At 34.3% G+C, this 72,089-nt stretch overlaps 2 non-coding genes across 2 annotated transcripts; both read left to right on the forward strand.

The window, feature by feature from the left end:
* Positions 1-25,300: 25,300 nt before the first annotated feature.
* On the forward strand, positions 25,301-25,407 carry LOC139903161 (small nucleolar RNA R71). The gene has a single exon (XR_011778003.1). It is a non-coding gene; the product is annotated as a small nucleolar RNA R71 (small nucleolar RNA).
* Positions 25,408-40,427: 15,020 nt separating this feature from the next.
* Positions 40,428-40,534, forward strand: LOC139903758 (small nucleolar RNA R71). Its single transcript, XR_011778552.1, has one exon. It is a non-coding gene; the product is annotated as a small nucleolar RNA R71 (small nucleolar RNA).
* The last annotated feature ends 31,555 nt before the right edge of the window (positions 40,535-72,089 follow it).

Here is a 72,089-nt window from a genome sequence, read left to right on the forward strand (position 1 = left end):
TGTCTAGAACGACGGCTCCGTTTGGTATGAAATCGGGGTGGTTGTAAATTCTTATAGTTTCTTATAAGGTGTGTGTCTTTGGTTTGTTGGTTTGTGCTAGTCCAATTTTGATGTGTAGGGTCTAGCTTGTTTTGTGGTTGTTTGTGAGGCCGTAAGGTGCGCTTGCGGTCGTTGATCCTATTTGTATTTTTTTTATTATTTTTTGAAATAATATTAACCGGTTGAAACCCTTTACCCAAAAAAAAAATATCAAAGTAGCTTGTTTGATGCGAGATCCAGAAGGTTTGACAATTGTCTCACATCGAAAGTGGGAGCAAACCTAAGACTTTGATTTCCATTATAAATAAAGGCCTATAGGGTTTGTAGAAAAACATATTAAAAATCTTATAAGCATTCTTATATGATCTGAGTTTCCTCTCAGCCGCAACAAGATCTCTCCGTTCCGGTTACCTTTCAGGCAAATGTTTAAGTTCGGCAGTACGCTGCTTCTGACCGGTGTACACTGGGAACAGACGGAGAATCTGTTTAAGAGAATTGTGTCAAACACAAGCCCAGTTCAATCTTCAATTCAGTTAGATCGTTCTATCTTTTCTTTTTATTATGATCTGATTATTACTTTTGTGATAATATGTATAATTGTTTCAGTTTTGTGTATATTTTACCTACAACTACTACGTATATGCCAAGGTATTATGAATATAAGATTTACGATGGTAAAAAATTTAAAGGAATAATTCTGTTGTACATAACTACAGATGAAAAGAGCGTTTTATTCAATTATATTCGTATGTATTATTTTTCTTAATTAAAATATATATAAGTCGTAGTGTTTTGTGTTGAAATAATGACTTTTAAACCTTTGTAATTTTCCTTTAGCTTGTTGCCGGGGTCTTTTTTCTATTTAATTCATTGTAGCCAGTCACGAGCCATCACTTGGTCTCTTTTATCTCCATTTATGCTAGGTTTTGTTTTATCGGAAAATTGACAATTTAACAAACATAACATGTGTACCCACCACAACTTTTAACATTCTATAGCCTCAAATGAGGTTTGAACCCCCGATTTCTTGTTTAAAGAGTTTATCTCATACCGCTAGACCAAATGTCAACTCAACTAACCTCATTTTATCTACTAATAAAATATTATCTATCTATCTATACTAAAACCTCTTTTTGGTTGCTTTGGGACAATGTAAAATGAAATTGTAAACACTTGTTGTGACACGGATCGAAGTTGTATGTTTTAAGGTAAATTTGTATTTGAGTACAAACTCTACTAACTCAATCTCAATATCTACTTGATGGAGTCCTGTGGTGAGACAAAAGTATGACTTTAATTCTTAAAACAAGAATTGAATTGGTGTAAAGAGACTCAATTGGTGAAGACTTTTACATATTTAATGTTTGGTAAAAAGAAGCAAAGGGGAGGGGCGGGGATGGTTGAAAAGTATGGCCCTAGAAAAGGGTGAGGGCCACAAAATCAAAGACAATGCTTGCTTGCATGTGTTGGAGTGGGGAGTAATGGGCAGTTACTTTTGTTGGACCAACACTTATAATTTATAAACCCTTCACCACTATGAATTATTTTTTTTTTTTTTTTTTTTTTTTTTTTTACGAGGAACCCCACTATGGGCCAGAGCACATTGGCCCCCCCACCGCAGGTAAACCCCGGGTAAACGGCAAGTCAGCCCTTCACCGCTACCAGGTAAGGCATTCTCCAGTTTGGTCATTAAATGCGGGCACCCCTTAGGATTGAACCCGAGACCTCCCCTTCACTGAAAGTGCTGGTGGCCACCCAGGCTAGGCCTGGATGGTTACTATGAATTATGTTCTTTTTGTTTCTTTAATAATCTTATTACATTCACACTTCTAGCCTTTGTGGTTGCATTCTTTTCTAAAACTTTTAATTCTTTAGAGGGTGTTTCTTTTATAATGCTGGTGTGAACGGATTCATAAAACCTTCGGATTAGAATATTTACTAAATTAGTGATAGAGCTAGGTGTGTTCTGAAATCTAATAAGTTTGTTACTTATGCTTATTGGTTTATTAAATATAGCTATAGCAATAATGATAAATCGTAAGGTATGGTTATAGGTTTATTTGTGTTGGACTGTTAGGGAAGATTGGTGGTGATTCGATTTGTAATGTGGTATGGAAGATTGGTCTCGTCGAGGATGGCGATCTGGTCGTTAATATTGGGTGTGTTGTGGACTTTAAGAAGGATTTGTCGTCGTTTGATTTGAATAAGGAATACTCGTTCTTTTCAACACTGGGCAAGGACGTTCGTTTCATCAGAGTGGAAGGGAAGCTCATTAAACCAGCGGCAAAGAGTAAGAAAGCTAGTTTAGCTGCGGAGAGGTCATCTTTTTATAGATGGTTCTAATGATTTTGATGGGTCCTTGGGTTAGTTTTAAATATGGTTCTATTCGCTTGGTTCTTCTATTTGATTGTGGCGTCTTGTTTTAGTTGTTGCTAGATTTGAGTTTGTTGTGTTGACTTAGTTTTGTATTTTCTGGTTTTGTCTTGTTTTCTACTTTGGCTTTTGTTTCTGGTTTATTAGTATTAGGTAGGTGAGGTTATGGTATGGTGCATTAGTTCTTTTGTTTATGTTTAGTTGGTTGGGCTCGGTCTGTCTCTAAAGTTTTTTTGGATTGTTTCATTCTTGGTTGAAAGCTTCCATGTTACTTTTAATAAAAAGTTATGCGGTTGATCCATAATGCTTGTTAAAAATGCATGTTGGCCATTTATGTTTTTTATGTGGCCGGTCACTCATGTTTCCACTAGTTAAACGGTTGGTCCCTCTCACTAATGTAACAAACTGACTTTAGGCCTAGACGTAAGTGGACTAAATTGCCTTTAGATTTATATGCTTTAATATATGCGTTATTTATCATTGCGCATTAGCAATTAATTGACGGTATGATTAGATTCATTTTGTGACAAGGGTCATAGAACATGTTTATTTTATTTTATTTGGAATCCGTTAGGGCAATTTGATGAGATACATTAGATATCAGAATACTGCTAAATATAGATTTAATACTCTTATATTTGAAGAACCTGGACACTTCTTTACATTTTCCACAAAATAAGGAGAAAACTCATTCCCACTAAACTTGCATCTCATCAACCCTAACTTGATTTTGTGCTATACTTGGATCAAATTGAAGTTTCCTAGTTGATTCTTTCATCATCTATAACAGAATATCAGGTTTATGTTTTGAATTACTTGATTTTTTTTTTAACTACAAATTTTTATATAATAAAACACGACCCTCTAGCAAGAAACTACAGAAGGCCAAAAGCAACCATTACAAATGAATTACAAAGGCTTTACAAGCCAAGTGTTCCAACAAATATTAAAATTGCCTCTATAACAATACCAATTAAAAGACAATATACGAATGCTATCGAACAACGAGCACTTCTTCAGGGGATTGTCTCCAATCATTATGCTATTCCTTAGACTCCAGGCGGTCCAAAGCAGATACGATTACATATAATCTCTTTTTAGCCTCCTGACTTACGTGCCAACCATTATACCACGAAATCCACTCGATCCAAGAAGGGCAAATCGAAATGGTGATACATGACCATATACGTAGCTTGTGCCATAGATCACTAGCAACATCGCAACTGAAGAGAATATAATCTAGGGATTCCACCTGTCCACTACATAAAGCACAACCAATATCTTGAATTACTTGATTTAATTCTTGTATAATCTAGGGTTTGAGTTTTAGTAGGTTTTAGTGTTCTTGATTCTTGAATCTTGTTGTTTATGATGTTAGAAGCTTGTTTGATGTTAGATATATGTTTTATATGTGTTGTGTGAACTTTGTGTGCTATCTATAGACCAGAAAGTGTGAAAAATTGGGATTTTTGAGTTGAAATCCATTAAAACAGCTGCTACCACATGTTCTTCATCATTCGTATGAACGAGTTTCATTTGTGCTAATGAAACTGTGGTTTACACAAATCCCTTGGTGGTTCGTACGAACCAGAGTTGGAACGTGGCTAGATTTTGCTAAGTCATGATTCGTGCGAACGGATGTCATTCGTGCGAATGAGGTGGTCGTTCGTGCGACCCACTTAGTGATCCGCATGACCCTGATATGGCCAAAACAAACGGTCTTATTTGTGCGGTGTCGTTAGGTCGCAAAACGTCAGATTCAGTTACCAAGAGAGAGTAATGATTTTATTATTTATATTTAGCTGGGTTTCCTTGCTATGATTCACATACTTGTCATCCTTTTAACGAGTAAGTGGTAAGTATAACTCAGGTTCGTATTTTTGTAAGTTTGCTCAGTAATGTAGGATAGAAGTGCCTAAATAGTTAACCCTAGTGACAAGTGGTGATAGATTAAACTTAACTAAGGTAATGCAACTTTAAAGATAAAAAGGGATAGGTATGAAGAATAGAATATTGATGGAGAACTATTACAAGAGTTTAACTTCCTAGAATGAACACTAAACCTCAATCAATTAGGCTATGAACCTAATCAATTTGTCGCTAAGAGTTTAGGCTTTGAAGATTCTGGCTAAGACGGATATCCCTACTCCCAAAGTTAACCTTAGAGGGTTTAAACGACCTTATGGATAGAATCCTAGGTACATGAATACAGTGGTATATATCCCTAAAGGAAAATCTGAGCTTTTCTTAATCCTAGTTGGTATAACTACAGTAACATTCCTCCACTTAATACTAAGCTATGCCTTAACATTAACAAATGTGAAATCTTAGATATTCTAAGGTAATGCTAATTGGATTAGAGGTCTCTCCTTTGCGATCACTTACACAACCCTGGATCATCTTACAACATCTCAAGAACGTTGCTTCTGACGTGAATCATGCTTTTGAGTAAGCCAGTGTTCATTGAACTCTATATTGCCTACTCTAATCACAACCTAAATGGGCAGCTCTTCTTTGACGAACAAATGATTAACCGTACGTAGGTACTATATCCCTATTGTGACGTTTAGCACACATAACTACTTACCTTGTATCCTAGGGTTGATCAGGTCCTAATACTAGGTTATAGCCACGTGAATAAGTGGAAAGTGTGATCCGTAAATTTGACTTCTAAATCGTCAAGGTTTTACCATAACAATAGCATAAGTTTCAGATAAGAAATTCAACATATAATTTTTTGCAACGGATATATAGGCATGCAAGATGAAAACAACTTAAAGTAAAAAGATAACTTTATTAGATTAAGGAAAGCGTTCACCATTTACAGACGAAACCTGGACCATTACAAGTGCTGACATCCTCTAGACCGCTCCTAATACAGTCTTTGGCGTTCACCTCCGGGTACTTATTTTCTTGCTCGGAGGTGAGAAGGCCTTGAAAGCTCTAGTGAAAGAAAGTGTATTGTAGTGAGAAAGTGAAAAGTGGTGTGTGTAATATGGATGACAAAAACCCCTTAAATAGACTTGAAATTTGCCTGCATATGGCTGGCAGGCCGTATGGCAGCCGGATGGCAAGCCGTATGGCCTGCCCTGGTCTGTTGTGTTTCCTGGATCGTAACTTGATTTCCTTGGTCGTAACTTGTCTTTCACCGCTTTCGCTCTAGAATCTTCGTTTTAGCTCCGATTCTCCTGATTCTTTTTGCATCGTCTTCGTAATTACTAAATCTAAAAAATCAACTGACAAAGTGATTATTTGGCTGATAAAGCTTGGAACTTTATTATTTTTTGGCCCTAATATCAAGATAAAAATGTGACTTTTGTAAGACCCGAAACTAATTTGTACATAATGTATATATTTTTCAAATGTTGGTTGGATTCATGGCAGTAGAAATGCGCGACGTGCGTCTGGAAGTGGGCGCGCAGTAGCGCCTGACAACCCACTTCGTTCCCTTTCAATTTAGAATGGGTATTTTGGTCTTTTCACATTAAATCCGATTTGAGGCCACAAAAAATGATTGGATCTTATCCAAATCTCATTTACACACTTCCACCAACCTCATCTTTATCCTCTTCAAGTAGAGAGAGAAAGCTAGAGAGAGTGAAGATTTGTGAGAGTTTTCAAGTGAGTTTTACTAGAACGGATCAAATCTTTCGTGTTTCTACCTTCTAGCACTTCTCTAAGTGTGGTGGTAAGTCTTTAATTCAAGTTTTGTGAATTAATTGTGTTTAGGGTTCAAAATTGATGCTTGCAAGTATGTAAATCCCAGTTCATGTGAAATTGGGGGTTTTATGGGTTGGGTGTAAGAGTAAGAAACCCGAAAGTGATAATTTTGAGTAGTTGATGAAATTATTTGTGTTATGAACAAATCTTGGTTAAGGTTACTAACAAACTTGGTTAACTAGTGATTTGGGAGTGTAAGACTTGCAAGTTTGAAGTTTGACTCATTGTTCGGACAAAATGGGTTTTGGGTCAAAAGAACACTAGCATGAATTTAATGACTTGGTGATGGGTAGTTGGGTGATTTAAAGCAATGGCCACTAGCTTTAGTGATTATTAGTGGTTTAGGCCTAAGATAGGCATTGTAAATGCAAATGGTGAACATTTGTACTAGATGTCTATTTGGGCGGGTCGGAAGCCCTATTTGGATGTGTGTTGATTTTATGTTAATGAAATAGGTGGATTGCTTTGATGGTTGAAGAGCTTATTTACTTACTTTCACCTTCCGGTTAAAAGGTGAGTGGAATAATTATGTATGTAGGTATACGGTTTATTTACTTGTGGGTTATGGGTTTAAGGTTCGATGTGACGATACCATATCCCTGCATATGAAATTGTTGGATGAGGGTTTAAAGTTCGATGGTGACGATACCTCATGCATGGATTTAAAGTTCGACGTTGACGATGCCATACCACTATTGTAGTGATGTGTGATGAGGGTTTGAAGTTTGATGGTGACGATACGTCATATGTGGGTTTTAAGTTCGATATTGACGATACCAAAATAAGTAGGGCGAATGGGATTTAAGTTCTATGTTGACGATACCATTCGCGGGGCTAGTATTGAATATTAACGGATGTTGTGAACATCAATGGTTTTGTGTTGTTTACTATTTAGCATTTATATTGTTGAGATTATGTGCTGATGATGATGCTAGTCAATACGTTTGATAATACTAGCTTGTATGCATTGATATGCGGGTTTTATGTGTGTTTGTGTAAGTGGGTGCAAGTAGGAAAATTGTATATGTATATATATAATTATTGCATTCACTCAGCGTTTTGCCTACCCTCTCGTTGTTTACAGTTTTTAGGTTCCGGTGTGGATAAAGGCAAGGGTATTCGTTTGGATTAGAGATCTCCCACTCTTGACATGATAGTGACGCTCTTGTGATTCGACCTAGGTTTGGGGTAGTTTAATCCCAAACACCATGCTCGTCTTTTGTTTGGTACTTAAACTCGTGGGTCGAAAACATAATTTGTGAAATACGGGTCATCGTACCCCTTTTTGTAAACTTATAACTGTTTGATGTATTGAATTATGTTGCTTGTGAAACGGTCTAACGTTTAAAGTAATTATGTTTGGAAAATTTGTTTTTATATGTGAAACTGTCGGCAGCCACTTTTTTGTACTAAAGCGTGCCGCGCAAAGTGGTGTGCGCCGCGCAAAAGGCTAAATGCAGGTGCCTGGTGCCAGGCATGGCTTCTGACCTGGAAATGCGCTTTAGAGCGTGCCGCGCAAATGGGTCTGGCCAGAATTACTTGCTTTAATAAAAAAAGGTTTTGCGTCGAATAACGAGTTGAGTCGTTTCAAGTGTGTAAGATCCTGAATTTTGTGCATCAGAAAATGCTCCTGAAAGTGTCAGTAAATGTGTGCACCAGAAAATGCCACTAAAATTGAACCCTATGTGTGTATTATAGGTAAAGGTTTGCTCGGTTGCGTTTGGAGACAATTTACATACATGACTTGTGCGAGCATTCCAAGGTGAGTGGGATATTTATGCATGTATGTATATAGTATATTTATTTGTGTGCTATGGTATGAATCACGGAGCCGGTAGTGCCATAGTATGTGCGAGTGTACTATGATGTGAACCACGGAGCCGGTAGCATCATGGTACGTGTGTTGTAGTGTGAACCACGGAGCCGGTAGCACTATAGCACGAGTCGTTAAAGTGTGAACCACGGAGCCGGTAGCACTATAAAATGAGGTGTGAACCACGGAGCCGGTAACACCAAAGTGTGAACCACGGAGCCGGTAGCACTATAAAAGAGTATGACTCAAATGTGTAGTGACGTGAACCACGGAGCCGGTAGCGTCATAACATTACGTATGGTGTGAACCACAGAGCCGGTAGCACCATGACGTGAGTATGGTTAACCATATAGTTTGTGTATGTATTGTAGCGTAGCATATTATATTTTGGAGTATATGCTATTGTTTATGCTAGTTGCGGTATTGGAGGTTATTAGCTTTATACTTGGAGTTCGTATGCTAATATTATATTGCTAGCATGTTTGTGGTATGTGAGTAGGTGGTTGCAAGTAGGTATATTATATATGCATGTGTATACTTATTGCACTCACTAATCGTTAGCTTACCCCTCTCTTTGTTTACCTTTTTATAGGTATTGTTGATGCGGAGTTACCTAGTTGCTATACTAGGGTTGATACACGTTGCTTAAGCTTGGAGGATTAGCTTTTGGATTATTGGACGCGGATTGGGGATCTGGTAGTCCCCGGGATTATGCTCTTGGTATCGGGTTGGGTTGTCGAGTGTTAACCCGAAATTTGTATGATTGGTTCATTATTACAAATGCTTTTGTAATGTGTCATTTGTGTACCAAGGGTCGTTATAAATTGTTAAACGTGTCGTTATGATATTATGTTTTTGATTAAAACTGAGTTGGAAATGTTAAGTATTAATGGGACTTAACTTATATAAAAAAAATGTGCTTCGTTTATGGTAAACGGATTTGGGGTCGTTACAAGTGGTATCAGAGCATAGCCTAAGGGAATTAGGTGACCTTGGAATAGGTGCCTAGTCTTAGACTTATTGAAAGTGGTGCGTTATTTGCGGGACTTGTAGGAATACGGGTCGGATTGAGATTTGTTAGTGCCTTAGAGTAGGTGACTAACTAGGACTAGTGCATGTCCAAAGTGTGATTATGTGGGGCCTTATTTTGTGTGTAAATTAGTGCCTTAGATTGCTAGTGCCTAATGTAAGTAGGCAAAGTTGGACGTTGTTTTAGTGATAGTCACCTAGGTTGTAGGTTGACTTGTTTTTGCGGTGTATTTGTGTATATTTATTATCTTATTGTATATAGGTGTATATATACATGTATCTATTGGTGCGGTGTTCTAGAGATGAATCTATTGGAGAGATTCGGATGTTTGGCAGTTTTGAGTGATCAAGTTCACGGTAAGGACTTTGGTCATTCATGTACTAGGAGTTATTGCATGTTTGTTTGTGTGAATGTTGCGTCAGTCTGGGTAAAGTACTTTGCGTGACCATGTGGAAATGGTAAGGTACGCAGTTGTAATAGTGACTGATCACCATTATTACGAAAGTGTATCTTGACACCAAGCATGACATGACGAGTACTGAGCAGAGGAAACGTGGCATGGTTGGGGTAGAATCGGGACGAGTTAGGAATCTTTTATTGGTTCTTAGGTTATAGTGATCTCAGGGGATATGCTTGTTATCGCATCGGGTTCTTTGTGAGTTGGGAAGTGTTACGGTGGTTTCGGTTAGCTAATGTGAGTGAGCAAACTCACGAGTTCGGCGCGTGCGTAGTCACCCAAAGTAGTGGGTGCACTGTTGAGGTTGGCATTGGTTGTGGTTACCCATCGTAACTGGGATGACCGATTAATGTATGCGTGTGTGTGCGTCGAGGACTTGAATTCCGTAATGGAATGCGACAAGTCTAATGATTGTAGTTTGGGTTACACTCGGTAGAGTGTGTGATTATGGGATTGGGTCAGGATTCTAGTTGTGAGTCGCCTTGGAATTGGCGAATTGAGGAGTCCTTGGGTCATTAAACTCATGGGAGTGGGACCCATATGACAATGATTGCGTAGTGTGTTAACGTGTTGCGGATTTTAGGGTAACATTCCTAACGGAATATCCCATGTAGTTGTGGTTGTGCCGAAATGTAGAAGGGTGTAAGACTTGGTGTTCCCGAGCATCCCTTAGTGTCAGATGAAAGGTTTCGTTAGGCTATATCGTTTGGCCTTGTGAAAATTACGAGTAGCATGTGATCGCTAGGAACTTTCGATAAGACAATAAACCGTAAGGTTTGTTGGGTAGGTATGACTTCGGGCCATTATTATAGAGAGATGGGTGACATAGGGTGTATGGAACCTAAAGATCGAGTTTCTAAAATTCGGTAGATTGTGGTGGGAGTCTGCATGACCCTGCGTCAGGTACCTCTTTATACCTGCTAGTGTAATGTTCAACTACGGTAGTGGTGTGATCACTTGGTGCTTAGGGTGACCGTGAGATGCCCTTGGAAGCAGCGGAGATTACAATAGTGGTCGATGGGTGATAGTAATTCGACGGTTATGAAAGTCGAAGTTTAAGAGCACTGCGGTAAATACTTCTTAGGAATGAGCGAATCTTGTTGCTCTTAAGTGATAGACGGGTAAAGATGACCGGTGAGCCGGTGACAGACTTAATGTTCGGTTAGACCGAAGGTTATGATGAAGTGATGATATTCCGGTAGACGCAATTATTGTGTCAGATTGGTCACTCTTCTCCATGAGAGTGAGCAATTGCTGATAAGGGTTCGTCGAGTGGAAGGTCGAGTGATCTCGACTGAGAAGCACGACAATTAAGCGGAGTGGCATATGCGTAGGCTTAGAGGCGTATGTGGGACTTTGGTGGAGTTCGCTTTGCGAACGAAAGGTAGTTGATTGTGATTTGTGGTATGAAGGTGCGATGTCGTCGCGTGTACGAAATTTTGAGTGAATGTGTATGTCGGCTCTGAGAGCCTGAAATGAATTCGTGGTGATTTGATGCTTATGACCAATGATGAGATTGATCATGTGTGTCGTGGAATGATAATTCGACGAGATGTTATCATCTTGGCGTTGAGAGTGCAGACCTGAATCCTAAGTGGGGGAGTTTTTACTTCCACCCGAGGAAGATCCGGTGGTGTATTGTTTACCGAAGTATCGGAGCGTACCGTGCTAGGTCTCAATAGGGATTCATAGTCCCTAACGAGGAAGAGTAACGGGTTGTTGATGTCGACTCGAGATCGTGCATTACGATTGTGAGTTACAATTCCGGAATGTTATGCGTGAAGATTGTAATGATGAGATTGAATGAAGTGTAAGTCTTCTTAAGCAAGGTGGTCGTGTAGTACCAAAGTGCGGTATGAGACCAAGTGTGAAGTTGAGATCTCGGAATGAAAGAATGAAGTTGTCGATGCGGGTGCTCTCGTGATGTAAATATGGTTGGTGTGAAAGTCGAGTAGTACTGTTGGGTGAGTACAAGTTCGATATCGTGGTGAATACTGTACTTTTCCCTGTCGGGAAATGTGTTCGTGGAAACCCGTCAGTGGATTATTCACTTTATGGATGAGTGTGAGGCGGGGAGTGTCGGCTCCGATTATCTCACATCGAGGCACGCGGATGTTGTTTGCTTGCGAGAGTGTATTTCCCTTGTAAGGTGACCTGTTAGTTGTGCTGAAATGTCAAGACCATTCTTAACGGGCGGTCTAGATAGGAGGATTCACCCGGCGATTGTGAATATTTTGTGGGTCGCGTGAGGAATTGCGAATTTTGTGATGATAATTCATTGTTGAAGGGATTCTAGTGCACGAATAGTTTCCATGCTAGTACTAGGTAACCGGAAATGTAAGGATGCGTTGGAGGGTTTAGGGGAGAAACCCTGTGTCGAGTATTGATGTTTTGGCTAGATCGTGGTATATTATTGTCGTCTTGAATTAATTCAGTGACGAATGATCATTGGCGAAGCAAATGATGGGAAGGTTGTGTTCCTAGTATGAGTAGTTGGTTCCTGAATCAGAGAACATTCATGAATGACCGGTTGAGTAGTACGTTTATGAACCGATGAAGTACGGAGTTTTAATGAGGCATGGATCCTTCTCGATTTGGATTAATGCAAAACTTGGTTCACGACGTAGTGGACCTAGTAGATAGCGTTGGGTGATATAGTTATGGATGTAGCTTATTGCGAGTTTTAGTCGAAAGAATTTGAAGGAATATATGGTGTTTTTCGTATTTCCTAAGTGTGTATTTTGGACGTCGAGCGTATGAGATACCGCTGGTTGCGGTAATGCACGCTAGTGACTATTAGCGTGTGGTGAGATATTCGAATTAATGGAAAATTGTTGTGGACATCGAGTTTGGAGATATGTCGGAGGACCATTGAGTGTGGGTCCGGTAGGTTAAGTGACGGAGATCACGGGGACGTGATTCAGTTTAAGTGGGGGAGAGTTGTAAGATCTTGAATTTTGTGCATCAGAAAATGCTCCTGAAAGTGTCAGTAAATGTGTGCACCACAAAGCGCCACTAAAAGTGAACCTAACACTTATGCATTTTCAGAATTTACATCAGAATCAGAATCTGTCAACTTCATTCCCTGAACTCTAAGAACCGGTAATATGTCGCGTTTAAGCGGTGTTTGTCGCGTTTTGGAATGTCGCGGAATGCTACAGAATAGGTTGAAACGCGACGGCTTGGAAATCCCCCACCTGACCACTTTATTGCGTTTGGGTTGGTGTTGTCGCGTCCTGGTTGTCGCGAAACGCGACAGGTCGTCGCGAAACGCGACAAAGTCGCTGAATTGACAATTTTAACCCGTTTTGAGGGTATCTTTTGGGGTATTTTGGTCTTTTCACTTGTGGAAGGTTTGGTGGAATTAAAAGCTGATACAAGCTTATCCTAACCTCATTTAACACCCTTTCACCTACACACTCCAAGTTTAGAGAGAGAAGGAGAGTTTAAGAGAGAGAGAGAGAGAGAGAGAGAGAGAGAGAGAGCTTGGTTTGAGGAAGAAGAAGTGTGAATCGGGTCTAGTCGCGTGTATTAAAGTTGTTCACCTCGTTCCTAGCTACATTTTGGTAGTGGTGGTAAGTTCTAACTTCGATTTTCATTATTTAATTTTGATATTCGAATTAGGGTTTGAGCTTGAACTTGTTAGAAACCCTTTAATGGTTGTGAAATGGGTTTGTTGTGGTTAGTAGATGTGTTTTGACCAGTTATTGGTGGGTTAGGGTTTCATGACGATTTTGGTCATAGTTTTTGGATGTAATTACTAGCGAGAAGTAATTTTAGGTTAAAGTGGTATTTTAACAATAAGTCAAAGGTGGTCAAATGCAATATGGGTCAATATTGCTCGTGTTGGGGTTTTGGTGTATATGCATGGTGTTTGAAATGATCACTACCTAAGTAGTAATCTAGTGTCGGGACCTAGGTTGGTCTAATTAGTGTAAAGTGCAAACTGGGTTAACTTGTACTTATTAGTGTGGGTTTGAATTACCACACGAAGTGGTAATCGGATTGAGCTCATTAGGAGATAAATGGGCGGGTCAAACGAGCAAGGTGAGATCCCTTGACTAAGGGATGTGAGTGTTGAGTTCTCTTTTAGAGAATTGTTATTTATGTGTATTGTACCTATGTGTGTGTGTGTGTGTGTGAATTTCAACTCTTAAAAAAAATTCTTTTTAAACTCTTCTAGTTTCAATATCACCATCAGGTTAATCATCTCATCTAACATTTTTTTCTTAGAAAGTCACGAATTTATCAGAACTTGCATAATTTTCAATAAATTTGGTGATAAACATCAATTTCTTCGTCCTCTTTATATAACAAGTCCGGATCCGGCCCACGCAATGCGGCGGGGGCTTGTGGCCTGTGTATTCATATTTAACGTAGCGTTGTGTATTTACAGAGGGGAAAACGGCCCATGTGTTAAGCGCTGTTTTAGATGTCGTTGTCTTAAGCGTTTTTTAAAAAGTATTCGTTTCGAACGTAGTTAGTTTCGTTTTGTTCATAAAATTTTTTCGAGTGTAACGGTGCTGTCGGAAAAATTTAACTCGCGACGAATAGAAAGATATGGACTGTCGTTGTGTTTAACATTTTTTAAAAAGTGTCCGTTTCAAACGTGGTTAGTTTCGTTTTGTTCATAAAATTATTTCGAGTGTGACTCAGTTATCGAAAAAATTTAACTCGTGGCGAGCAGGAAGATACGGGCTCTCGTTGTGTTTAGCATTTTTTTAAAATTGTCCGTTTCGAACGTAGTTAGTTTCGTTTTGTTCCTAAGAAATATTTCGAGTTCAACGATGTGGTTGATGGAATTTAACTCACGATGAGTAGGAAGATACGGGGTGTCGAATTGTGTGGGTGGAGTTTTTATTTTAAGTAAGAGAATTTATGTTTTACCCCCTGAAGTTTGGTGCAATTTTTGTAAGTTGGTTATAGTTGAAGAGGGAAGAATGAAAAAAATGCAAGTGTGAAAGGGGTTGGGGGTTGTTGTCGTTTTTCCCTTGAGGGGACGACCACAGACCCCATGTGGTTTAGTATATATATATATATATATATATATATATATATATATATATATATATATATATATATAATGTGGTTTAGTATATATATATATATATATATATATATATATATATATATATATATATATATATATATATATATATATAAGAATCGAGTCCTTGAAAAATTAAGTATTGTATAATTAATAAAATTAACTCAATAAAATTTACCCATATCATTTATTATAATGGTAAAAAGGATAAAAATAAAAAATTTACTCTTACATTTATTATCATAAATATTATAATATGATCTATATATTGTTTATTAACTATGCATTAAATTAGTGTGAAAAAGGTAAAACAACTCCTTACAAATTGTACCTGATAATTTGCTATACAATTAATTAAGTGTAAAAAGGTAAAAAGACTTACCATCTCTCTTCTCTCTATATATCTTAATATATAATTCGGAGTATATAAATATAAACATTGAGTACTTGCATAAGTTGCATGTATGTTGCATCTATATCTACATCTATATCTATATCTATATCTATATCTATATCTATATCTATATCTATATCTATATCTATATCTATCTATCTATCTATCTATCTATATATCTATATATATATATATATATATATATATATATATGTATAGTAATTGAGTCTTAGAATAATAAGTATGATGTATTAAATACGGTTAACTCAATATAATTTACTCATATAATTTAATAGACGGGTAAAATAGGTTAAAATTATTATGGTAAAAAAGAAAAAAATAAAGACCATATTAAATAAAAACGTCATAATAAATTTTAAGTAATTAATGATCAATAAATATATAAACCTTTCATCTTAAAAGTAACGTAAGTTATTTTTTTAGCCTATAAATAAGTCATATTCATTCCATTTTTTCATATCAATCATACAAAAGAGCACACCATATTACTAATGATGTATTCTGATTTGTTTTAAGATGGAAAGAAGAAGAAGTGATATATATATATATATATATATATATATATATATATATATATATATATATATATATATTATTAATCATTATATATGTTTGTTTATTTTTTTAGGTATCGAAGAAACAACAATTTCAAAATATTGTAAACCGCGGGCAAGGGAAGAAGAAACGTGGTTGACTTTATGTTGGATCGATTCGTCCGAAGATCTCTTTTTAATGTTACTATTATGATATTATGATTATTACATTGTATATTTGTACAACTTATTTGATTAATAATTAAGATTTTGATTATAATTCATAATAATAATTATGAATATGATTACGAGTATTATTTTTATTACTATTACATTTTAGTTATAATTCATATAACTATATGATTATTATAGGTGTAAGGTTTTTTATACATATATATATACATATATATATATATATATACATATATATACATATATACATATATATATACATATACATATATATATATATATATATATATATATATATATATATATATATATATATATATATATATACATATATATATATATATACATATATATATATATATACATATATATATATATACATATATATATATACATATATATATATATATATACATATATATATATATATATATACATATATATATATATATATATATATATATATATATATAGTGGTATTTTTGAGATAAGGGGATAAGTAAAATGAGATTTTTATATCTTTTACATTAGAGCTCCAATTTAAAAAAAAAAATTTCGTAATCTACTGACATTGTATAGATTCATAATTTTTTATTTTTTTTCAACAGGAGCTTAAAATGCACCTGATATATGTTAACGTTTTTTGAGGTTTTTCTAGTTTTTTTTAGGATTTAGCCCGATTTAGAGTTTAGGGTTTAGGGGTTAGGGTTTAGGGTTTTCGGGTTTACTCCGTAAACCCTAAAACCTAACCCCTAAACCCTAAATTCTAAACCGTTCGTTTAAAAACTCGTTCTAAAACCCTAATTTCTAAACCCTAATTACTAAACCCTAATTACTAAACCCTAAAGACTGTTTTTTAATCAAAAGTCATTTTTTCTTTGTTTTTTATTAAGATGCGTCTGCTGCATGAAAGGCAGTTAACATGCATGAAACAGCATCAAAACAGCGGATAACATGCATCAGATGCATCTTAGCGCTCCAGTTGAAGAATTTTTTTTTCCTGAATCTGCATACTGAAAATAGATACCAGCAATTTTTTTTTTTAAAATCGGAGTTGTAGAACTCGAGATATAAAAATCACAAAACCACTTATCCCCTTATCCCACTTATACCCACTTACCGCTGGATCTTCACCCTATATATATATATATATATATATATATATATATATATATATATATATATATATATATATATATATATATATATATATATATATATATATATATATATATGTGTGTGTGTGTGTGTGTGTGTGTGTATGTGTATATATGTGTGTATATGTGCAATGATATTATAAGTATGAGTATTATAGATGTAATGATTTTTTATCGATATAAATATATAGATCATGTTTATTTAATTAGTTTCCATAAATACTTATATATATATAAATCAATGTAAATATGAAAAATTATAAGTTTGAAACTGTTGTTATTATTTATGTCATAGCTTAGTTTTAAATTTATGAAAAAATTATGATAAAGAAAATGAAAAGATTGAAATTAAACATATAATTTATGACTGATACGTACGTGACAATACATCTTTTACCCTCTAAATTTATACAAGACTCAAATGTTACAAATAAGTACACACAACTAACGAGCACTTAGAACTCGGTTATTATAGCACTTTGATGTAAGTATTCTTATCAAGTTCGTCCCAAGAGACGCGGTGTAAGTCGGATATTTGAAACTATCAATTGTCCTAGGGTTTGTTTGATTCGGGTGGGGGGGGGGGGTTTCGATTGATATCAACTAACAACTAAAACTTGCACAATTAAACAAACTTAAATTTATCAATTAAACTAGTAACAAGAAACAAGTAGTGAAGTATTGAGACGTAAAACAAATTAACTAAGACGTGTTCACTTATATAATCCTCTCTATGCTTGGCTTGCCCCGTTTTGCCTATATTGCTATCTCATTAGTTGTTGAACTATTAAATGTTTAGCATCACTACTAAACCTCAAATCAAATGATACTCCACGAATTCACATAAGCTTCATATCTTAAGATCGAGTTAAGCATGATTTGGTCATTGAGATTAAGCTTAGTTTAAAATCACTTAAAACCTCCAACTATCGAAATCACTTAAGATAATCGGCATTACTATGTTGACTAGAGGCCAATTGAAAACTGATAATGCTAAAAACGAACATATATTTCATAGCATTATCCTTCAAGAAAGACAAGCTTTTAGTTGCAATTGTTCTATTTTCAAGTGATTATTGTTTAAATAATAAAAGGTGAAGACAAAAGACAGATTCGACGATTTGAAGACGCAAACGACCAAAAAAGCTAAAAGGTACAAAGTACAATCTAAGTGGTTCAAATTATTGATGAGAAACGTCTAAAAATAACAAGAGTACAAGCCGCGGAACGCAAAGTACAAGATTTCTCAGCGTACGAAAGGACGTTCGAAAATTCAGAACCGAGACCTGAGCCAACTATCAACGCGCAACTCAACGGAGCAGAAATTACAAGTCAACTATGCACATGAATAAAATATAATATTAATATATATATATATATATATATATATATATATATATATATATATATATATATATATATAATTATATAAAAATTATATATTATATATATATATATATATTTAAATGTGTCAGCAAGCTACAAAATAAAGTAATGTGAGCTGTCCCAGGAGGCCATGCGATTGCATGGCCTGGAAGAAGCATTTCCATGCGATCGCATGGAGTGAAAAACATGGCCAGGTCCTATAAATACCACGATTTCAGACGAGTAAATGTACACCTTATTCAATCTTATCTCTCACTCTCTCAATATATATTTATTTTATAATTATAATTTTAATATTAAGTTAATAATAATAAGGTTATAGTAACGAATGTTTTAAGTTTGTAAGTCGAAACTCTGTCCGTGTAACACTACGCGATTGATACTGATTGTAAGTTATGTTCAACCTTTTTAAATTAATGTCTCGTACCTAAGTTATTATTATGCTTATTTAAGTTGAAGTAATCATTATGTTGAACTAAATACTAAGACGGGGTTATTGGGCTTTGGACCATAATTGGGGTTTGGACAAAAGACCGACACTTGTGGAAATTGGACTATGGGCTATTAATGGGCTTTATATTTGTTTAACTGAATGATAGTTCGTTAATTTAATGTAGAGATTTACAATTTGACGTATCTATAAATAACCACATACACTCGATTGGATACGATGGGAGGGATATTTATAAGTACTAATAATTGTTCATTTGACCGGACACGGGGATGGATTAATAGTCAATGGACTCATTAAAACAGGGGTGAATTACATGCAAGGAAAATTGGTGTAATTGTTAACAAAGTATTAAAACCTTGGATTACACGCAGTCGATAACCTGGTGTATTCATTAAACAAAGTATTAAGACCTTGTTACAGTTTAAGTCCACAATTAGTTAGAATATTTGACTTTGAGTATAAGGGTAATTTGACACAATTTACCTAAATACGATACAATTTACACAAGTTTTAATTATTTATATAGATGGGATATACCTAAACCTTGCTACAACACTTATAGGCAGTGTACCTAATCGTAGAGTAGTGTAGTTTTTAGTAAGTCTGGTTCATTCCACAGAGAGCTAGTGATTACGTACTGTATTTGTAACAACTATATTTATACAAAAAATATATAATTATATATCGGTAGTATTATTATTATAAAAGGGGAGTTTTACCGTTTAATGACCGGTTTGTCGATTTTATATTTTAAGCGTAAAGATAAATGACAATAATTAAAGTGCGTAAAATAAATAACAATATTAAAATGACAATAAATAAAATGACAGTAAATAAAAGTGCGATAGAATATGAAATAAAACAATTGTGCTTATTTTAACTTCCGTAACCATGATGTTTGACGTTTTAATTTTAATTTATTACTCTAGGTTAATTGTCATTTGTCCTAGATTATTTGAAACCTATCTGGTTTTTGCCCATAATAGTCCATCGGTCATAATTATAAAATGCTCGTTAAATTAACCTTATTCCCGAAGTCAAATATTCCAACTAATTAGGGATTCGAACTGTAACAAGGTTTTAATACTTTGTTTAATGATTACACCAGGTTATCGACTGCGTATAATCCAATGTTTTAATACTTTGTTAACAATTACACCAATTACCCTTGTATGTAATCCACCCCTGTTATAATTAGTCCATGATACATTAATTTATTCACTTGGCCATAATGAATAATAAATTACCTAATCCAATTGATTAATTAAATGATTTGTAATAGATGTCGTATAAACGTCACTAAATAAGACATTCATAATCATTTAATAATTATTAGATTAACTAATTTGAAGATAGGTTCGACAGATTCCAACGTGTTGTCATTCGATTAGACAATACCCCCCATCTATTAATAGTCCATAGTCAAATGTTCACAAGTGTCGGTCTTTTGTCCAAACCCGAATTATGGTACAAAATCCAATAACCCTGTCTTAATATTTAGCCCAACATCACGATTAATTCGGCTCAAATAAGCATAATAATAACTTAGTTACGATACATTAATTGAAAAAGGAAGAACATAGCTTATAGTGATTATTTATCGCGTAGCGTTACACAGACAGAGTTCCGACTTAAAATCCGTAAAACATTTCTTACAATAACCCAATTATTATTAAACTTAAATTAAACTTAATATTATAATATATATATATATATATATATATATATATATATATATATATATATATATATATATATATATATATATATATATATATATATATATATATATATATATATATATTTACATTACAGATAGAAAGAAAAGAAAGAAAAAGATGCGTTTTGAGTCGACCAGAAGCCTGCTTTTTATAGGAATATTTCGAACTACAGTAGCCCATGCGATCGCATGGGCTTGAGGTGTTAATGCCATGCGATGGCATGGCACCTCTGGCCAGCTCAATATCCCTTGTTTTCTAGCTTGTCGACATATTTATTAAATATATATATATAATATATAATTTATATTAATTATATATATATATTATATTATATTCTTGTGCATAGTTGACTTGTAATTTTAGCTCCGATGTCTCGCTCGTTTACGCCCGGTTCTGGATTTTCGAACGTCCTTTCGTACGCTTAGATATCTTGTACTTTGCGTTTCGCGATTTGTAATTTGCACAAAAAATTATTTTCCTTAACTCCCAAAATCCACGCAAGTCTTTTAACTCACTTTTTAGGACGCTTTTGAGTGCACTATGGCTTTCAGGACCCTTTTCCAGTTTTAGTGGCACTTTTTCTTCAATTCTTTAATCTTCGTGCTTCGTCTTCGCATTTATTTATTTAAACGATTAAAACTTAAAAATAGAACAATTACAACTAAAAATATTACATATTGGAACGATATTGCGCCTAAATATATGTTCATTTAGAGCACTATCAAATATCCCCACACTTGAGCATTGCTTGTCCTCAAGAAATACAGAACTTGAAATTAAATCATACTTCACTCAAATCACTTTTTTTTTATTCTCACACTTTATACATCAGTGATTTTGATACAGTGGTATAAACAATGATAGTAACGATGTGGTTTACAGTCCCACATGACTATGAAAATTTAGATCCTTTAAGAAAATTGGATCTTTATGAAAACATTTGATCTTTTGAAAATTCATGCTAGATTTTACCCTAAACAAGATTTTCGGAATAACCCTTCACCGGTGTTTGCAAAATGCTTTTGTGGGTTTTGTGGGTTTCAGATTCTAAAATTTTAGCTCAAAACTTGCGGTTTTGTGTCACTCACTTGCTAATCTTGTATTAGGAAAGCACACGTCCAGTTTACTTGTCCCGTATATTACTTTTCGGTAAACTACCGTCCGGTTGTAAAGGAAAGCGATGAACAAGCAACTGTTAAGGCAATGTCTAATGACATGCAGATGTTCATGGTCTACAACGTGTCGGATGCAATTACTATCCTTTGTAGGAGCAATAGTAAAGATCACCCTATAATTTTTCGGTGTGGCACAAGGTCCTGTCTTCGACCATGATATGCAACTACCGTTCTTACGGTTGACACCCGATTTGGTTCAGGTGACCTAATAAATTCCGATGAATTCTTAGGATTTTACATTCAATGGTAATGAACGCATTGAAAATAGGTTTTCAGAAAACAAATCGATTTGTAATTTTGATCAAAATATTTTTTCGTTCAAGCTCGAGTTTAGATATCATTGAATTTCATGAGTTTTTAATTCTCAATCTTTAAGGTTAATCTCAAGGATTGAGTGATATCAGGCTTAAAAGCTGATTTTTGATCTTTAAGGAGATTATCCTTTCTGGGGGTCTGATTCATTAGTCTTATCAACCTAATTTGTACGGCGCCCTCCCTATTTTACGAGACAGATCCTCTCATGGTTAGGATAAGTCTGACCACTTGGCGACCCTGTTTGATGCTGAGGTCCGTGGATTTCCTGCTGATTTTAGAGATGACTTTTCTAGATTTTTCATCAACCTACAGCTGGTCTGGACGACAACTTCCTGACCTAAATCAAGAAGCGCGTGTCTTTTTCAGAAGACTTTACTTCATTTTAATGATGGAATTGATTCATTGTGTAGATCCATCTTTCTTTCAAAGGTATTACAATAAATCGGGTAAAACTGATTAGTATCGATTAAAACAAAAGTACCTGCAATAATCTTGTACAAAAATATGTGATATATGTTTTAAAGAACTTGGTAAATTTTTCCCACACTTGGCTTTTATATTTCTTTCTTTGCCTTTTTATTCTCTTCTATTACATTTTAAATGAATTCAAGCGTTTTGGGTTGTTTCTCAATAATTTCGGTATTAACACCTAGTTTTATCATTCATAAATATGTATAAACATAATTTTTAATTCATTTATTTGAAAATTTTTAAAAATTTTACTAGAAGTGGGTAGTCAGTGTATAAGACTAGGGCTGTTCTTTATTATCAGAGAGCACTAGATTCTCATACAACTACTGTTTTCCTAGTAAAATTTAACGGTGGCTATTAAACCAAGTGTATAAGTCAAATGTTTAAAACCCGAAAGAATTTAATCCCTTCCCACACTTAAGATCTTGCAATGCCCTCATTTGTAAGAAATTTGTAAAAAATTAAATTCATGAGGGCGATTAACGTAGAAAAATGATTAAAATACCGAGTTTGCAATCCTATTGTTTTATATCACATTTGATATTTTACGTCTTGTTGTTAAAATTAGTAGCTTTTGCTGAACTTAATGCCAGTCTTTGAAAGTGCGTTGTTTTACCCTGTTTGTACATAACATAAAATACAAACATATATATACATATTTTTGAAGTTTGGTAAATAACCCCACGTTCATATAATATTTTTGGCACACTTTAGATCAATAAAATTATAAATAATGATAACAAAATTTTTTACCCCGTCTTTGGGTAAAGCAATTTCGATTCTATGATCTAGTCTTTAACTCACGATAAATTTTAGAAACCATTTTTTAAACTTAAAGAAATAAAGTAAATTTTGTTTTTAAATTCACACAAAACTTAAATTTAAAAAGCGTATTAATTTCATACAAAACCTATAATTGGAAAAAATTCAGAATGGGGGGAGAAAACTAGTTCTTTAGTGTCTGCTAGTGGAAAAGACCAATCGGATTCCATTCTCGAAACTACACGAGAACAGAACATCTAACCCTAGACAACATTATTTCTTAGAACATTTGAATCTCCCCACACTTAGGTAGCTGTGGTGTCAAAATTGTGATAAACTTCATCGTCAATTTCTCTTGGACCATAATCAACTTGCATATCTGTGATTTTTGCTTTAAGCCATTGGTCGAATTCCTGTGTAATATCTACAAATTTAACTAGTTTCGCCTTTTCTTTAGGCGATAGATTGGATACTAACCGATTACATAACTTAGAGTTTCCCTTGGTTCTAGCATCGCGAATCCGTTTAATAAGTTTCTTCATTGAACTATTAATAATGGGGTCATTTAATTTCATATCAACAACGGGGTTCTTTGTTATCAAGTCATCATTAGGTGTTACCTCATCTTTCCCACACTTAGACGTTTTATTATTGTTAAGCACCACCGTTGAAGTTGGTAAAACAACATGGTTCTTACCAATCGTTTTTGTTGGTTCAACGGTTTTTGTTGGTGGAGATTTAGCCTTTCGACTCACAAAGGTGACCGATTTGTCACCATCACTAAGTGTCATTCTATCCTCTCTTACATCAAATAACGCCCCGGTGGACGCTAAGAATGGTCGACCTAAAATTAGAGGAATGTTTGAGTCCTCTTCTATGTCAATGACAATAAATTCGACTAGAAAGGTTAAATTACCTACTTGAACGGGTAGGTTGTCAGCAATTCCAACTGGGTGCTTAATGGTTTTATCAAAGAGTCGAACACTCATTTTCGTTGGACTTAACTTACCTACACCTAGTCTCTTATATAATGAAAGAGGCATAACACTTATACTCTCACCTAAATCTGCTAGTGCATCATACATGACACAATCACTAAGTAGACAAGGAATAATAAATTCACCCGGATCACCTAACCTGGGTGGAGGTTTTGGTGGAACTATCTTTAGCGAGTTTATTTTTACGGTTTTTGTTTCTTGCACTTTCTTATTCTTCTTCTTTTTTCCTAAGGTATCACAAATTTTATTACCTATCATTTTCTCATTCTCAACTCCTTTTCTTGGAAACGGGATGGGTGGTCTGTATAGTTCTACCACTGGCTTTACATACTTGGGTGGTGGTAGTGGTGTAACTTCTTCATTGTTACTTACATCTAAAATCTTCCCATCTTCTGGTGTTGGTTTTTCAGAATTTGTTGACACCATATTAACATTCTCATTCTGAAGATTTACTTCAGTATCACTCGGTAGCTTTCCTTATTCCCTCTCACTCATCATGCTAGCAAGAGTACCTACGTGTTTTTCTAGATTCAAGATGGAAGCTTGTTGAGTTCTAGATGACTGTTCAAATCTTTCATTTGTTTGGGTTTGAGTTGCAATAAATTGTGTTTGAGATTCCATTAGCTTTGCCATCATTTCTTCCAGATTTGGCTTTTTCTCTTCGGTTTGTTGTGGTGGTTTATACAAGCCAGGTCTTTGTTGATTAAAAGTGTTGTTTTGAGTTGGTTGGTTATTCGGACCTTGTTGGTTGTACGAGTTATTGTTGGGTCTATTTGGATTGTAAAGAATGTTTTGATTTCGATTGAAGTTTGGCCTTGGCGGTTGATAATTATTTTGATAATTTTTTCCGGCCTTTGGTTCATGTAGGAAACATTCTCTCGTTATTCCATCGTTTGCTCAATGTGACAATCTTTCGTTAAGTGTGGTCCACCGCATTGCTCACAACTGATTCGTATTGCGTGAATATCTTTAGTCATCTTTTCCATTCGTCTCTCGAAAGCATCTATTTTTGAGGAAACGGAATCAAGGTCATGGCTAGAATCGGCTCTAGCCGCTTTAGATGAACGAAAAATATCTTTTTCCTGGTGCCACTCATGTGAGTGGGAGACTGTGTTATTAATAATTTTGTGAGCTTCGGTTGCGGTTTTCTTCATAATGGAACCACCAGCTGCTGTGTCAATGTCTTTTCGTGTAGCAACATCGACACCTTGGTAGAATATTTGTACTATTTGATAAGTGTCTAAACCATGCTGAGGACATCCTCTCAACAACTTTTCGAATCTTGTCCACGCCTCATATAATTTTTCATTTGGCTTTTGCGCGAACGTAACAATTTCTCCTTGAAGTCTCACAGCTTTAGATACCGAAAAGAATCTTTTAAGAAAATTTTCAACTAAAACATCCCATGTATCAATCGCTCCTTCAGGTAACGATTCTAACCAATCTTTGGCTTCTCCCTTTAAAGTCCAGGGAAATAACATGAGATAGATCTGTTCATCCTCAACTTCTCTGATTTTGAATAGAGTACAGATCCTATTAAAGGTTCGAAGATGTTCGTTTGGATCTTCTTTTGGCGTACCACTATATTGGCATTGATTAGTTACCATGTGTAGGATTTGTCCTTTGATTTCATAATCTGGCGCATTAACATCTAGCTTAATAATGGCGTGACCTTGGCCCGTGCGTGTGGCTCTCATTCGGTCTTCCATACTTTGAGGTTCAGTTACTTCCATAATTGAATTTGTTGAATACGAATCACTAGAGGATTCTGATTTAACGGTTTTTTTCTTCGATAATCTCCGGATGAATAATTTGTGGTTCAGGATCTCTGAATTGTCCTTGAATATCCCACGGGTTTTCAATTGTGAAGTCGGTTTCAACCATTGGATTATCAGAAATTTGAGTTGGAGTACTTGTTCGACTAAATGATGATTCTAAAGAAAAATCAACGGCGACAATATTGGCTAGATGTCTCGATCGAGTTACAGGTGGTGAACGTATGAAAGGTGGTGAACATTTTGCTCAGTGCATTCACTGAATATCCTATTAGTTATAAAGATAAAAAATTATATAAGTTATCAAATTAATAGACTTTTCTGATTTTGCCCACGTTTCGAATTGCCAATAGATGAAGCAGGTAGCCAGGACCCTTTAAATCGGAAGCCCACAACTCGCCACTAACAAATCCAACTATTACTACGAACCAGAAAATTTGAATGTCTATCAATTTAATCGCTTAAAATAATTTTTCATCGAAATTTAAAGAAAATTCTATGTCGTAAAAACTAGAGCGTAGAAATGAGAAAGAAAAAGAAGCGCGTCGAAAAATAAAAATAAGAAAGAAAAACGTCGAAACTTAAAAGTCTAGAAATTAAATCTAAAAAGTTGCGTCTAAAGGTATTAAAACTTAAATGCAATTCTATATCAAAAACGGCAATAACTTAATTAGGCACTAAAATAAATAAACGACGTCGCAAAATTCTAAAGCGCCTAAATCTTAATTCTAAAGAAAAAGCACTTAAGGGATTTTACGGCAAAACCTGAAAATTTAGAAGTATAAAAATAATTACGGCAAAACTAAACTTAAAACTAAAATTACGAACGATACGATTAAAAACAACGAACTAAATAATAAAAATACAAGTTATAACTAAAATGATAAAAATACAAATTTTATAAAAATATTATTTTTATATTATTTATATAAAATTACTAAATTTATATAATTAATAAAACTAATAAAACTTAATTTTACAAATTAAAACTAAAATTAAAACTAAATAATAAAATATAAAACCCTAATTAATAATAATTAAAATATTAAAACCCTACGTGTAATTAATGCGTACCAGGATCAAACCTGTCAGCTCCCCTCATGCGACCGCATGAATTTATAGTGTTGGGCTCATGCGATCGCATGGCCCAATATTCCAGGATAGTATTGGGCTTCAAACAGGCTTCGGCCCAGCTAATTAATTTTATTAATTATTATTTGATTTATTATTATAGAAAATATTTATATTAATCTAAATAATTTTTTTTTAGATTTTAAATTTTTATAAAATAATAGATAGCTAAATTTTATAAAATAAAAATAACTTGTATTTTAAAAAAATAAAATAAAAATAAAAATACTTTTATAAACAAAATCTTAAAAATATTTTTTTTATTATAATTATATTTTTACAACTATAAATTAAAAATATTGCGTTTTAGCGTCCCCGGCAGCGGTGCCAAAAACTTGATGTGCAAGCAGAGGTGTACGAAATACTATTATTTTTAATACGAAATACGGTACAATTTACACAAGTTTTAATTATTTATATAGATGGGATATACCTAAACCTTGCTACAACACTTATAGGCGTGTGCCTAATCGTAGAGTAGTGTAGTTTTTAGTAAGTCCGGTTGGTTCCACGGGGAGCTAGTGATTACGTACTAATTTTAAACAACTATATTTATACAAAATATATATAATTATATATAGGTAGTATTATTATTATAAAAATGGAATTTTACCGTTTAATGACCGGTTTGTCGATTTTATATTTTAAGCGTAAAGATAAATGATAATAATTAAAGTGCGTAAAATAAATAACAATATTAAAATGACAATAAATAAAATGACAGTAAATAAAAGTGCGATAGAATATGAAATAAAACAATTATGCTTATTTAAACTTCCGTAACCTTGATGTTTGACGTTTTGATTTTAATTTATTACTCTGGGTTAATTGTCATTTGTCCTGGATTATTTGAAACCTATATGGTTTTTGCCCATAATAATCCATCGGTCATAAATATAAAATGCTCGTCAAATTAACCTTATTCCCAAAGTCAAATATTCCAACTAATTAGGGATTCGAACTGTAACAAGGTTTTAATACTTTGTTTAATGATTACACCAGGTTATCGACTGCGTATAATCCAAGGTTTTAATACTTTGTTAACAATTACACCAATTACCCTTGTATGTAATCCACCCCTGTTATAATTAGTCCATGATACATTAATTTATTCACTTGGCCATAATGAATAATAAATTACCTAATCCAATTGATTAATTAAATGATTTGTAACAGATGTCGTATAAACGTCACTAAATAAGACATTCTTAATCATTTAATAATTATTAGATTAACTAATTTGAAGATAGGTTCGACAGATTCCAACGAGTTGTCATTCGATTAGACAATACCCCCATCTATTAATAGTTCATAGTCCAATGTTCACAAGTGTCGGTCTTTTGTCCAAACCCGAATTATGGTACAAAATCCAATAACCCCGTCTTAATATTTAGCCCAACATCAAGATTACTTCAGCTCAAATAAGCATAATAATAACTTAGTTACGATACATTAATTGAAAAAGGAAGAACATAGCTTACAGTGATTATTTATCGCGTAGCGGTACACGGACAGAGTTCCGACTTAAAACCCGTAAAACATTTCTTACAATAACCCAATTATTATTAAACTTAAATTAAACTTAATATTATATATATATATATATATATATATATATATATATATATATATATATATATATATATATATATATATATATATATATATATATATATATATATACATTACAGATAGAAAGAAAAGAAAGAAAAAGATGTGTTTTGAGTCGACCAGAAGCCTGCTTTTTATAGGAATATTTCGAACTACAGTAGCCCATGCGATCGCATGGGCTTGAGGTGTTAATGCCATGCAATCGCATGGCACCTCTGGCCAGCTCACTATCCCTTATTTTTTAGCTTGTCGACATATTTATTATATATATATATATATATATATATATATATATATATATATATATATATATATATATATATATATATATATATAATTTATATTAATTATATATATTATATTATATTCTTGTGCATAGTTGACTTGTAATTTTAGCTCCGATGTCTCACTCGTTTACGCCCGATTTATGTCTCGGTTTCGGATTTTCGAACGTCCTTTCGTACGCTTAGATATCTTGTACTTTGTGTTTCGCGATTTGTAATTTGCACAAAAAATTATTTTCCTTAGCGTACGAAAGGACGTTCGAAAACCGCGGAATGCAAAGTACAAGATTTCTCAGCGTACGAAAGGACATTCGAAAATCCAAAACCGAGACCTGAGCCAACTATCAACGCGCGACTCAACGGAGTAGAAATTACAAGTCAACTATGTACATGAATAAAATATAATATATATATATATAATTATATAAAAATTATATATTATATATATATATATATATATATATTTAAATGTGTCGGCAAGCTATAAAACAAAGTAATGTGAGCTGTATCAGGAGGCCATGCGATCGCATGGCCTGGAAGAAGCATTTCCATGCGATCGCATGGAGTGAAAAACATGGCCAGGTCCTATAAATACCACGATTTCAGACGAGTAAATGTACACCTTATTCAATCTTATCTCTCACTCTCTCAATATATATTTATATTTATTTTATAATTTTAATTTTAATATTAAGTTAATAATAATAAGGTTATAGTAGCGAATGTTTTAAGTTTGTAAGTCAAAACTCTGTCCGTGTAACAGTACGCGATTAATACTCATTGTAAGTTATGTTCAACCTTTTTAAATTAATGTCTCGTAGCTAAGTTATTATTATGCTTATTTAAACCGAAGTAATCATGATGTTGGACTAAATATTAAGACGGGGTTATTGGGTTTTGGACCATAATTGGGGTTTGGACAAAAGACCGTCACTTGTGGAAATTGGACTATGGGCTATTAATGGGCTTTATATTTGTTTAACTGAATGATAGTTCGTTAATTTAATGTAGAGATTTACAATTTGACATATCTATAAATAGCCACAAACACTCGATCGGATACGATGGGCGGGATATTTATAAGTACAAATAATTGTTCATTTGACCGGACACGGGGATGGATTAATAGTCAATGGACTCATTAAAATAGGGGTGAATTACATACAAGGAAAATTGGTGTAATTGTTAACAAAGTATTAAAACCTTGAATTACACGCAGTCGATAACCTGGTGTATTCATTAAACAAATTATTAAGACCTTGTTACAGTTTAAGTCCCCAATTAGTTGGAATATTTGACTTCGAGTATAAGGGTAATTTGACGAGGACACTCGCACTTTATAATTATGACCGATGGACTATTATGGACAAAACCAGATGGACATATCGAATAATCCAGGACAAAGGACAATTAACCCATGGTAATAAATTAAAATCAACACGTCAAACATCATGATTACGGAAGTTTAAATAAGCATAATTCCTTTATTTTATATCTCATCGCACTTTTATTTAACGTCATTTTATTTATCGTACTTTAAATTATTGCACTTTCAATTATCGTACTTTTAGTTTATCGCATTTTTTATTTATCGTCATTTACTTTACGCTTTAAGTCATATTTATATTTAATATTTTACATTAGGTTTTAATTGTGATTTAAGTTTTAAAATCGACAAACCAGTCATTAAACGGTAAAACCCCCTTTTTATAATAATAATAATAATACTACTTATATATATATATATATATATATATATATATATATATATATATATATATATATATATATATATATATATATATATATATATATATATATATATATATATATATATATATATATATATATATATAGTTTAAAATAATTATAGCGTTAAACTCGACTGTATCCCTGTGGAACGAACCGGACTTACTAAAAACTACACTACTCTACGATTAGGTACACTGCCTATAAGTGTTGTAGCAAGGTTTAGGTATATCCATTCTATAAATAAATAAATAACTTTTGTAAAATTGTATCGTATTTAATAGTATTTCGTAGTAAAATATAATCTATTTCATACTACACCTCGCACACATCAAAAACCACCCTAGACCAAGAACACAATCACTTGCAATTCCTAAACTAGTTGTCTAGATCACCTAAGGTGTTGAAGCACATATTGATTCACTTCTCAAATCACTAAGAGAGCTACACAACATATGTAATCAAAGTCAAGCCTAAAACAAACTCATAGTAATGGATCTTTAGCCAACTCAACAACACATGATCATGTAATTCATTCAAACAATAATAATTAATTGATTTAGGGCAAACACTAGCATTAGAGATTCATAGATAAGCAAACACAAGAGATTTAGCCAATCATGGCTAAAATTAAGCTAATAATAAGCATAGAAATGTAAATCATCATCATCTTCAAGTTATTACAAGTAAGCAATGCTAAATATGAAAAATATGGTGAAGATTACAACCCAAAATGTAAAGAAGATGAAGATCTAAGATAAACAATGATGAATCTTGAGCTAGCTTCCTTGAATCCACCCTTAAACACCAATGGATGATGAAATTAGGGTTTAGTGTGTGAAATTCGGACCTTAAGCAGCTGCTCCCAAAGATGCATATGAAAAATGACCTAATCTCGTTCCTTTTATCGTGCTGAAAATCTGGGGTGAAACAGCGTCAGGAGCACCGCTTTTACTTCAGGAGCGGCGCTTTTGGCTTGGTGAGGAGCGGCGTTTTTGACTTTGGAACGCCGCTTTTGGCTCTGAACAGGGGCGACACTTTTGCTGAGGAGCGACGCTTTTGGCTGATCAGGAGCGACGCTTTTGACGTTTATAACGGCGCTTTTGCTCACTGAAGAAAAATGGAGATAAATCACGCATAATAGCGCCGCTTTTCCTTATGGAACGGTGCTTTTGGTCCTTCAGGAGCGGTGCTCCTTCACAGGAGTGCCGCTTTTTGAGCTATTTCCTGCACTTGTCATTTTCTTAGCCAATTTTGCCCATGATTTGGTCAATTTTACACCAAATCAACTCTTTAGCCCTTAATTTACCAATTATTTCAATAATACACTAACTAGGCTCTGAGATAGTCAAAAATCGAGCAAAGTGAGGTAGATATCGCAAAATAAAGTATATATAAATGGAGCGATATCAAACCCCCTACATTTGAACCTTTGCTTGTCCTCAAGCAAATAATCGAAAAAACAAGCTTTGGAGATAGAGAACAAATAAGTGAACATTGCCAAAGCGCAAGAAGGTTAAGCTCAAAATGATACCTTTCATGAATATGCACCAGGCGGTAATAGCATTCTCCAAAAACTTGCACTTGCTAGGACCAAGCACAATCATCCTCTTCTTTCTACCAACAATAGCTTAGCTCAAGCTCCCACTAGTATCTTAAAATCTTCAATCCTCAAATGCTAACATAATTCAAGCCTAAGTCTACCCGAACTAATCAAGCCCCCGGTCAAAGTCAACTTCATATACGAGAAGGTCATCAAACACCAATCACAATAGTATCAAATCATTGCAAACTCGAACTTGACCTCCTTGACCTTGACCAAATATGTAGGATTCACAGGATAGCCATAAACTCATCAAACAAATCGATCATATCAAATACAAGTCTACTCAAACAAACTCAAAGTGTACCCAAAGTATGTAAAATGCACCCCGAAATGAATAAGGGCCATGAAAATCGCACACATCTTCACTAATCATGAAATGCATCGTGTAAAGAATACGTTTCCAAAAAGAATGCTCATCTCATCAATTCGTAATGGTTATCCTTCTTCCACCTCCATGCCCCAAAAACACCTATTTTTCATCAACTCCAAAAGATGTTCATCAATTCCAAATATATGTATCGTCAATTCCAATTGATAATCGTCAATTCCAAGTATAGGGTTAAGGTGGGTGTGCCAAAGGTCAATTCCAAGTATTTGGTTACCCGGGCACGGGGAAACCGGCACTCATCAAGCTTTCTATCACAACTCTACGGTTTCTCTCATAGTAGGGCGAAAGCATTGACGGAGGTTCGTGGAATTAGGGCCCCACATGGCTAAATAAGAGAGTCTGCCAATTCCAAATTTTTGAAGCACTAGGAAGACTTTAACTTCCTTTCAAACAATCGAGCTTGACTTGGGAGACCTTACTCCCAAGCTTGGAACAAACATAACTTGGAAGACTTTACTTCCAAGTTTGGAAGACTTTACTTCCAAAACAAGATGATGCTTATTTATTTCCCACATAACAAGCTTTTATGCTTATTTTTAGAAAGGGTAGGAAGTAGTTACTACCTTTTCGTTAATTGCAATCGCAAGGGTGCCATAGCTTTTGGCTATGAGTTGTGTTGTCTAGCAACACTAGCACGAAGCCATTGCTCCTAAATATGTTAGCACTTTGTGAAGCTCGGTGGCTCCTCTTCCCACGGTACGATACATCGGTTGAAACATCGTGAAATGATGAGACAATCAATGTCAATATAAAATGGTGTGGATTAGGAAGTCTCCCACACCAAGTAGAATGAAATTCGGGAGACTTGACTCCCTACAATGGATGGACTCGATTCATCCAGAAGTGTTAAAGCATAAAGCTTTAAACACTTGGTTTTGGTGCACATGCATGAAAGACTTTAACTTTCAAGCATTAATTTGATTTTTCTCAAAATTTTATCATTTTCGCGCAAAATCATAAGAAAAGTGAAAGACTTTACTTTCACTTGGTGAAATACAAGCATGAAACAAAAGGAAGACTTTACTTCCTTTAAGTTTTGAAAATCAAGGAAAAGACTTTACTTTTCCCAAAAAGTTTAAAAATTTTACAGGTTTCAACCATTTTAGTATTTATGATATGATTTAGTGTAATGGTTAAAAACTTGTTCCAAAAATTGTTCGACAATGCAAGTTTTAATCTTTAGAGAGTATATGTGACTAGTTTACCCGAAAAAGTTTAAAAATGGCCCGAAATTTTAACACTCCCCCTACATTTAGCGTATGCAATGCCCTCATTGCATTAAAGCGATAGAATAAGTGAAAATGGGGGACATTTTGAAATAGAGAAGATGGGAGGGAAGAAAATAAAAACCGGTGAAGATCAAACGATCTTTGTTATTACCATTCGAGTATTACTTAATCACCAAAATTCGCTTGCATGTTGTTGCACCACTTGTTGAGCCAAAAGAAGGAGCCAAGTGCATATGGCATTCCCTACAATTGAAGTATGCTCACAAGGTACAAAATGTGCGGGGCCATACTCGGGAGAGTATGTGCACCCACAATAAAATCATAACGCTCCAAATATATCAACAAAATCATACAAACATTTTCCAACACAATAAGATATTCAACCAAACTACTCAACCGATAATATCACTCGCAAAATATAAACTCCATATTTCAACAACCAAACATAAAATATCCATGATCAACATCACACATGCGTAATTCGACGAATCAACCAACATATCAAATCGGCATCAAACACACAATCAACAATAATGAAAACATCACAATCCTAAATAATCTTAAGTTATTACATGCCAATATTCAAGTTCAAATTTTTTTATCCGAGAACTACAAGCCATCCGGATCCAAATAACTAGCAACATAAACACAATCAAACATAATCCAAATTGTTTTTGCCACACACACACACATAAAAGTATCGAAATGTTCAAACGTTCCCAAACTGACCTCCCTTAGTTCTTACATGCCAAAAAATTCAAATAAATTGTTTCCCAAATCAACCATCATAAAATTAACTAAACCAACAAACAAAAGAGAGTGAGAATGCAACCATAGGAATCACCACCAATTGTACCCTCCATAATATGAGCTCGCGCTCCCGTAGGATTGGTCCTGATTTGGGTATTGATCGTAGTTGGGTGGATTATCCCATGTACCTTGCTCGCTTAATTGTTGTTGTTCTCCCCTCATCCTAGCAAAGTACTAAAACTCTTGAGCTCTCCTTAGTGCCTCGTTTGGGTCATAGTTGATTAGTTGTTGGGTTCTAGGTTGATTTTAATCATACGGGTTAAAGGTGGGAGAAAATGGCCTCAGGGAAGTTGGGTCCGCTTGATGAAGTTGGCTACAATGAGCTTCACATTGAGTATGTGCCCGTAGGCCCAAGAAGTTGTAGCGTGCTTCATATTCTTGGTTTGCTTGGTTAATATTAGTTTTATTAAATTGACTTTCAAGCCAAGCTTGGTCATACCCACTCAGAGCACTACTCCTCGCACCGTGTTACCCATTTCATATTCATGCCTTACCCTTTCCTCTTCTTCCTCTTCCTCTTCTTCTTCTTCCTCCTCCTCCTCCTCCTCCTCCTCCTCCTCCTAATCCTCCTCCTCCTCTTCTTCTTCTTCTTCTTCTTCTTCTTCTTCTTCTTCTTCTTCTTCTTCTTCTTCTTCTTCTTCTTCTTCTTCTTCTTCTTCTTCTTCTTCTTCTTCTTCTTCTTCTTCTTCTTCTTCTTCTTCTTCTTCTTCTTCTTCTTCTTCTTCTTCTTCTTCTTCTTCTTCTTCTTCTTCTTCTTCTTCTTCTTCTTCTTCTTCTTCTTCTTCTTCTTCTACTTCTTCTTCTTCTTCTTCTTCATTTCTCTCAATAGCATTTAGATCAAACCATCTCCTCATTTTTTTGTTCACATCCCTCTTGAGAATCTTACCGCCCTTATAGTCAGCATACCCAAATTTGGTCATTTCATAGGTCGTGAACCTCGAAAGATCAATTTCCAAATACTTTGCTATCCTTGTAACAAAAACACCACCCACAGTACCTCTCTTCCCTTTTGTCCCAGTCTTGTCGAAAAGATAGTCAGCAATAAGATGAGGGACATAGACATTCACCTGATTTGAGATTCGATCAGTGAGCCAAATGTCCAAGTAGGACATCTTCTCATTGCTATGGAAATGGTAGTTGACCGTATTTGCAATGAATTGGGCTATGATCCGAAGGTTATGTGTCCTAAGAGTGTTGGCTACGGTTTTACCCGGGCAGAAAGCCCCAATGCTCATTTCATGCCAAGCGACTGGAAAGTTAAACTCTTCCGTGTTGGTAGTGGGGATTCGGCAAGTGAAAAGATAGTCCCAAAGGGCGTTGGTGTTGTTCCTAAACTCTGTGTAAATCCCTAAGGCCCTGATAAGTTGGAGCATGCTCAAATTTCGTTGTTGGCCTCCCAGGTTAAAGGTCATGTATTCTGGGTCAGTAATTGTTTCTACTCTGAAATTGACAATAAGGGTGGAAGTGAACTCCAAGGTTGGGACCATGTAAATGGGCTCATTATACCAAAAGATTGGAACCCAAGGGTTGATTTGTCTATTCTCATATGGAGCATTAAAAAGACTCTCAGCCTCAGCAGTCATACCGGCCTCATCCAGAAGAGATCAGTCAATGCATTTCCCTGGATAGAAACTGTCCCTAAGCCTAAGCTCTAAGCCATCTCTAAAACGTGGGTTCAGCAAAATCTGTTGTAACCACGGGTCTGATGAAAGTCTTTGGATATCCTCTAGAATTTGTGGCATTTCTTCATCTTCAACCTCAACCTCAACCTCTTGTTGAGCTGGACGTTTACCCCTACCCTTAACTCTAATACTCTTTTATATTTTTGCTTCGCTTACCGAGCCACCATGTGACTTTGTTGGTACGTTAGTCTATAAGACAAGACAACAACAGAAAAACATTGTGGAGAGATAAAAGTTAGCACATAAACAATTCACTTTCAAAGTCCAATCATAATTTCCAAGTTGATTTCAAAGATTCACAATTAATTTCATCATGCATAACATGCGCGTGTATATCATACATGAATAAAATAATTGCATTTAGGCATGGTCAATATGTGAAATCAAACAAGGCAAACAATTTGGTGAAATTTCAAGCTTTACACAAAGTTGAAACATTTAGCTCATGCAAGTAATTGTAAATCATATGTTGTATCATAAGCTAAACATGCATTATATTCAACTAGTAAGCTTATGGTCAACATGAATCAATTGCAAAAAGTTAACACTAGCCAAAGCCTATTTAGTTCAAAATTCGACTAAGACAAGAGTATTCATCAAATTATATCAATTCTTCATGTTATAGGATAAATATACCGCAAACAAGCACATTATCACCAATCACATTGCTCAAATTGGTCAAACTCATTCAAAACCCTAGCTTATGAACCCTAATTTTCAATTTCAAATCATACAAGCATGAAAGATAGATTCGAAGCAAGATAATCATGGTAGACTAACAATTAAGCATCAACAATAACAATTAAGACTCCAATTTGTCTCAAAATCAAAAACCCCCAAATTGGATGAACCCTAGAATTTCAAAGTTAAAATCTATGTAACAAAGCATGTAAATCATGTTAATAAGCATCAATGTAGTCTAGATTCATCAACAATTTGACCATTAACATCATAAATCAAGCATAATCTACGAATTAAGCATAAATAGAAAAATGATAAAAATCAATTAAATCATGTTAAAGAGTGAATTAAAATGATGGATTCTTATTTTTCCCATGTTAGATAATGAATATATGCAAGAAAATTGATGGAATTTGAATCCTTGGGTCGATTTAGGTCGATTAGGGTTATAGATGCGCCGCTATTAGAGAGAAAATTGAAGTTGGGTGTGAAAAAAATGAAGTTTTGGTCGTGCAGAATTCTTAAGTAGCAGATGCAAAAGCGCCGCTTTTCAAACAGGAGCGCCGCTCCTGACAAAAACAGAAGCGTCGCTTTTGAAAGAAAAGCATCACTCTATTTTAGAAACAAAAGCGCCGTTCTTGGCTACTGCTCATTTTTGACACAAAATTGCAGGTTAATACGTCGGTCTTGTGAAAGAAGCGTCGCTCTTGCAAATGAAAAGCGCCGCTCCTAGGACAAAAGCGCCGCTTTTGTACCTGATTGCAGTTTTTCCAATTTTAAGTCCATTTTGACCAATTCACAAACTTTTTTTGACGTTTTCCGGTTTACCCATATGCATGCAATACAAAAACATAAAAATACAACTAAACAAAGGAATATCATACAATTCTAAACGGAATGCAATTAAAAAAAATTATATACACAATTGTGGAAAGTTTTTAACGAGTCTATCACCCGACTCCCATCCCCTTGAGATTTCAACTAATGCCGGGGTAGTAAACCTCCCTTCCCTTTGAACTAAGGGAAACATTTTTATTACCACCACCACTTAACATTGACATTAACCAATCATTCATTACCTTAGTTTCATTGATTAACTCCTTAAGTTTTACTTTCTCATGCTTTGACAAATTTGACACTAGGCGTTTTCTCAGGTGCTCATCCTTTTTGGATGAAGCCCGATGCACCCGCCCAAATAACTTTCGCATAGACTTGTCAACAACATCGTTTTGATTTTTGGCTTTACCTTGAATTCCCTTGGTTAATCCCCCACTACCTTTAATTGGTGAACCTACCTGCCTTATGCTTGCAACGCATTGCATACTAGCAACAACTTGTGGTGTGGTCAATGGTATTGATGGTGTTTTAACACGTTTGGTTTTTATGCTCATGCACTTCCCTTTATTCCGAAGAGTCAATTTCCCAGTCCTAAAGTCAAAGAAAGAGCCCGCGGTTGCCAAAAATGGCCTTCCCAAAAGAAGGGGTACAACCGGGTCTTCCTTTATATCAACAATAACAAAGTCAATGGGAAATTCCATGTCCCCCACCTTAACAATTAAGTCTTCGGAGATCCCCATACTAGAGTTAATTTATTGATCAATTAATTTGACTCCCATTGTAGTGGGTGAAATATCACCTAGGCCTAGCCTTTTTTAAACGAAATAGGGCATGAAGTTGATACTTGCTCCCGAATCGGCTAAAGATGTGAGCATCTCCGAACCGTTTACATTGCATGGGATAAGAAAAGGTCCGGGATCACCCATTTTTGATGGTAGGTTACATTTCTTTAAAATTCCATCAAACTCCTTTTTCAAGAAAGCGGTGGATGCTTGCTCGACATCTCCTTTTTTGGCCATGAGTGTCTTCAAAAATTTTCCATAGTTGGGCATATTCTCAAGTACTTCCGCCAAGGGGAGTTTAACATAAATATTTTCGTTGTCGGATAAAGTTGACTTACAATCCACATCATTTAGATGTGTATGATGTAGTGATTAAAGATGTGAGACCGGTGTCTCATTTTTCTCCTTAGTTGATGTAGTAGAAACCTCGACCTTTTCCTTTTGTGCCTTCGTATTCAATAAAGTTTCGACCTTTTGCTCTTTATCAACCTTCCCCAATTGAATTTGCTTAAAATTACCCTTTAACTCCTTGCATGTCGACTCGGTAGTCTCCATGGACATTACACTTTTAACTTGGTAGGGAATGAATGTTGCATCATCCAAATCTTCCGAAAACTTGAATACCCCATAGTCGATAGTATCAATTTCTAACGCTTCATCAAAATCAAAATTGTCTCCTTCAATATCGAACTTGAAAGCTTGAGGATATTCGGATTGATCTTCTTCGGTTGAATCGATCGAGTTCACTTGAGCATAAGTATTGGTGGGATTTGATTGAATTGGTAGTGTTGCTCTCGATAGGAATAACTCTCGTGTTATTTTGGTGGTTTTGTTGGTTGTTTCGGTTGTTGTTGTAATTATTTGGGCTGACTTGAGTGTTTGAAGGTAAAGTTCCTTGTGGTCTTTCGGTAACTTGATTTGAAATTCTTCCAATGGTGCTCTCAAGGTTTTGGAATGAAGCTTGTTGGTTTCGAAGTTGTTGCTTCAAGAGCTCATTCTCTTTCATTAGAAAAGCTTCGGTTGATTCTACCTTCTTGATGTAGTTTTGCATGATTTCTTCTAAGCTCTTCGTAGGTTGGGATTGTTGATTGTTTTGTTGAGGTTGTTGATTGTAATCTTGGTTATTTTGTGGTTGACTATAACCTTGATTTTTTTAATAATTTGAATTTGCTTTATAGTTGTAAGGTTGGTTGTTGTAAGGTTGTTGGTTTTGGTTTTGGAAGTTGTTGTTTCGGTTTGGGTTATAGTTGTTGTAACCTTGATTTCGGTTTTGGTTTGTGAATCCGGGTGGTGTATTGGTTGGGTTGGTGAATGATACTTTTTTTGATTAGGATTGTAGTAGCTTTGGTTAGATGTTCCTCCCCGTTGGTAGTTTTGATTACTCACATAGTTCACATGAGCATCCGAATTCATGGGAATATCATCTAGATCAACATGATTGCATTGAGTAATTTGAGGACAATTCTTTGTGAGATGTGGACCCTCACATCGTTGACAACCTACTTGCATTACAACTACCGTTTGTTGAATCTTCTTCAATTCTTTCCCAAATGTTTGAAATTGATTGTTCAAGCTTGCAAGCGTCACTTGCCCATTTTCACTATCGACTTGTGCTACATTCGTTCTTGCTAAATCTCGCGGTAAAGGTGCCCATTAATATGTGTTGACCGAGATATCTTCTAGCATAATTTCGGCCGCATTTGGTGATTTTTACATAAATACCCCACCGGATGAAGAATCACGATATCGCTTCGTTAACATATTACAACCTCGATAGAATGTGTTGATATACTCCTTCTTTGTCAAACCATGTGGTGGGCAAGCTCTTAGTAGCTTCTTAAATCGTACTCATGCATCATACAAACTCTCATCAACCCATTGTGTGAACCCATTAATCTCCATTCTAAGTCGCTCTACTTTTGACGGTGGATTGAAATAATTGATAAACTCGTTTGTTAATTCTTGAAAAGACCTTATGGAATCGTATGATAAACTTCGCATCCAAGCTTTTGCGTCTCCTTGAAGTGTGAAGGGGAATGCCCTTAGCTTAAAAGCGTCATCGGTGACGTTTTTGGTTTTGTAAATATCACAAAGATCATTAAAGTGTTGAATATGTTCCAACGGGTTTTCATCTATCAACCCATAAAAGTATGTATCCTTGATCAACGTGAAAAAGTTACCCTCGATCTTCCAATTATCCGCTTCAATTGGTGGTTTTGTGATAGCCGGTGCTATCATTGTTGGTGCAACCAATCTAGCGTTCTACATTGGCGTGTCGTTTGGATCATTCAATAAATCTTGATTAACCTGAGGACCATTAGGATTGCCCTCTTCATCGTGAATCGGATTACCGTTTGGATCCATCTCTTCTAAACAAAATGGCAAAGCTTCGAAATTCTTTCTTAATACCATTTCTTCTCTACGATTATAAACCCCGTGCACGTGTCCTTCCGGATCGGAAAATGGTTGTGTGAATTCTTGATCCTCGTGAGACCTTGTTTTCATACACCAAAGGTACCTATCCTTCAATCACAACACAAACGCAAACGGTTTTCCAAACGAAAATAATACTCTAAAATGCCAAAAGTAACTTCCGTAAGGGTGAACCCCTACGAAAGGATCGAATAATTAAAAGTTTAAATCAAATAACCAACTAAGCTAACGACAATCCCCAGCAGCGGCGCCAAGAAAGTGTTGATGCGTGCGTGACAATACATCTTTTACCCTCTAAATTTATACAAGACTCAAATATTACAAATAAGCACACACAACTAACGAGCCCTTAGAACCCGGTTATTATAGCAGTTTGATGTAAGTATTCTTATCAAGTTCTTCCCAAGAGACGTGGTGTAAGTCGGATATTTGAAACTATCAATTGTCCTAGGGTTTGTTTGATTTTGGGGGGGGGGGGGGGTCGATTCATATCAACTAACAACTAAAACTTACACAATTAAACAAACCTAAATTTATCAATTAAACTAGTATAAAGAAACAAGTAGTGAAGTATTAAGACTTAAAACAAATTAACTAAGACGTGTTCACTTATCTAATCCTCTCTATGCTTGGCTTGCCCCGTTTTGCCTATATTGCTATCTCATTAGTTGTTGAACTATTAAATGTTTCGCACCACTACTAAACCTCAAATCAAATGATACTCCACGAATTCACATAAGCTTCATATCTTAAGATCGAGTTAAGCATAATTTGGTCATTGAGATTGAGCTTAGGTTAAAATCACTTAAAACCTCCAACTATCAAAATCACTTAAGATAATCGGAATTACTATGTTGACTAGAGGCCAATTAAAAACCAACCTAGATCAAGAACACAATCACTTGCAATTCCTAAACTAGTTGTTTAGATCACCTAAGGTGTTGAAGCACATATTGATTCACTTCTCAAATCACTAAGAGTGCTACACAACATATGTAATCAAAGTCAAGCCTAAAACTAACTCATAGTAATGGATCTTTAGCCAACTCAACAACACATGATCATGTAATTCATTCAAACAACTATAATCAATTGATTTGGGGTAAACACTAGCATTAGAGATTCTTAGATAAGCAAACACAAGAGATTTAGCCAATCATGGCTAAAATTAAACTAATAATAAGCATAGAAATGTAAATCATCATCATCTTCAAGTTATTACAAGTAATCAATGATAAATATGAAAAGTAAGGTGAAGATTACAACCCAAAATGTAAAGAAGATGAATCTTGAGCTAGCTTCCTTGAATCCACCCTTAAACACCAATGGATGATGAAATTATGGTTTAGTGTGTGAAATTCGGACCTTAAGCAGCTGCTCTCAAAGATGCATATTAAAAATGGCCTAATCTCGTTCCTTTTATAGTGCTGAAAATCTGGGCTGAAATAGCGTCAGGAGCGCCGCTTTTACTTCAGGAGCGGTGCTTTTGGCTTGGTGAAGAGCGACGCTTTTGACTTTGGAACGCCGCTTTTGGCTCTGAACAGGGGCGACGCTTTTGCTGATCAGGAGTGACGCTTTTGACGTTTAGAACGGCGCTTTTGCTCACTGAAGAAAAATGGAGACAAATCGTGCATAATAGCGCCGCTTTTCCTTATGGAATGGTGCTTTTGGGCCTTCAGGAGCGGCGCTCCTTCACAGGAGCGGCGCTTTTTGAGCTGTTTCCTGCACTTGTCATTTTCTTAGCTAATTTTGCTCATGATTTGGTCAATTTTACACCAAATCAACTCCTTAGCCCTTAATTTACCAATTAGCTCAATAACACACTAACTAGGCTCCTTAGCCCTTATATATATATATATATAGTATTCCTAAAATTGAATTCTTGGTGTATTCCTAAAGTTGAGTTCTTGGTGTATTTAAAGAATATTTGTAGTGACCCGAACTTTTCCATGTTTATATATATTAATTGAGATTGATATTTACATGACTAAATGTTTCCAACGTGTTAAGCAATCAAACTTGTTAAGACTTGATTAAATGAAATAAGTTTCATATAGACAATTGATCACCCAAGTTGACCGGCGTTTCATGAACGTTGCAAAATTGTAAAAACTACATGTTGTGGTATATATAGACATATATATATGGTTGACATAAGATTATGATGAGTAATTATCTCACTAAATATATTAACAATGTGTTATATACATAAGAAATGAGATTACTAAGTTAAGAAACTGGAAATGATATATATAACGATTATCGTTATGATAACGTCTACTAAATACATATGTATCATATTAAGATATTGATACACTATATTTAACATGATAAAATGATATTTAAATATATCATTAAGTGTATTAACAATGAACTACATATGTAAAAACAAGACTACTAACTCAAGAATTACGAAACGAGACTTATATGTAACGATATTTTAATGTGTATATCATATTAAGAGATATTCATACATCATAATATCATGATAATATAATAATTTAACATCTCATTTAATATAATAAACATTGGGTTAACAACATTAATTGAGATCGTTAACTTAAAGGTTTCAAAACAACACTTACATGTAACGACTAACGAAGACTTAACGACTCCATTAGAATGTATATACATGTTGTGTTTTGATATGTATTCTTACACTTTTGAAAGACTTCAAGACACATATCAAAGTACTTCTACTTAACAAAAATTCTTACAATTACATCCTCGTTCAGTTTCATCAACAATTCTACTCGTATGCACCCGTATTCGTACTCGTACAATACACAGCTTTTAGATGTATGTATTATTGGTATATACACTCCAATGATCAGCTCTTAGTAGCCCATGTGAGTCACCTAACACATGTGGGAACCATCATTTGGCAACTAGCATGAAATATCTCATAAAATTACAAAAGTATTAGTAATCATTCATGACTTATTTACATGAAAACAAAATTACATATCCTTTATATCTAATCCATATACCAACGACCAAAAACACCTACAAATACTTTCATTCTTCAATTTTCTTCATCTAATTGATCTCTCTCAAGTTCCATCTTCAAGTTCTAAGTGTTCTTCATAAATTCCATAAGTATAGTTTCATAAAAATCAAGAATACTACCAAGTTTGCAAGTTTACTTCCAAGCTTTCTAATCCATTCCAAGTAATCATCTAAGATCAAGGAACCTTTGTTATTTACAGTAGGTTATCTTTCTAATTCAAGGTAATATTCATATTCAAACTTTGATTCAATTTCTACAACTATAACAATCTTATTTCGAGTGAAAATCTTACTTGAACTGTTTTCGTGTCATGATTCTGCTTCAAGAACTTTCAAGCCATACAAGGATCCTTTGAAGCTAGATCCATTTTTCTCATTTCTAGTAGTTTTATCCAGAAAACTTGAGGTAGTAATGATGTTCATAACATCATTCGATTCATACATATAAAGCTATCTTATTCGAAGATTTAAACTTGTAATCACTAGAACATAGTTTAGTTAATTCTAAACTTGTTCGCAAACAAAAGTTAATCATTCTAACTTGACTTTTAAAATAAAATAAACACATGTTCTATATCTATATGATATGCTAACTTAATGATTTAAAACCTGGAAACACGATGAACACCATAAAATCGGATATACGCCGTCGTAGTGAAACCGGGGGCTGTTTTGGTTTGGATAATTAAAAACTATGATAAACTTTGATTTAAAAGTTGTTCTTATGGGAAAATGATTTTTCATATGAAATTATGTTTTTCAAAATGAAACTATATCCAAAAATCTTGGTTAAACTCAAAGTGAAAGTATGTTTTTCAAAATGGTCATCAAGATGTCGTTCTTTCGACGGAAATGACTACCTCTTTAGTAATTGACATGTAACTTAAATTTCTGACTATAAACCTATACTTTTTCTGTTTGGATTCTTAAATTAGAGTTAAATATGAAATCATAGCAATTTGTTTCACTCAAAACGGATTTAAAATGAAGAAGTTATGGGTAAAACAAGATTGGATATTTTTGATCCTTTTAGCTACAGGAAATGTTTAACAAATCTATACAAATCATATCCTAGCTAACTTATATTGTATTATACATGTATTCTAATATATTATGTAATCTTGGGATACCACAGACACGTATGCAAATTTTTTGACATATCATATCGACCCATGTATATATATTATTTGGAACAACCATAGACACTCTATATGCAGTAATGTTGGAGTTAGCTATATAGGATTGAGGTTGATTCCAAAAATATATATACTTTGAGTTGTGATCTAGCCTGAGACGTGTATACACTGGGTCGTGGATTGATTCAAGATAATATATATCGATTTATTTCTGTACATCTAACTGTGGACAACTAGTTGTAGGTTACTAACGAGGACAGCTGACTTAATACACTCAAATCTTTAAAACATAATAAAAATGGTTATAATTATATTTTGATCATACTTTGATATATATGTACATATTTGTATAGGTTCGTGAATCGATCCGTGGCCAAGTCTTATTTCCGAGGAAGGAAATATCTGTGAAAGTGAGTTATAGTCCCACTTTTAAAATCTAATATTTTTGGGATGAGAATACATGCAGGTTTTATAAATGATTTACAAAATAGACACAAGTACGTGAAATTACATTCTATGGTTGAATTATCGAAATCGAATATGCCCCTTTTTATTAAGTCTGGTAATCTAAGAATTAGGGAACAGACACCCTAATTGACGCGAATCCTAAAGATAGATCTATTGGGCCTAACAAACCCCATCCAAAGTACCGGATGCTTTAGTACTTCGAAATTTATATCATATCCGAAGGGTGTCCCGGAATGATGTGGATATTCTTATATATGCATCTTGTTAATGTCGGTTACCAGGTGTTCACCATATGAATGATTTTTATCTCTATGTATGGGATGTGTATTGAAATATGAAATCTTGTGGTCTATTGTTACGATTTGATATATATAGGTTAAACCTATAACTCACCAACATTTTTGTTGACGTTTAAAGCATGTTTATTCTCAGGTGAATATTAAGAGCTTCCGCTGTTGCATACTAAAATAAGGACAAGATTTGGAGTCCATGTTTGTATGATATTGTGTAAAAACTGCATTCAAGAAACATATGTCGATGTAATATATTTCTATTGTAAACTATTATGTAATGGTCGTGTGTAAATAGTATATTTTAGATTATCATGATTTAATAAACTACGTAATGTTTTTAAAACCTTTATTGATAAAATAAAGGTTATGGTTGTTTTAAAAATGAATGCAGTCTTTGAAAAACGTCTCATATAGAGGTCAAAACCTCGCAACGAAATTAATTAATATGGAACGTTTATAATCAATATGAATGGGACATTTCAGTTGGTATCTGAGCGTTGGTCTTAGAGAACCAGAAAATTTGCATTAGTGTGTCTTATCGAGTTTGTTAGGATGCATTAGTGAGTCTGGACTTCGACCGTGTTTTCTTTATAAATGATTGCTTAACATTTTTGATGGAAACTATATATTATTAACATGTAAATATTATCTGATATATTAATCTCTTAACATGTTTGATATTGTGTGATAGATGTCTACCTCTAGCACAAATCCCATTGACTCACCTAATAATAACGAAGAGTCGAATATATATTGACAAGATTTACAAGTTCCCGAAGAACCGGAAGAAGAGGAAACGGAACCGGAAGAAGAGGAACCGGAAGAAGAGGAACCAGAAGAAGAGGAACCGGAAGAAGAAGAGGTTCCGGAGGGGGAAATAGTAGGAACCACAGAAAACCGGTCAAATAAAAGAAAATCCTCAACCAATGGACCAAAGTTAATAATGGTCAATGGTGTTTCCGCAAAGGAAGCAAAATATTGGGAAAATTACCAATTTTCCGATGAATCGGATCCTGATGAGGATTCCGATGATGTTATAGAAATTACCCCGACCCAATTTAATGAGGCACAAGAAAATAATAAGGGAAAACGCATCAAAATAGAGAAATCTAATTCCAACCCCGATGAACTTTATATGTACCGTCAACACCCGTATTTTTAATATCGTGACAATAACACGGGAACCTCTAAACCACCAGGTCTTTCTAAACCAATGTGGAAAACGATGACTCGTATTAGAGGAACATCATATATCCCTAGAAGATTAGGAAAAAGAACCAAGTCCGAAGAAGAAGAAACCAGTGATTCAGATTAGAGGGGTGTGAGCATGTTGTGTAATAAATGTAATGTAGTGTGCTTGTACTTTTATGTTCTATGTAAAAGTTGCTTGTATTATTTGTTATTACGAATCTAATCCTTGTCTATTTTACAGTATAAAAACAAAGTGGATGTTAAGGGTAGAAAACCGAATATTTTAGAAGACCTACCAGAGGATATGATTGAGGAAATCTTGTCTAGAGTCGGTCAGAATTCATCAGCACATTTAGTTATGGAAAAATTAACTTGTCAAACATTTAAAAGACTTTCCAGAAATGCCTTAGTTTATAAAAGGCTTTCCTTTGATAGGTGGGGTATATCACATTGGAGAGACTTTAAGTTACGCCGTGTTTTCTTTAAAGCGTTAAATGCGGGGAACCCAAATGCAATTTTACGCTACTGGTTAAGAACCTATTTTGACTCAACATATCCCAACATAGGATTTCGTGAATTAGAAAGAGCTTCTAATATGCAACATAAAGAAGCATGTTATGCTTACGGGTTAGTGATGTTCGCTTCTTATCAAAGTGAGAAAAAGAACATCGGATTGCAGCTTTTAAATAAAACTTTCCCACAAGTGACGGATTCAGTAGTTGGGGTGAGAAACAAGGTTTTTAGATTATTACGGGGCTGTTGGACATTACGAAACCCTCGTCCTTTTAACGACATTACAACATGCTGCCTAGCTAATGGTCATAACGGTTATTTTCCACAAGACCAAGGATGGGAAGTCGTCTTAGTAAAACCAGAATGCATCACTTGTTTCTGGACTTATGAATTACGTGTCTTTATTTCCTTTGCTGAACAACTTGCGCATTAACTAGATTTATCTTCAAAACTGTCATGTATCATTGTGTACTATATTTCATGTTATATGTAATATAGCGAAGTTGTAAGTTTGAAGAATATTGTATGTGATATATTATTATAATCAGTTTTTCATATGGAATTGTAGTAGTTGAATTGTATATTAGCTACTAAGTATGAACTTAACGGGTAGGTAGTACCCGAATTTAAATTTATAAAACGCTAATATGAAGAAAAAGCTTTTATAAATGAGTTCATATTATGCTACGAGATACTAGTGACTACTCTTAATATTCTGTATGATTAAATTGTTTCAGTTGACTATTTTGAAGGAAATGGCACCGACTACTCGACACACCTTGAATATGAGCGAAGAGGAATTTCGTGCCTTTCTTGCTTCAAACATAGCTGCAGTACAGGCCGCGCTACATACCAACAATAACTCTGAATCTAGCAATATAGCTAACGGCGCAAGAAATCGTGTACGATGCTCCTACAAGGAATTCACTGCCTGCAAACCTTCAGAATTTGATGGGACCGAAGGACCAATCGGATTGTAATGGTGGACCGAGAAAGTTGAATCGGTGTTTGCCATAAGTAAGTGTGCTGAAGGAGACAAAGTGAAGTACGCTACGCATACCTTCACAGGTATTGCATTAACATGGTGGAATACCTATCTAGAGCAAGTGGGACAAGATGCTGCTTACGCGCTACCGTGGTCAGCATTCAAGCACTTGATGAACGAGAAGTACCGTCCCAGAACCGAGGTCAATAAGCTCAAGTCAGAACTTAGAGGGTTACGAACACAGGGATTCGATATTACTTCTTACGAAAGATGATTCACAGAATTGTGCCTATTGTATCCGAGAGCATTCGAAGATGAGGAAGAGAAGATCGACGCGTTTGTGAAAGGGTTACCGGAGAGAATCCAAGAAGATATAAGTTCACACGAGCCTGCCTCCATACAAAAGTCATGTAGAATGGCTCACAAACTAGTGAGCCAGATTGAGGGAAGAATTAAAGAACAGGCGGCCGAAGAGGCCAACGTGAAGTTAGTCAAAAGAAAGTGGGAGGAAAACGGTGATAAGAGTCACCAAAACAACAACAACTATCCCAACAATCGCAACATCAATTGCAACTACAACAAATGGCATAACAACAACTACAACAATCATCCCAACAACAATAACAACCGCAACAACAACAATCAGAAGCAGCTATGCCAAAGGTGTGAAAAGTATCACTCGGGGTTCTGCACCAAATTTTGCAACAAGTGTAAAAGAAATGGTCATAGCGCAGCGAAGTGTGAGGTCTACGGACCAGGGGTTAACAGAACGAAAGGAACAAATGGTGTCAGAACGAGTAATGGCAGAGCAAGTAGTGTCGGAACAAGTTATGCCAATGTAGTTTGTTATAAATGTGGAAAACTGGGCCACATTATTAGAAATTGCCCGAACCAGGAGAACACGAATGGACAAGGCCGCAGAAGAGTTTTCAATATTAATGCAGCAGAGGCACAGGAAGACCCGGAGCTTGTTACGGGTACGTTTCTTATTGAGAATAAATCTGCTTACGTTTTATTTGATTTGGGTGCAGATAGAAGCTATATGAGTAGAGATTTTTGTGCTAAATTAAGTTGTCCATTGACGCCGTTGGATAGTAAATTTTTACTCGAATTAGCAAACGGTAAATTAATTTCAGCAGATTATATATGCCGGAATCGAGAAATTAAACTGGGTAGCGAAATATTTAAGATTGATTTGATACCAGTAGAGTTAGGGAGTTTTGATGTAATAGTTGGCATGGACTGGCTGAAGGAGATGAAAGCAGAGATCGTATGTTACAAAAATGCAATTTGCATTGTACGAGAAGAAGGAGAACCCTTAGTGGTGTACGAAGAAAAGGGCAACACGAAGCTACATCTTATTAGTAATTTGAAGACACAAAAACTAATAAGAAAAGGTTGCTATGCTGTTCTAGCACACGTCGAGAAAGTACAAACTGAAGAAAAGAGCATCAATGATGTTCCCGTCGTAAAAGAATTTCCCGATGTATTTCCGAAAGAATTACCGGGACTATCTCCACATCGATCTGTTGAATTTCAAATAGATCTTGTACCAGGAGCTGCACCAATAGCTCGTGCTCCTTACAGACTCGCACCCAGTGAGATGAAAGAACTGCAAAGCCAACTGCAAGAACTATTAGAACATGGTTTCATTCGACCAAGCACATCACAATGGGGAGCTCCTGTTTTGTTTGTCAAGAAGAAGGATGGTACATTTAGGTTGTGTATTGACTACAGAGAGTTGAATAAACTTACCATCAAAAACCGTTATCCACTGCCGAGAATTGACGACTTATTTGATCAACTACAAGGCTCGTCGGTTTATTCGAAAAACGATTTACGTTCTGGATATCATCAAATGCGAGTAAAGGAGGATGATATTCCAAAAACTGCTTTTAGGACACGTTATGGTTATTACGAGTTTATGGTTATGCCGTTTGGATTGACAAACGCACCAGCTGAAATGTCCCGTTCTTATTGATTAAAAACATTCCATATTAATTGATTTCGTTGCGAGGTTTTGACCTCTATATGAGACGTTTTTCAAAGACTGCATTCATTTTTAAAACAAACCATAACCTTTATTTCATAAATAAAGGTTTAAAAAGCTTTACGTAGATTATCAAATAATGATAATCTAAAATATCCTGTTTACACACAACCATTACATAATGGTTTACAATACAAATATGTTACATCGAAATCAGTTTCTTGAATGCAGTTTTTACACAATATCATACAAACATGGACTCCAAATCTTGTCCTTATTTTAGTATGCAACAGCGGAAGCTCTTAGTATTCACCTGAGAATAAACATGCTTTAAACGTCAACAAAAATGTTGGTGAGTTATAGGTTTAACCTATATATATCAAATCGTAACAATAGACCACAAGATTTCATATTTCAATACACATCCCATACATAGAGATAAAAATCATTCATATGGTGAACACCTGGTAACCGACATTAACAAGATGCATATATATAAGAATATCCCCATCATTCCGGGACACCCTTCGGCTATGATATAAATTTCGAAGTACTAAAGCATCCGGTACTTTAGATGGGGTTTGTTAGGCCCAATAGATCTATCTTTAGGATTCGCGTCAATTAGGGTGTCTGTTCCCTAATTCTTAGATTACCAGACTTAATAAAAAGGGGCATATTCGATTTCGATAATTCAACCATAGAATGTAGTTTCACGTACTTGTGTCTATTTTGTAAATCATTTATAAAACCTGCATGTATTCTCATCCCAAAAATATTAGATTTTAAAAGTGGGACTATAACTCACTTTCACAGATTTTTACTTCATCGAGAAGTAAGACTTGGCCACTGTTGATTCACGAACCTATAACAATATATACATATATATTAAAATATGTTCAAAATATATTTACAACACTTTTAATATATTTTGATGTTTTAAGTTTATTAAGTCAGCTGTCCTCGTTAGTAACCTACAACTAGTTGTCCACAGTTAGATGTACAGAAATAAATCGATAAATATTATCTTGAATCAATCCACGACCCAGTGTATACGTATCTCAGTATTGATCACAACTCAAACTATATATATTTTGGAATCAACCTCAACCCTGTATAGCTAACTCCAACATTCACATATAGAGTGTCTATGGTTGTTCTGAAATATATATAGATGTGTCGACATGATAGGTCGAAACATTGTATACGTGTCTATTGTATCTCAAGATTACATAATATACAATATGTGATGACCCGGAAATTTCTGACCAAATTTAAACTTAATCTTTGTATGATTATGATAATGCTAAAAACGAACATATATTTCATAGCATTATTCCTCAAGAAAGACAAGCTTTTAGTTGCAATTGTTCTATTTACAAGAGATATTCGTTTAAATAATAAAAGGTGAAGACAAAAGACAGATTCGACGAATTGAAGACGCAAACGACCAAAAAGCTCAAAAGTACAAAAGACAATCAAAAAGGTTCCAATTATTGATAAGAAACGTCTCGAAATCACAAGAGTACAAGATTCAAAACGCAAAGTACAAAATATAAAATTGTACGCAAGGACGTCCGAAAATCCGGAACCGGGACCTGAGCCAAGAAGAAACGCCCGACGCAACGGACCAAAAATATCTAGTCTACTATGCACAAGAATATAATATAATATATATATAATTATATATAATTATATATTATATATATTATTATTATTATATTACGTCGGCAAGAAGAAAACAAAGTCATTTGGCTGGATCCAGGGTGGCCATGCGACTCGCATGGCCAAAGGCACAAATCCATGCGAGTCGCATGGAGTGAGATTGCTGGTCAGGTCCTATATAAAGCCAGGTTTGTGCCGAGTTTTAATCATCTTTTTTCTCTTCCTCTTCATACGTAAATATATTTATATTTATAATTTATATTTTAATTTTAATTATAATTCTAATAATAAGGGTATGTTAGCGAATGTTGTAAAGGTGTAAGTCGAAATTCTGTCCGTGTAACGCTACGCTATTTTTAATCATTGTAAGTTATGTTCAACCTTTTTATATTAATGTCTTGTAGCTAAGTTATTATTATGCTTATTTAAAACGAAGTAATCATGATGTTGGGCTAATTACTAAAATTGGGTAATTGGGCTTTGTACCATAATTGGGGTTTGGACAAAAGAACGACACTTGTGGAAACTAGACTATGGGCTATTAATGGGCTTTATATTTGTTTAACTAAATGAAAGTTTGTTAATGTTAATATAAAGATTTACAATTGGGCGTCCCTATAAATTACCATATACACTCGATCGGACACGATGGGCGGGGTATTTATTTGTACGAATAATCGTTCATTTAACCGGACACGGGAATGGATTAATAGCCACTAGAATAATTAAAACAGGGGTGAAATTACATTCAAGGGTAATTGGTGTAATTGTTAACAAAGTGGTAAAACCTTGGTTTACACGCAGTCGATAACCTGGTGTATTCATTAAACAAAGTATTAAAACCTTGTTACAAATCGAATCCCCAATTAGTTGGAATATTTAACTTCGGGTATAATAATAATTTGACAAGGACACTTGCAATTTATATTTATGACTGATGGACTGTTATGGACAAAAACCAGACGGACATATTAAATAATCCAGGACAAAGGACAATTAACCCATGGGCATAAAACTAAAATCAACACGTCAAACATCATGATTACGGAAGTTTAAATAAGCATAATTCTTTTATTTCATATTTAATTTCCTTTATTTTATATTTAATTGCACTTCTAATTATCGCACTTTTATTGTTATTTAATCGCACTTTTAATTATCGTACTTTTTAATTATCGCAATTTTATTTTATCGCATTTTTATTATTCGCAATTTCATTATCGTTATTTACTTTACGATTTAATTTTAGTCTTTTATTTTATATTTTACATTAGGTTTTAACTGCGACTAAAGTTTTAAAATCGACAAACCGGTCATTAAACGGTAAAAACCCCCCCTTTATAATAATAATATTACCTATATATATATTTGTATTTTTATAAAAGTAAACTAATATAGCGTTGAGCTTTGTTCAAAGATTTCCCTGTGGAACGAATCGGACTTACTAAAAACTACACTACTGTACGATTAGGTACACTGCCTATAAGTGTTGTAGCAAGGTTTAAGTATATCCATTCTATAAATAAATAAATATCTTGTGTAAAATTGTATCGTATTTAATAGTATTTCCTAGTAAAATATAAACTATTTTAAATACACCTCGCACTTCATCAAGTATTTTTGGCGCCGCTGCCGGGGATCATTCGCCAAAGCGAAACGCCATATTTTTAATTTTTAAGTTATAATTAGTTTTGGTAAAATTTATATTTTTAAAAATAAAAAAAATATATAAAAAAAAAAGCTTTTAAAATCGAAAAAAAAAAGTATTTTAAATATATTTTTAAGTTTTTCTTTTATTTTAACAAAATTATAAAGTATTTTAAGTATATTTTTAGTTTTTAAAATTAAGTTTTATTTTAATTATATATATATTTATCTTTTAAATATAAAACAGAAAAATATAAATAAATAATAAATATTACGTGACCTGTCATTTGAACCAGTCAAATTGAACTAGTTCAGGGTGTTCAAGCGACTCGCATGACCCACCCTCTTAAATCATGCGACTCGCATGAGGGGTCTGACAGGGCCACATCCTAACCCTAATTCCGCATTTATTACGGTTATTATTTAATTATTATTAATTAAACCCTAGTTTGATTATTATTAATTAAGTTTTTAGTTTAATTAATTTTAACTACTTTTAATTACTTTTATTATATTTAAAACTTAATACTTTAATATAATTAATATAAAAATAATATTTTAATAAAAATTGTATTTTTATAACTTTTTATAACTTTTAATATTTTGTCCCTTTTTAATCGTTGTAACGTAATATTTGTATTTTTTAGCTCATATTTAATTTTAAACTTAGTTTTTGCTATAGTTATTTTTACTCCTAGATTTTTAGGCTTTGCCGTAGAATTCCTTAAGTGCTTTTTCTTTAGACTAAGATTTAGGTGCTTTAGAATTTTGCGACGCCTTTTTAAGTTTTAGTTTCTTTTTAAGTTATTTCCATTTGGGATTTAGTTTTTCTTGTAAGCTTTAATATTTTTAGACACCTTTTACTATGTATCAATTATCATTCCAATTAGTAATTTCAATTTGCGATTATAATTTTAAGTTAGTTGTAGTAATAAGGTTAGGTTAGTTAAGTATTTTTAAGTTTTTATAAGTTTCTTTTATTTTTCCGTCACCTTTTATTTTTCAACCATTTTTTTTTCGACCATTTGCGACGAACTCTTTGTCTTTCTTATTTCTCGCTATTCTAGTTTTAGGACATAGAATTTTTTCTACTTCTTATCTAAATTTCTTAAAATTACGAAAATTTATTTTGAGTGGTTAAATTAATAGACATCAAAATTTTCTGGTTCGTAGTAATAGTTGGATTTGTACGTGGACCGGGTTATTGGAGCCAAACAGTCCTCAATTATATTGAGACCAAACGAATCCTGCCCCTCTGCTGCATCTTTTGGCTATTCGAAACGTGGGCAAAATCAGAAAAGTCTATTGATTGGATAACTTATTATAATTTTTCTTTCCTTTTTAAAACTAATAGGATATTCAGTGAATGCACCGAGCAAGACGTTCATCACCTTTTGTACGTTCACCACCTGTAACTCGATCAAGACATCGTTTAACAAATATAACCGCCGTTGATTTTTCTTTAGAATCGTCATCCAGTCGACCAAGTACTTCAGTTCAAATTTCCGATAATCCATTTTTTGAACCCAACCTCACAATTGAGAATCCAGAAAATATTCAGGAACGGTTCGTAGATCCTGAACCACTAAACTTTCCTCCGGAACCACCAATCATTCAAACAGAGATTGTTGAGGAACGAACTATTAAATCTGAAGCATCTAGTGATACCGATTCAACAAATTCAATTATGGAGAATCTGGAACCTTTAAGTATGGAAGACCGAATGAGAGCTAAACGCACTGGCCAAGGTCACGCAATTACCCATCCAGACATTAATGCGCCAGATTATGAAATCAAAGGACAAATTCTACACATGGTGACTAATCAATGCCAATTTAGTGGTGCGCCGAAGGAAGATCCAAATGAACATCTACGTACCTTTAATAGGATCTGCACACTATTTAAAATCCGAGAAGTGGAGGATGAACAGATATATCTCATGTTATTTCCCTGGACTTTGAAGGGAGAAGCCAAAGATTGGTTGGAATCGTTACCTGAAGGGGCGATTGATACATGGGATGTTTTAGTTGACAAATTTCTTAAACAATTTTTTCCTGCATCTAAAGCCGTAAGACTTCAAGCAGAAATTGTTACGTTCACACAAAAGCCAAATGAAACTCTATATGAGGCGTGGACAAGATATGGAAAGTTGTTAAGAGGATGTCCGCAACATGGTTTAGACACCTGTCAAATAGTACAAATATTCTACCAAGGATGCGACATCACTACAAGGAAAGATATAGATATAGCAGCTGGTGGTTCTATTATGAAGAAAACCGAAACTGATGCTTACAAAATTATTGATAATACTGCTTCCCACTCACATGAGTGGCACCAAGAAAAAGATATCATTAGATCATCTAAAGCAGCTAGAGCCGATTCTAGCCATGACTTAGATTCCATTTCGGCAAAGATAGATGCTTTCGAAAGACGAATGGAAAAGATGACTAAAGATATTCATGCAATACGAATTAGTTGTGAGCAGTGTGGAGGACCACATTTGACAAAAGATTGTCTCAGTATTGAATTAACAATGGAACAAAGAGAGAATATTTCATACATAAACCAAAGGCCTGGAAATAATTATCAGAATAATTATCAACCGCCAAGACCTATTTACAATCAAAATCAGAATTATAACCGAAATATTCCATACAATAACCAACAAGGTCCTAGCAATCAACAAGTATCCAATAATACTTACAATCAGCAAAGACCTAATTTTCAAAACAAACCACCACAACAAACCGATGATAAAAAGCCGAATTTAGAAGATATGATAACGAAGCTAGTTGAAACTCAAACGCAGTTTTTCACATCTCAAAAACAAACCAATGAACAAAATGCTCAAGCATTTAGAAATCAACAAGCTTCTATTCAAAATCTGGAACAAGAAGTGAGTAACCTAGCAAGGTTAATAGGTGAAAGAAAACCGGGAAGTCTACCTAGTGATACAAACGCTAACCCCCGGAATGAAACAGCTAAAGCTATTACCACAAGAAGTGGTACAACACTTAAACCACCTGAAATACCTGTAACTTCTGATGAAACTATTCCTACTCCACAAGAACCACAACCTGATCAAGATAAGGAAAAAGAACCGGTAGTTGAAAAGGTTAATAAAGATAACACAGTTAAGGATAAACCTTATGTTAAACCATACCAACCACCACTTCCTTATCCGAGTAAAATGAAGAAAGAGAAACTTGAAGCCGAGCAATCCAAATTTTTGGATATGTTTAAACAGATAAATGTAAATCTTCCTTTCATTGATGTGATTTCAGGAATGCCAAGATATGCTAAATTCTTGAAAGATCTAATCACGAATAGAAAGAAAATGGAAGAACTCTCGGCTGTTACTATGAATGCTAATTGTTCAGCAGTGCTGTTGAATAAGATACCAGAAAAACTATCTGATCCAGGAAGTTTCACAATTCCATGTTTTCTGGGTAGTCTTAGTTCAATAGAAGCATTAGCAGACTTAGGTGCTAGTATAAATCTAATGCCGTATTCACTATACGCTAAACTAGACCTTGGAGAATTAAAACCAACAAGAATAAGCATACAACTAGCCGATAGATCAATAAAATATCCTAGAGGGATAATGGAGAACATGCTAGTTAAAGTTGGTACTTTAGTATTTCCAGTAGATTTTGTTGTTTTGGACATGGAAGAAGATTCTCAAGTTCCTCTCATATTAGGAAGACCATTCTTAAACACGGCTAAAGCAATGATAGACGTGTTCGGTAAGAAACTGACCCTAAGTATAGAGGATGAGAGTGTTACCTTTTCAGTTGATAGAGCAATGCAACAACCACAATCTGCAGATGATACATGTTATTATATTCAAACTATAGATGCACATGCAGAATTATTAGAAGAATTTCCAGAATTACAAGGAACAGGAGAATGTTCTTTAGGAGAAGGTAATGAACCAATTGATGAAGCTGAAATGTTAGCTACACTTATAGCTAATGGATATGAACCAACAACAGAAGAAATTCAAATGCTAAAAGAAGAAGACAGATATCGATATAAATCATCGATAGAAGAACCTCCGAAATTAGAGTTAAAGCCACTTCCAAACCATTTGGAATACGCTTATTTACATGGTGAATCTGAATTACCTGTAATAATATCGTCTTCTCTTACTGAAAATGAGAAATCACAACTCATTTCTGTGTTGAAAGCTCATAAACCAGCCATTGCATGGAAGATTCATGATATTAAAGGAATAAGTCCTTCGTATTGCACACATAAAATCCTTATGGAAGAAGGTCATAAAACGTATGTGCAACGCCAACGAAGACTAAATCCTAATATGCAAGATGTAGTTAAGAAAGAGATTATTAAACTGCTAGATGCAGGTTTGATATATCCAAATTCTGATAGTCCATGGGTAAGCCCAGTTCAATGCGTACCTAAGAAGGGTGGCATGACTGTTATCACAAATGAGAAAAATGAGCTTATTCCTACTAGGACTGTAACAGGATGGCGTGTATGTATTGATTATAGAAAATTAAATGACGCCACCAGAAAAGATCACTTTCCCTTACCTTTCATAGATCAAATGTTGGAAAGATTAGCCGGAAATAGTTACTATTGTTTTCTAGATGGATTTTCCGGATATTTTCAAATTCCAATAGCACCCGAAGATCAAGAGAAAACCACATTTACGTGCCCTTATGGTACTTTTGCTTACAAACGCATGCCATTTGGACTTTGTAACGCCCCTGCAACCTTTCAAAGGTGTATGATGGCGATTTTTCACGACATGATAGAAGAATGCATGGAAGTATTCATGGATGACTTTTCAGTCTTCGGTGATACATTTAAATCATGTCTAGTTAATCTAGAACGAATGCTAATTAGATGCGAAAAATCAAATCTAGTACTTAATTGGGAGAAATGCCATTTCATGGTTAAAGAAGGCATCGTTCTTGGACATAAAATTTCAAAAGAAGGAATTGAAGTGGATAGAGCTAAAGTAGATGTAATTGCTAAACTTCCACATCCCACCAATGTTAGAGGAGTTAGGAGTTTTCTAGGGCATGCCGGTTTTTACCGACGTTTCATAAAAGATTTTTCTAAAATTGCCACTCCTATGAATAAACTCCTAGAAAAGGATGCGCCATTCATCTTTTCAGATGAATGTATCAAATCTTTTAATATTCTTAAAGAAAAACTCACTAATGCGCCGATCATGATAACACCAAATTGGAATCTACCATTTGAACTAATGTGCGATGCAAGTGATTTTGCAATGGGAGCCGTTTTAGGACAAAGGATTGAAAAACGATTTCAACCTATATATTATGCTAGTAAGACATTACAAGGAGCACAAACGAACTATACGACTACTGAAAAAGAACTCCTTGCTATTGTCTTTGCTTTTGACAAATTTCGATCATATCTCGTTCTAGCAAAAACGGTGGTCTATACCGACCATTCTGCTCTTAGATACCTATTTTCAAAACAAGATGCTAAACCAAGATTAATCCGTTGGATCTTACTCTTACAAGAGTTTGATATTGAAATCCGAGATAAAAGAGGAGCAGAAAATCTCGCCGCTGATCATCTTTCTCGTCTTGAAAATCCCGAATTAGAAGTTCTGAATGAATCGGCCATACAAGACAACTTTCCTGATGAATATCTATTGAAGATAGATTATAAAGAAATCCCATGGTTTGCAGACTATGCAAACTACTTAGTTTGTGGATTCCTTGAAAAAGGATTATCGTACCAAAGACGGAAGAAATTCTTCAGTGATATAAAACACTATTTCTGGGAAGATCCACATCTGTTTAAAAGTTGTCCCGATGGAATAATACGCCGATGTGTATTTGGAGATGAAGCTAGTAAAATTTTAAACCATTGTCACACAGGACCAACAGGAGGGCATTATGGGCCTCAACTAACAGCAAGAAAAGTTTATGAAGCTGGATTCTATTGGCCTACAATTTACAAAGACGCACACCTTCTTTGCAAATCCTGTGATGCATGTCAAAGGGCCGGAAAAATAAGTCAACGTGATGAAATGCCACAAAATGTCATCCAAGTATGTGAAGTATTTGACATTTGGGGTATTGACTTTATGGGTCCATTTCCAAAATCTCATAATAATCTATATATACTCGTAGCCATTGACTATGTATCTAAATGGGCAGAAGCACAAGCTCTCCCAACTAACGATGCACGAGTTGTAGTCAACTTTTTAAAACGTCTTTTTGCAAGGTTTGGAACACCGAAAGCTTTAATAAGTGATCGGGGTACTCATTTCTGTAATAATCAACTTGAGAAAGTTCTTAAAAGATATGGAGTAACTCATAAAATCTCCACCGCATATCATCCACAAACAAGTGGACAAGTTGAAAATACCAACCGAGCTTTAAAACGTATTCTAGAGAAAACCGTAGGAACAAATCCGAAGGAATGGTCCATTAAATTGGAAGATGCACTCTGGGCTTTTAGAACAGCCTACAAAACTCCAATTGGAACCACACCTTTTAGACTTGTTTATGGAAAAGCATGTCATCTTCCAGTAGAAATTGAACACAAAGCATTTTGGGCTTTGAAGACATGTAATCTTGATTTACATGAAGCTGGACGTCTACGATTAAGTCAACTAAACGAATTAGAAGAATTAAGACATGAAGCATACGAAAATTCGTTAATCTATAAAGAAAGAACGAAGAAATGGCATGATAAAAGAATCAGAAGTTCAAAAGAATTTAAAGAAGGAGACAGAGTTCTTCTTTTCAATTCACGATTCAAGCTATTTCCTGGAAAATTGAAATCAAGATGGTCTGGACCATTCATAGTCAAAAGAGTTTTCCCATACGGAACGATAGAATTAATAAATTCAAATGGGATTGAATTTAAAGTTAATGGTCACAGAGTTAAACATTACATACATGGTCCGATGGAAGTCGACAACGAAGTTAATCACAATTTCGATACCACAGCTAACTAAGTGTGGGGAGAATCAAGTCTTTAAAGGATAATATGTATTTCTGTTAGAGTTAGATTGTCTGTTTTCGTGTAGTTCTCGAAAATGGAACACGTATGGTCTTTCCCTAGCAGACCCTAAAGAACTAGTCTTCTCCCCCCATTCTGAATTTTTATTTTTTTTAGGTTTTTACAAAATGAAGACTGCCTGTGAATTAAACCATGGTCTAATGCTACACGCTTTGATCACTAAAAGAAATAATGACATACTACCGAGTGAATTAGTATCAGTAATCAGAGAAAGAATGGACGGAGTTAGAAAAAGATCCAGATGCGAAGATAATAAGTTACAATTTGGTAAAGGAAAATCAAAATCCGCAGCGAAAAGAAGAGCACGACACCTAGAACGATGTCACAAATGCGGAAAATGGTCACATGGAGGTAAATGTTCAAATAATCAAACCTATTCAAATACCGAATTTGTTACTTTATGCAGAGACGGACCGTTCATATGTTTAGAAGAAAAGACAATGAATGCTCGAGGTTACGTCTATGCAGCCATGGAAAACCAATTAAACCGACTATCTTATGAATATAATAGATCATATAACTAAGAAATCTATTTCACAGGTATGTCTGTACAGTTTTTATTTATTTTTAACCTTTTGATAATAAACGCTAATTTGTTCGCTAAAAAGTATTAAATTGGTATTAAATAAAATTAGGTTTGGCGACCGAAATTATTGATATCCTTCAAAAATTTATTACATCACTGCGAAATTTAACGTTTATTCTTAAGGTATAAATATCTTTAATCAATCAACCCAAAATATTTCAAAAATTCGTCATGAGTTAAATTAGGTCTTGGAACCGAAATTACTTTACCGAAAAGAGGGGCGCATATTTTTGATAATATTTGATTGATTAAAGTGGGATAAAAAGACAAAAAGATTTTTAATTTTATTTTTACCATGTTTTTAAAATTAATATTTAAATCCTAAATTAATAATGTAAACTTTGTAAAAACAATATATTTAAAATTGTAAAATATTTGAAAAATTAATATAAGTTTGGTGTGAATTTTTAATTTTTAATTATTAATTTTGAATTTTATATTTAAGTTGTGTGAATTTAAAAACAAAAATTTACTTTATCTCATTAAGTTAAGAATATGATTTTTAAAATTCGTCGTAAGTTGAAGACTAGGTCTTTGAACCGAAATTGCTTTACCCGAGGGAGGGACGAGAACTTTTATTATCATTATTTTTAATCTTTTTGATTTAAAGTATGCCAAAAAAAAATTAAAAAATCCAAAAATCTAAGCTTTTAAAACAATCGCTTGAAAATGACAAAATTTTAAAATTTTGTCGAGGGACGGACTAGGGCATCGTCCCGAAACGACCTCGTCCTAAAAAGAAACAAAATTTTTAAAATTTTATTTAATTCTATGTTTTAAAAGTATAAGGTTTTATTAAAAAAAAAAAAAAAAAAAAAAAAAAACAAAACCTGGAATTTACCCCCATGCGACTCGCATGGGGGAAAGGCATAATCCATGCGAGTCGCATGGCTGTTAAAAACTGGACAGGATCAAAAACTCAGTCGACCTGTTTCTTTCTCACAATACACACACATATACACGAACCATCTCCAAAACCCTCTCAAAAATTCATCATTTTTCATCAAATTTCTTGCAAAACTTCACAATAATCATGCCTAGATTCAGTAGTCTCAACCCCTTCAGGAGAAAGGTAAAGATTTCACCCCTAATCTCTTTAAATTCGAATTTTTGTGTTCTTGAGCTAGAAATTTTATATTTTGATTTTGTTAAATTTAGGTGTAATTAGAGCTAAATTGTTGTTATATTATGCATGTATATCCTAGATAGAAGCTATTTAACATGAATTGAAGCTAAAAACTTCAAATTTTTAAGAATCTAGGGTTTGTGTTCTTGAGCAATTTGGGGCTTTTTGATATAAACAGGTTATGGCCGATTTTTGTCATGAATTGTTGCTAAATTAAGTAGTGTAACATGTTTAGGTAGTTAATTGATCCAAACTTTGAGCCTAAACATGTTTTTGAGAATTAAAGTGGACTTTTTAAGTCTAAAAATTCATGAACTTGGATAATTTGATATAAAGGCCATTTGAAACTTGTTTCATTGCTAGTAGTGATTATTTTGGCATGTTATTTGAGATAAATGCTTATGAACTTGATGTACATTTTTCGTATATGCTTATTTGACAAAGTGTAAACTTGACAAAAATATGAAAATGAGCACTAGTTTGATTTGAATGCCATGTAACAAGTGTTTAATTATTATAATAATTATTGTTGACATGTTTAAGAGTTTAAATGTGATAAAACATTGTACACATTTTCGTATGTAAAAGTATATAATTGTTATTTTTAGGAAAATATGTATGAAATATGTTATGAATTGAACATGTCATCATAATTGTTTCAAGTTATTATTTTGCTAACACTAATGCATATTTGGATGCACAAATTTTGTGTTTAATGTGTTTTGCAGAGAGCCGATACTGGAGGTTCAGGAGCATCATCGTCCAGGCAACCAGAGCCCGAACCAGAAATGTTTTATGAACAAGAACAACATATGCAACAAGAAGAAGAAGAACAGGAGGAGCAACATATTCCATATCACGACCAAGATCAATTATTCATGAATCAGTTTCGTCAATTCGCTCCACATCAAAGGATTCTGAGCTTAGACATTAATGAAGATCAGTTACACCCAAATCTGAGATTTGATCGATGTTGGATAGAGTATCCAGATTATCAAAAGAACATGCACATTCTCTACTTTAAGGTTGTTGAAATGCCAAGGGCAATTGACTGGGTACCTTTGGAAACAGTTGACCTTGCCGAACCGATTCGGGAATTATTGGTGCAAAGGTATGGTAATTCTCAGTTTAACGATTGGATGCGCCTATTTTCCATTCGTAGAACCATATATAGGGAATGGTGTATAGAATTACTTAGTACTATTAAGTTAAACAGTGATGTTAGGAGGATAGATGATAGAAGCTTTATTAGATTTCTGTTAGGTGGACGCATGTACAGAATGTCCATGATAGATTTAGCCAGGGCCTTACAGATTTACACCCCTGCTGAACTTTTGAGCCCCGACTGTAATAGCCTGATTGCCCAAGGAGAAAGGGTAGATAGGGAATTTGATATTAACGCTGTCTGGAGGCGTATGTCCCACTTTAATGAATTTCACGCCAGTGGAAATCATACATACTTAGATATAGACAGAGCTGAACTCCGGGTGATTCATAGATTCTTAGCAAACACAATTACACAAAGGGGAAGAAATAAGGAGAAATTGACCGTAAACGATTTGTTCTACCTCAAGTGTATTAGAGACCCGAGGAGTTTCGTTAACATTCCCTATTGTGTTGGTTATTATCTCGCTAATGTAGTTTCGGGGATGAAATCGGGGAGTATTATAGGTGGTGGTATTTTCATTACTCTCATTGGAGAATATTTAGGTGTAGATAAGCACCAAGGGGGTCCAATGAACGAAATAGAGGACGGAGGTGAAACTATAAGTTCAAACCTTTATCACGGTGCAAGGGTATTATTGATGAGACGTGGTCGGGTATATCGATACGAGGGACCTCAGCGACAGGTAGAAAGAGGTGCGGATGACGAGATGGAGGAGGCGAACAACATTATAGGAGTTGTTCGGGAGACTGCTCTTGATTTAGGCGTTCGTATGGAGGATGAATACATGACGAACTATGATAGGCATATGCAGTACGAGGCATGGCAACGCCGGAATGACTACGAGCATTCCCGGCAACGAGAGCATGGCCGATGGGATTATCATCAGCGCCAAATTATAAGCCAGTTGCAGCCTGGCGAGATGTATTATCCGACCCGACCCGCATACTATCCCGCACATCAGCCAGAAATGAGACCACCCTATGATTCATATGATTATGACGCAGCATACCAGTTCACCTATAATCAGCCATGGAACCCGGACGCGAACATGAATTGGGATCCATATCCTAATTTTCCTCCTAACCCACCTCCTGATCAGTAGAGATAAGTTGGTAATTTTTATTTTTATTTTAAACACTTAACATTTTATTACGTTTATGTAATGTTTGATATTCTTATTATTAGTGTGTACTAATATTTTTCTTATAGTTTGAAAGAGGGATGCCAAAGTTCCATTTCAAATTGCATGTATGATTATATTTGTATTGTATGTATTCTCTTTTATGCACATAACAGGGTAAAACAACGCGTTTTCAAAGACTGGCATTAAGTTCAGCAAAAGCAAGTAATTTTGACGACAATGATGCAAAATGTATGTGAGATAACAACAAGACGGAATGAACAAATGACGTGCACCATTTATCATTCAGCAAACAAACGCCAATATATTTGGAAACTTTGGTAAAAATTTAATCATTTTCACACAAATCACCCTCAATAATTTAAATTGTTACTGATTTCTTGCAAATGAGGGCATTGCAAGATCTTAAGTGTGGGAAGGGGTTAAATTCTTTCGGATTTTAAAATTTTTATATTAAACACTTGGTTACCATTAAAAATACTAGTAAATCAGTAGTTGTATTAGAATCTAGTGCTCTCTGATAAAAAAGAACAGCCCTAGTCTTATATACTGACTACCCAATTCTAGTAAAAATTTTCAAAATTTTCAATTAAATGAATTCAAAATCATGTTTATACATATTTATGAACGATAAAACTAGGTTTTAACACCGAAATTATTGTTACCTCGGAAAGGACATAAATTGAGAAACAAACTAAAATGTTAAAATTCATTTAAAATGGAATAGAGGACGATAAAAAGGAAAATAAAAGCCAAGTGTGGGAAAATTTACCAAGTTATCTTAAACATATGTCACATATATCTGTAACAAATAACTGAAAATACTTTTGCTTTAGACTAAACTAAACTGTTTTACCCGATGAAAGAAAAGAAGAGATGGATCTACACGATGAATCAATTCCATCATTAAAAGGAAGTAAAGTCTTCCGAAAAAGACACGCGCTTCTTGATTTAGGTCATGAAGTTGTCGTCCAGACCAGCTGTAGGTTGACGAAAAATCTAGAAAAGTCATCACTAAAATCAGCAGGAAATCCACGGACCTCAGCATTAAACAGGGTCGCCAAGTGGTCAGATTTATCCTAACCATGAGAAGGATTTATCTCGTACAATGGGGGGGCACCATGCAAATTAGCTGGATAAGACTAATGAATCAGATCCCCAGAAAGGATAATCTCCTTAAAGATTAAAAATCAGCTTTTAAGACTGATATTACTCAATCCTAGAGATTGACCTTAAAGATTGAGAATTACAAACTCATGGAATTCGATGATATCTAAACTCGAGCTTAAACGAGAAAATATTTTGATCAAAATTATAAACCGATTTGTTTTCTGAAAACCCTATTTTCAATGCGTTCATTACCATTGAACGTAAAATCCTAGGAATTCACCTGGAATTCATTAGGTCACCTGAACTAAATCGGGTGTCAACCGTAAGAACGGTGGTTGCATAGCATGGTCAAAGACAGGACCTTGTGCCAGACCGACAAATTATAAGGGTGAGCTTTACTATTGCTCCTACCAAGGATAGTAATTGCGTCCGACACGTTATAGACCATAATCAAAAGCATGTCACGGGACATTGCCTTAACAGTTGCTTGTTCAACGCTTTCCTTTACAACCGGACGGTAGTTTGCCGAAAGGTAATATACGGAACAAGTAAACTGGACGTGTTGCTTTCCAAATACAAGGTTAGCAAGTGGGTGACACAAAACCGCAAGTTTTGATCTAAAATTTTCAAATCTGAAACCCACCAAACCCACAAATATTTTGCAAACACCGGTAAAGGGTTATTCCGGAAAACTTATCTAGGGTAAAAACTAGATTTAATTTTCAAAAGATCAAATGTTTTCATAAAGATCCAATTTCCTTAATGGATCTAAATTTTTATAGTCATGTGGGACTGTAAACCATATCGTTACTACCATTGTTTATACCGCCGTATAGAAATCACTGATGTACAAAGTGTGAAGAATAAAGAAGTGATTCTAGTATTTCAATACGATATTGCTTGAGGACAAGCAACGCTCAAGTGTGGGAATATTTGATAATGCTAAAAACGAACATATATTTCATAGCATTATTCCTCAAGAAAGACAAGCTTTTAGTTGCAATTGTTCTATTTACAAGAGATATTCGTTTAAATAATAAAAGGTGAAGACAAAAGACAGATTCGACGAATTGAAGACGCAAACGACCAAAAAGCTCAAAAGTACAAAAGACAATCAAAAAGGTTCCAATTATTGATAAGAAACGTCTCGAAATCACAAGAGTACAAGATTCAAAACGCAAAGTACAAAATATAAAATTGTACGCAAGGACGTCCGAAAATCCGGAACCGGGACCTGAGCCAAGAAGAAACGCCCGACGCAACGGACCAAAAATATCTAGTCTACTATGCACAAGAATATAATATAATATATATATAATTATATATAATTATATATTATATATATTATTATTATTATATTACGTCGGCAAGAAGAAAACAAAGTCATTTGGCTGGATCCAGGGTGGCCATGCGACTCGCATGGCCAAAGGCACAAATCCATGCGAGTCGCATGGAGTGAGATTGCTGGTCAGGTCCTATATAAAGCCAGTTTTGTGCCGAGTTTTAATCATCTTTTTTCTCTTCCTCTTCATACGTAAATATATTTATATTTATAATTTATATTTTAATTTTAATTATAATTCTAATAATAAGGGTATGTTAGCGAATGTTGTAAAGGTGTAAGTCGAAATTCTGTCCGTGTAACGCTACGCTATTTTTAATCATTGTAAGTTATGTTCAACCTTTTTATATTAATGTCTCGTAGCTAAGTTATTATTATGCTTATTTAAAACGAAGTAATCATGATGTTGGGCTAATTACTAAAATTGGGTAATTGGGCTTTGTACCATAATTGGGGTTTGGACAAAAGAACGACACTTGTGGAAACTAGACTATGGGCTATTAATGGGCTTTATATTTGTTTAACTAAATGAAAGTTTGTTAATGTTAATATAAAGATTTACAATTGGGCGTCCCTATAAATTACCATATACACTCGATCGGACACGATGGGCGGGGTATTTATTTGTACGAATAATCGTTCATTTAACCGGACACGGGAATGGATTAATAGCCACTAGAATAATTAAAACAGGGGTGAAATTACATTCAAGGGTAATTGGTGTAATTGTTAACAAAGTGGTAAAACCTTGGTTTACACGCAGTCGATAACCTGGTGTATTCATTAAACAAAGTATTAAAACCTTGTTACAATTCGAATCCCCAATTAGTTGGAATATTTAACTTCGGGTATAATAATAATTTGACAAGGACACTTGCAATTTATATTTATGACTGATGGACTGTTATGGACAAAAACCAGACGGACATATTAAATAATCCAGGACAAAGGACAATTAACCCATGGGCATAAAACTAAAATCAACACGTCAAACATCATGATTACGGAAGTTTAAATAAGCATAATTCTTTTATTTCATATTTAATTTCCTTTATTTTATATTTAATTGCACTTCTAATTATCGCACTTTTATTGTTATTTAATCGCACTTTTAATTATCGTACTTTTTAATTATCGCAATTTTATTTTATCGCATTTTTATTATTCGCAATTTCATTATCGTTATTTACTTTACGATTTAATTTTAGTCTTTTATTTTATATTTTACATTAGGTTTTAACTGCGACTAAAGTTTTAAAATCGACAAACCGGTCATTAAACGGTAAAAAACCCCCCTTTATAATAATAATATTACCTATATATATATTTGTATTTTTATAAAAGTAAACTAATATAGCGTTGAGCTTTGTTCAAAGATTTCCCTGTGGAACGAACCGGACTTACTAAAAACTACACTACTGTACGATTAGGTACACTGCCTATAAGTGTTGTAGCAAGGTTTAAGTATATCCATTCTATAAATAAATAAATATCTTGTGTAAAATTGTATCGTATTTAATAGTATTTCCTAGTAAAATATAAACTATTTTATATACACCTCGCACTTCATCAGATTAACATTTCCGATACGATAAGCAAAGTCTGTAAAACTGAATCTCAAAATTTTTGAACTACTTTTATATATTTAAATACCCTTCAGTTGTTTTCGACGATTCGCGAACAATTATATGTAAATAGATACATATATACAATAACTTGAAAAGGTAACAATGTATTAATTATTTGATACCGTACATTAAACTTATTGGTTTAAATATCTATTTGAATATATATGATAAGTTGAAATATTTATTATTAAAATTTATTTATAAATAACTTTCAATGTGTATTTAAAAAATGATTTATGTATATTAAAAAGATATATACATATATATAATTTCAAGTTATTTAGTAAACGATAGTAACATTCATTTATTGATTCGATTGATATTTAGATAAGTTAACTAAAGCGTTTAAGATGAACCAGTAAAACACTAATTTGCTGCAGTATTTTCAAATTGCTACAGTACCCAAAATGCTACAGTGTTTTCAAAAATCACTATTTGCTACAGTGATTTCATTAGTGAAAAACTCCGCAAAGATTATGTAATCTTTAATGTTTTAGAGATTAATCATTTCTAAGTCAAGCCAAAAATCAAATGAGCTTATTATGATGTTAACTCATTAAATCCGTATTACATCTGAAGAAATATATACATACATATATTTTCATAAAGACTGTAATGAAAATTCTTTTGTACAAAATATTACTTGTGAAATCTTTAACGGGTAGGTAATTCCCGGGAAATATATAAGTTCACAATTAATATGTTATACTGTACATTCTTCAATTTTGATTCAAAAATTATTAACTATGCTCACAGCGATATACAATCGTTTCCATACAAATTCAATTACATATTCTGATATTAACGGATCAGAATCCAAGTCAAGATTTAACGGGTGACATCATTCTTAGATCTCTACATCTTTCAAAGCTATACTTTGACTTCAAAAATGTGAAAGATCCTTTAGCATTGTTATTACTGAAAATAACCTTGCAATTTCTTTTCAAAGTATCCAGTATTATCAACCGTTCAACCAATCAACGATGACCTTTCAGACTTGTAACTTTGGCATATACGTTTTTGTTATTGGGGAATCTTTCATGTTCCACCACATTAGCAGTAAATTTACCAACAACTTCATTGATCTTTGACCTTCCGAAAAATCCTTATACTCATTGAAACCGTATCATGTACTCATCCACATCTTGTAACGGCAATTTCCATACCAACTATCGGGAATTAGCAATCAATATTTTGAATCTCGCAGCATTTTCTACGACAACAGTTATATATAGATAACATCGATCTTCTAGACTTACAGATTTTGAATGTGAAGTTTCTGAAAAACACCTTAAACTACGAACTAGTTCTTGAAATCTTGAAAAATGCTGATAAAGCAGCAAAAACTGTAAACGACCTTAACAGTAAAAAGTTTGATGATAAAGGATAGTGTGCTGCCAAAGCTCAGAAAAAGAGAAAGTTTGGAACTGAAAAATGGATTGAGCAAAGTATGAAAGAGGCTGTTGATAAATCACAAGGATGAAATCTGCCTTAAAAAAAAAATCCAAATGATTCAGTATCTGCTAAAGCCATTAACGAATACCTTGCTTCCGAATCTAAACCCTTGAAGACAATATTCTTCATCATCCTCTGATATTAGAAATTCTAAAATATCATCGTATCTTTCATTATAAATATCCTCCATATTTCTGGAGATAATTTCATAATCATTCGTATCGAAAATCAATTTTCTCCTTGCGATATCTGTGTTACATCATAAAAGAAACTATTTTAGTTTCTAAATTCTGAAACTTTCAAGTTTAAAATATGAATATTTTGGAAGTGGTGTTGGGAGCTGAAGCATGAGTTAGTATAATATAATGACACTTGATCAACGTGATTATATTACAGTAAGTCATGCTGAGTTTCTAATGGAACGTGATAAAGGTTCTCAGATCATACCCTCATCATGAACCATGTTACATAACTCTTTCATTCTATTTAACCTCTAAACATATCAAGAAAATATTTTTCTTGATGATTCGGTCTTTTCCAGATATTCTGGTAATTTGACAAATCAATATCATGCCATTACAATTTCTTTCTTAGAACATTAACTATGTTCATTCCGAAATGAATAGCCACGAATTCTGGACCATTATTCGCTTGACTTAAAGTCGGGAAGAGAAAACGAAAGCATGAAGCTCCAAAATATAATGGAAAATATGAAGCCCGAAAACAACCCCGAAATTACAAACCGTGTATATCAATGCGTATAGCAATATAAAGACACGAAAGAATGAAAAACACTATAACCCCAAGGTAATGGTAGAAGAAAGTAATTTCCTCTGGTGGTAGATGAAAAAGAAGAATGACAGATATGAAAGTTAGGAGTATATCAAGAATCAGAACTGGATGAAGCATTTCACAATCTTTTGAAAGTATGAAATGAGGAAGAAGATGTAGGAGTAGTGAAAATAATGAAACGGAAGAGGTCAATTTATAGCAAAATATCGGACGCAGCAATAGAGGCAGATTACGCATTAAATCAAAGAAAATCCTAATTTCCGCGAATTTCAAAAAAAAAAATCAAATCTTATTTAGATTATGAAGATTTTCTATTCCTTAAAATCCGGAAATCAATTGTTACTACATCAAGAGTTAAGACGCATCTCTATTCTCCATTTCACTTGATTACGATAACTTCTCTCATACGCTTCGAGTAATTGGATTGTTGTATCTATATTATTCAACCGTGATAAAACTCTAGTTATCGACTCATATTCATCATGAAAACATTTTTATTGTTAGCCATGACGACCTCACTCAAATTTCGGGACGAAATTTCTTTAACGGGTAGGGACTGTGATGACCCGGAAATTTCTGACCAAATTTAAACTTAATCTCTGTATGATTAACATTTCCGATACGATAAGCAAAGTCTGTAAAACTGAATCTCAAAATTTTTGAACTACTTTTATATATTTAAATACCCTTCATTTGTTTTCGACGATTCGCGAACAATTATATGTAAATAGATACATATATACAATAACTTGA

The sequence above is a fragment of the Rutidosis leptorrhynchoides genome, chromosome 3, assembly GCF_046630445.1.
Source record: "Rutidosis leptorrhynchoides isolate AG116_Rl617_1_P2 chromosome 3, CSIRO_AGI_Rlap_v1, whole genome shotgun sequence".
In the NCBI taxonomy this organism is placed as follows: Eukaryota; Viridiplantae; Streptophyta; class Magnoliopsida; order Asterales; family Asteraceae; genus Rutidosis; species Rutidosis leptorrhynchoides.